The sequence below is a fragment of the Ipomoea nil genome, unplaced genomic scaffold (genome assembly GCF_001879475.1).
Source record: "Ipomoea nil cultivar Tokyo-kokei standard unplaced genomic scaffold, Asagao_1.1 scaffold1262, whole genome shotgun sequence".
NCBI lineage: Eukaryota > Viridiplantae > Streptophyta > Magnoliopsida > Solanales > Convolvulaceae > Ipomoea > Ipomoea nil.
This window is the reverse complement of record NW_017617690.1, coordinates 614,225-686,313: the sequence shown is the minus strand read 5'-3', so window position 1 is coordinate 686,313 and position 72,089 is coordinate 614,225. Positions and strand designations below refer to the sequence as shown.

The 72,089-nt window shown below is 35.5% G+C and overlaps 3 protein-coding genes across 3 annotated transcripts; 2 read left to right on the top strand and 1 right to left on the bottom strand.

The window, feature by feature from the left end:
- Window positions 1-3,153: 3,153 nt before the first annotated feature.
- Window positions 3,154-7,053, top strand: LOC109184431 (putative disease resistance protein RGA3). Its single transcript, XM_019334433.1, has 3 exons — window positions 3,154-3,438; window positions 3,584-3,823; window positions 6,301-7,053. Exons 1-3 carry the CDS (start codon window positions 3,154-3,156, stop codon window positions 7,051-7,053), a joined length of 1,278 nt encoding a protein of 425 aa, XP_019189978.1.
- A 13,205-nt stretch (window positions 7,054-20,258) lies between these two features.
- LOC109184430 lies at window positions 20,259-59,792 on the top strand. The gene is made up of 18 exons (XM_019334431.1): window positions 20,259-20,903; window positions 21,430-22,501; window positions 22,812-23,045; window positions 23,141-24,417; window positions 24,636-24,880; window positions 26,211-27,006; window positions 27,209-27,240; window positions 27,467-27,558; window positions 27,708-27,818; window positions 27,937-28,074; window positions 28,172-28,300; window positions 28,411-28,503; window positions 28,800-28,979; window positions 29,071-29,246; window positions 29,733-29,911; window positions 30,945-31,080; window positions 39,291-40,157; window positions 56,999-59,792. The coding sequence occupies exons 1-18, from the start codon at window positions 20,398-20,400 to the stop codon at window positions 59,790-59,792; spliced, it is 9,057 nt and encodes a 3,018-aa protein (XP_019189976.1). The 5' UTR covers window positions 20,259-20,397.
- A 3,864-nt stretch (window positions 59,793-63,656) lies between these two features.
- LOC109184472 (purine permease 3-like) lies at window positions 63,657-67,809 on the bottom strand. Its single transcript, XM_019334477.1, has 2 exons — window positions 66,939-67,809; window positions 63,657-64,165 (listed from the first exon to the last, which is right to left on the bottom strand). Exons 1-2 carry the CDS (start codon window positions 67,656-67,658, stop codon window positions 63,815-63,817), a joined length of 1,071 nt encoding a protein of 356 aa, XP_019190022.1. The 5' UTR covers window positions 67,659-67,809; the 3' UTR covers window positions 63,657-63,814.
- Between the last annotated feature and the right edge of the window lie 4,280 nt (window positions 67,810-72,089).

Sequence of the window (72,089 nt, the reverse complement as noted above, 5' to 3'; positions counted from 1 at the left end):
AGATTGGTGATGATGAATGAATATTAATTTGCATTTTAACTGATAACAATTAGATAGGCATTATCTTTAAAAATGTTTTTAAATTTATTAAAGTAGTTCACTTTATTATTAAAAAGTAATTTGAAAGATATGCAATGCAAGTCTCATATATTAACTTATAAATTTTAAACTTTGCAAAAGAACACAAATCAAATTAACTTACGTGCAAGATGAGTAATCTAGTTGAGTTTCAACATGACATTATCTATAAACAACTCTTATGAAGCCTAAACCCCTCTCACAAGAGTCAACACTTTTTTATTATATTTTTGAGTTATTGTCATTTTTGGTCCTAGACTTATTGGGGTATGGACATTTTTCATCCTACATAATAAAAATTACCAATTTGCAGCCACGCTTATTGGTCATTGGACACTTTTAGTCCTCCGTCAATGAAACCGTCTGTTGACCGTGAAATAGAAGGGCAAAGCTGTCTTTTTGTGTTCTTCTAATCGTATTAGTCAATGCTCGTTTTTACCCTTCATTTTCACGAGAAGATCAATCCGTTGAATCAACCTGTGTTCAAGCGAAACAAGAAACTACACCACATTGTTTTTTCAAGAATCAAGAACAAGAACCAACAGGGCGTTTGGTTGGAGGGGGGAATTATGTAGGAAAGGAATTGTAATTCCATGGGAGTTGAATTACTGGGAATAAAGTGGGAATTTAAATTCTAGTGTTTGGTTGACAGGAATAGAATTACTGGGAATTTCAATTCCAATGTTTGGTATACATGGGAATTGAAAGGGAATAAGTAGTATAAAGTAAAAAATGTCCATTATTGTTGTTAGACATTAATTTTAAGTTAAAAAAAGGAAGGAGTAATTTTGACTCATCATTATCTTTTTTTCCCAAGAATTAAAATCCCGGGGGGACATGGGATTTTAATTCCAAGAAAATGGGGGAATTGCAATTCCATGGAATTGTAATTCCCTCCAACCAAACTACGGAATTTAATGGCCTTTGGAATTAGGTGGGAATTAAGTGGGAAGAGAATTTAAAATCCCTCCAACCAAACGCCCTGCAAATGGCCTAAGCCAGTGTTGCTTAATAAACTGGATCCCTTTAGCTTAGCGGAAAAAACAATAAACAACAGTAGACTCCGAGATCGCAGCCCACCGCCATCAAAGCCCTCACCTCCATCATCTCCTACACCCCGCCGTCACTCTCCTCCTCCAAGACACCAGCGTTCCCCCTCCTCCATGACTCCGAGATCGCAACCCAAATCTCCGATCACCTCCGCCAACCGGACTCCAACACCGGCGAAAACAACCTCTGCTGCTGGCTCTATGACACCTTCCACTCCTCTGAGCCCGATCTCCACCTCGTTGTCCTCCGCTTCCTCCCACCTCCACAAGCCCCTAGCTGGCTTCGAAGCCATCCTGTTAGTCATTTCAACTAGTCTTCTTCTTCAGGCTTTATTTTGAGATAGAATTCATCAATTCATACCTTACAATTTGAGGAGCTAATCTGCTAAAATTCACGAATCTCTGTTGTCTCCCCCCTCTGGTGTCCACTTCGCGAACCAAAAATGGCTTTCCATCCACCATTGCTTGACTTTGCAGCCGAACCCTCCTACAATCCTCTTCTAGAGAGAATCGCATGAGGACACTTCTATGATTCAGAGATCCAACCTGCAATTCCCCTTCTAGACGCAGCACCGATTGAAGCTCCGCCCTAAGAAATTCCATAGGCACCGCAATTCGCATGATCGGACGATTCTTTGACCGATCGCAAACATATGGCTGATCGCAATCCAATCTGGGTTGTTGGGGTCTACGAACTGCTGAGATCTTCGAGGTCATTATCGATTACCGCCTTCATCGCTACTGAGATCTTCGAGGTCATCATCGATTATCGCCTTCATCGCTACTGAGATCTTCGAGGTCATCGCCAAACCCTTTTGGACGAGCGTCGCAACGATTTCATTTGAACAGCCCATCGAACGACGAGGAACAGATGGTTGCGTCGTCGTCTTTGCCTTTGCTTCGATTCCACGCTCGCTTCTCAACCTCTTCGTCAGTGCGGGACCAACAAAACAATGTCATTTATGCATATGATCAAAAGAATAAGTTGAAATGACAGAAATACCCCTCATTTAGACGGTCAACTAACGAGATATTAGACGAAGGACTAAAAGTGTCATACGATCAATAAGTGTGGCTACAAATTGGCAATTTTTATTATGGAGGATGAAAACTGTCGACACCCCAATAAGTTTAGGACCAAAAATGGCATTAACTCTATATTTTTTTAAACTTTTCCACAGTCCAACCCTACATTCTCTTTGTAGTAATACCCACAAATCAATCAATACTATGACTCCAATTTTCTGTCTAACCTATTAGAAAAAAAGGTGAATTATCATTTTTATTCACTATTGCAAAAATTTATCATATAATATATTAAACACAAGCTAGCATGTTGTCCTTATCTAAGTAGAGAACCAGCAAAGTCCAAATAAAATTCCCCAACTAGCAATGAGATAGGAGAAATGAATGCTTACTGAGCTGTAAAGTGTCAACAAAACAAAGACATTGAATTGACCCCTATGGGTAGGGGTGTCAAAGCAGATCGACTTGCTTCACAACAAACCTAAATTCTAGCGAACTTTTGTGGACTGGTTCGCTAGGCTCACGAGCTAGGGTTTATGTAACCCTAACTTGTCTCATGCGGGCTCAGGCGCAGGCCAACTGCGGGATTGATTTTTTTTTTTCTAAAAAAATAAATAACAATTATAACTTAAAGTCCAATAAATCCGGCTCATCAGCCTCTAATTCCCATAAACAGCCATCAACCCTTCACATTAATAAAATCAAAGGCATGGGAAACCTTTTTCAAAAGTTCTGCTGCACTTAGCTTTACCTTCATATTATATTCCTCATTTTTGCAATGATCAAAGCATGAGCATCTTCATTCTCCAAGGACATCTTCACTTCTTCAGCATGGAATCCTTTTTGAATTCATTAAAGTAAATTACATTTTCTTTTTTACTGTACAATGTAAAGCAACACAGACAGACAGAAGCAAAGCAAAGCTTGTCATCTGATCTCATCTATCTCTAAAAGCAAAATTCAGTGTCCACTAGAGTAGAGAGTACAGATCCAGTGAATCATGGCCACCGACGCTATCATCTCCGTTGTTGTGGATCAGCTGTTCATCATCATCAACGACCAATTCCAGGAGCTAAGAGCAGTGTTGGGTGTGGAGAAGGAGATGAAAAACCTGTCATCAAAGCTCAAGAAAATCAGGGAGGTGTTGGATGATGCAGAGAGGAGAAGCTTCAAGGAGAAGGGCGTCAAGCTGTGGGTGGAAGAGATCCAAGACTTGCAGACAACAGATTGCTGCAGCTCCAGCAAGAAGCAGCTGGTTCAGCTCATCTTGTTTCCATTTCAAACGGTATGTTATGAATCGAGACATCGCCCTGAAAATTAAAAAACTTGATTCAAGACTTGATGGGATTACGAAAGAGAAAGATCAGTTCAATTTTGTTTATGCATCGCCGTCTACTGTAACACACACACACGCCTCTGATCATGAACAGAGACGAGTGGCCACTACTCCGTTTGATGTGGAGGCATCAGAGATTCAAGGTCGGAAATCCGATGCCAGTGATGTAATAAGAGAGTTGCTGAAGAATGGTAGTGGAGAAGAAAAAGAAGAAGCAAGAAATGGTCCCTCTGTCATTTCCATAGTGGGGCAGGGAGGGATAGGCAAAACTACACTTGCTCAACTAGTCTATGGCGATGAACAGATAAAGACTCATTTTCATGAAAGGGTGTGGGTTTGTGTTTCAAACCCTTTTGACCAGATCAAGATTGCACAAGCCATTGTTGAGTCAATCACTAAAACAAATCTGTCTCATATTGTGCTATCTTTCTCAAGGATTATACAATAGAAGTAGATGAGCTCATCAGAATTTGGATGGCACAAGGTTATCTCACAACAACAAAGGGAACTAAAAGGTCGGGAGGTTTTTGAGAGTTTAGCAATGTGATCTTTGTTCCAAAAGAATGGATTTTGAGTAGCCCATGCATGCTTCCAGTAGACCCATATCTAAGTCTTGAGATTCTTTGTAGAACAAATACAATGTAACCCAAAAGCAGAGTAATGTTTCACAAAACAAATGAGTTAACTCACTTAACCGCTGGTATGCGTTGTTGGAGGTGTCATTATACCGCTGACACCTGCGTACCGGATTGATTTGCCTTCAGCTCAATTGGATTTATTCGGACTAATGGCCAATCCAGAAGTTTTCTCCAGCTCATTCAATGCCCTCATGAATATGTCAACCGAATTAGCATCCCCTAGACAGAAAAGCATTAATTAGATCATCCGCAAACTCCAAGTGACTCACTTTCAATGTGTGCTAATGTGTATTAAATTGTGTGCATGATCGTGTGCCCATTATCAGTCCGCACATTCCTCTATATATTACTGCTCTGATGTGAACGCAACCATATATATATATATATATATATATATATATATATATATATAGGGAAGGGTTCAGGTGCGGGTATAGCTTCCTGTGCGGTTGTGCGGTTAAATCTGAGCAGTTGATCAAATTTAGATCAACGGCTCAAATCAATGAAAATTAAAAAAAAAAAAAACGCGTGTCTGGAACAAAGAAGTATAAGCTAAGGCGCACCTTAAGTGTTAGATCTTAAGTACAAACTCACGCACATTAAGTACAAAACTCACACACATTAAGCACAACCTCACGCACATTAAGTACAAAACTCACGCACTTTAAATATTAACTCACAGACTTTAAATTTCAACAACTACTGACATTAAGTACAAAACTCACGACATTAAGTACAAAACTCACGCACATTAAGCACAACATCACGCACATTAAGCACAAAACCCACGCACTTTAAGTATTAACTCACAGACTTTAAGTTTTAACAACTACTCACGATAACCACAACCCCACGCACATTAAGCACAAAATTCACGCACATTAAACACAAAACACACGCACATTAAGCACAAAACTCACCCACATTAATCACAGATCCGCTCACCTTAATTTTGACCTAGATGCAAAAATTACAAAATTGCCACCGCGTTTTTTTAAAAAACTTTGATAATCCTGAACGTTGATTTAAGCGAGATGAAAGGCCCAAATTAAACCGCACAACCGCACCTGGGCACCCTAACCGCACCAGAACCTAAATAAATAAATAAATAAATAAATATATATATATATATATATATATATATATATATATATATATATATATATGTGTGTGTATGTATGTATGTATGTATGTATATTATAACACCTACGATCTTAAAGCTTGAAAGCACAATAATGTGTTCTGGAAAAAGTGACAATGCACACTAGAACTCTGAAAAAGACAAAAATGTGCATTGTAAGGTAGAAAATTATGAAATACTTATTGAAAATACTAAATTTAATGCATGGTCATCAACACAAATCATAAACGATCATAATATTCAACTAAAATTAGTAATTAGTTATTCATTCAAGATCAAATGTTCTTTAAAAAGGTATATATATAACACCTACGATCGAAGGCACAATAATATGCTCAGGAAGACTCAATTATATGCACTCTAAGCCAAACAATTAATATATTCACTTCAAAGGGACAACATTGTGCTTTGGAAGACATAACAACGTGCTCTGCAAGAAGGGAAAATATGCACTAGAAGAAAAAAAAACTTAATTTCACAAGATTACCAAAATGCGACCACATTTAAAAAAAAAAAAATCTCTTCATTCTGATTGTTGATCAGGAATGAATCAATGAATGTGATTAAATCCTATTTTTCACCTAAGGCTTCTATTTCACATGATTCGTTATATATATGTGTGTGTGTGTGTGTGTGTGTGTGTGTGGATCAAATGCAGATGGTGTGCTCGTGTGCGAACGTGGGGTGAGATGAGAGCCATTAATCTTGTCAAAGAACAATGTCCAAAATTAACATTGATTAAACAAAAACGCAGTGACAATTTTGTCTTTTTTTTTTCGTTTAAGTCAAACTTAAGGTGTATGGTTTTCATTTTTAAGGTGCGTGGATTCTGTGCTTAAAGTGTTTGATTTTGAAAGTTTTAAACCTTAAAGGATGTAAGTGTCTTTCTAGACTTCCTGAAGAGATTGAAAATTTGTGTCACCTAAGTGAGATTAATATAGATCAGAGCAAAGTTGAGAAGTTACCTGATTCAATTTGCTCTTCGGATAACTTGAAAATTCTAAACCTTGCAGGATGTGAGTGCCTTTCTAGACTCCTGAAGGGACTGGAAATTTGCGTCACCTAAGATTAATTGATTTAAGTCAGACCAAATTTGAGGAGTTACCTGATTCAATTTGCTCTTTGGATAACTTGGAAACTCTAAATCTAAGTGGATGTGAGTGTGTTTCTAGACTTCCTGAAGAGATTGTAAATTTGCACCACCTAAGAACAATTGATTTACATTTCAGCAAAGTTGAGGAGTTACCTGATTCAATTTGCTCTTTGGATAACTTGGAATATCTACAACTTGAAGGATGTGATTGTCTTTCTAGACTTCCTGAAGGGATTGGAAATTTGCGTCACCTAAGATTGATTGATTTAAGTCAGACCAAATTTGAGGAGCTACCTGATTCAATTTGCTTTTTGGATAACTTGGAAATTCTAAATCTTGTAGGATGTGGGTGTCTTTCTAGACTTCCAGCAGGGATTGGAAATTTGCGTCACCTAAGCAAGATTTATTTATGTCAGAGCAAAGTTGAAGAGTTACCTAATTCAATTTGCTATTTGGGTAACTTGAAAATTCTAGACCTTGAAGGATGTGAGTGTCTTTCTAGACTTCCTAAAGAGATTGGAAATTTGCGTCACCTAAAATTGAGGAGGAGTCGCACCATTTGTGGCACCCCTAAAAATGTTACATGCAAATCCAAAAGAGCACTACCACTAATAATATGTGCTAATTTGTTTGAAGCAACATGGGCAGGCCGGCACTGTGGAGATTTCTACCATCCCTACATATGGCATTGAATTTTAAACCAACTAGACCCTAACATGTTTTCTATTCAAACTATTTTATCTAATTAATTATATTTCATATTTTGTGGAATTTTTATTTGTAACATTGTATTTTTTTCTTTTTATTTTTTTAATATTAATAGTGATATGAGAGTTTTATAATATGATTTTTATTCAAATTATTGTATGTAATTAATAATATTTCATATTTTGTTTTAATTTTTTATATCTCATTTTGATGTATTTTTATTTTTCATCATATAATAATTAACAACAGTTATGACTTGGTCTCTAAGTAATTTTTTTCAAAATATTTCATTTGTTTTTAATCTTTCGCCCCTACTGACGAAGATTTCTAGACCCACCCTTGTAAGTGCTACACTTTGCCTCATAACTAACAAGCAATTTAATTGTAATTAGTACTACATTTTTCATCATATGTATTATATTTCAATTTAAACTTGAACTATCTCACCCAAAAAAAATCATGAGATGATCTCATAGGAGAGTAACTTTAACCAAATTTTGTTGGTTGATTATATTAACATATCTTTCAACTACCAAATTTTGCACACAAAAAAAACAAAGTCAATAAAGATGGTGAATTGGTTGGTTAAACAAAATAATATTAGTAAAAACTTTTTTTTAAAAATAAACAAAGGCTTAAGGCCATAAATAAGAATTCAACAAGTATATATAATGATTTATATATGGTAAGTATATATACTAAATTTTTTTTTTTTGATAAATCGACCCGTTAATTCATTTGAACAAAGTTTAAAAATAAATGAAGAAGAGAACCAACGAAATTGGGAAGCAAAGTCCACATAAATTCCCCAACTACCAAGGATAAGAAATCAATGTGAAGTTAGCTGTAAAGTGCCCACAAGATAGTGAACGACAAATTAGATTGTGGATCATGAAAATTTTAGGGTATTAAATGTTTACTTTTACGTAATATATTAAAAAATATTTTTTTAGTACACAAAATAAATGTTTAATGTATTAAAAAATAAACAACTGGTCAAATTCGTGTTATATTGTCCCTTATAAGTATTAGAAATTTCCTACATAAGTAACTATTCAACCCCTAAATATTACACTTTTTTATAAGTATTACACTTTTTTTTATAAGTAACAATCAATTTATCATGATTAGAAAAGTACTACATTTTTTTTAAATATTACATTTTTCCTGTGTTACACTTTGACTCATAACTATCAATCAATGTAATCCTAATTAGTATTACACTTTTCATCATAAGTATTATTTTTGTATTCATGAGATGGTCTCTATTATAAATATTTTATTAGTGGCCATTAATCTTGAGACTCTCCATTTTCCTTCTACTTAATATATTGTTTATGTTAAGCATCTGAAGGGTTGTATGGATTAGTATAAATACATGTGAAGGCTTAATGAAATTAGAGGTCTTATGTTTGTGCTCTACATCTTGTGTCATTCTCCTCTTCTTACATCTCTACACTTTATAATCTTATATATATAATCTCCGGGCAATTACCGTGTAATCATCACGCGAGAACTAACGAGTTGATAGGCCAAATTACAACACGTTATCAGCACGAATCGCCAACATATTCCTCGGTGAACGGTATGCTCGGGCCTGTTATAATACATGGTTTTATACTAGGCAAGCATGTTCATAGGTTTCATATAATACATGTTTTTTTATGACACATGTTGATTCTACACCTCTTGATATGATTATGAAATGCATGATTGATATGATACATATTGATTCTAAAATTTGAAATATGAATTTCACATATTGGTTCATATATATATATATATATATATATATATATATATATATATATATATATATATATATATATATATATATATATATATATATATATATATATATATATGATTGTGTAAATTCCTGAATATATATTTCCAATTTTATTTTTGATTCTTCAAATTGAAAGAAAAGCATGTGATATATATGTTTGTGTAAATAGAAGTGACTTTTCGTATGAAGATGCAATGTATGTGTACATATTATTTTCATTTCGCATACTTTGTATGTTATAAACCCTATGTTGTAGTGCATTATTATGTTTTTATGATATGTCGTTTGCATGTGATTAGCAATTCGTTTTTGTGCCTGATTAGGCAATGAATGAATGGTTTTTAATTAAGATTGTTAAAGTTTATTTTGTGGAAGCTTAAGAGTGAGTAAGACTTTAAAGCTTAATTGATGACTTGGGAGCATCAATTAGGTGTATTGGAGATTGAAGCACCACTCGTTGCCTGTAGCACGAGTTGATGCTATAAACACGAGTCGATGCTTGCTGCATCAATTTGGTGTTTGCCTCACTGATTCGTGTTGCACCATTTTGGTTATATGCCAAATTGTATGTATATGTATCCATCTATGTTCTATGATTATGGAGATCGAATGCATAATCGGTCCTTATTATGTTTGCATTGGATTGTTGTGTTTGTATTAGAATGCTAAGAAACGGATATGCATATTTATGTAAAAGGTGTTTCTTCATCCATTACTTGAACATGTATTCAAAATAGTGATTTTTCCACTAGTTGTCACATTGCTTCCTAAAGTTGCATCAAACGATGATCTTGTAGATTATGACTTTCATTGAAAATGCGAATTTATTGAGCTCGCTCATGTCGATAGCAATTATTTCATTTGGGCTTTGGATATTGAAATATTTTTGGCATCTAAGAAATCGAGCCAAACTTTTGGTTCCAAGTCACAGAGAACCGATGCCCAGAAGGCACAAGCTCTCATTTTCATACGTCACTACTTGAACCACGATCTTAAAAATGAGTATTTGATTGAAAAAGTCGCTATTGCGTTATGTAAGTCCCTGAAGGACCATTTTGACTAGTAGTTATCTATTGTCCTTCCACAGACACAATTTGACTAGATTAATCTTAAGTTTTAAGATTATATATAAGTCAGTAACTGACTATAATTCAGCTCTGCACAAAATAGTCTCAGAAGTGAAACTCTAAACAAGAAGTTTTAGAGAAATATTTAATTGAAAAAAATTGCCAACTTTTCGTGTGAGTAATTTGTACTCCAGCAGCAGTACAAGACAACAAATTATGAGAAACATCCTAAGCTGATTATAGCACTTCTTGTGGCTATGAGACATAACTAGTTGTTGATGAAGAATCAAAATGCATGTCTGGTTGATTTTGCACAGGTGCCTGAAGCACATAATGTTACCTAGTTGAGTAACTTTATAAGGGGTTGCAGTCGAGATTATAACCGGTGTGGTGTGAGTTTCGAGATCAGAATAAGAAACAAAGTGATCAAAATATTCAAGGACAACCAAAACTCATCGAGTCAAAATTCTAGCCCGAAGCAAGTTTGATATCAATGTCGGTGTGAACGGCATTGGTCCCTATGTGCCGCACACCAAAGCATTTGGTCATCGGAGAATGAACCTCATCTTGATGATTCTAGCTAATTTGTCTAAAGCAAATATTGCGATAAATTATGATAATGAAATGATGAGGTATAGATGAAGAAACGATTGGTGTCATGATAATGTTTTGAACAATGCATGAAAATATATTCATGGCCGAAAAAGTTAGTTTATGCCTGAAGCATGAAGATCATAATATTCGAAAAGTTAAGTTATTTTTGGACGCAAATTATTATGAGTGAAAAATGACTCGAATTGACTATTCTGAAAGTTTACTTCGTTCTCTAAGCTTTAACATGGAGTGGTAAGCCTAGAAATTTTTACTATTCGAATGATGTTTACTTCCTGGACTTTATTTTCCGGAGGAAGTTTACTTCTCGGAGTTACTTCTCTTAGTTTGCATGCTTATTTATGGAAATTTTTCTCATGCATGCAACATGACTCTCGTATGCAATTGACTGGTTGCTAATTCAAAGTTGAATTATTATTTGTTCTACATATCCTATACCAATTCCGGAAGGATTGCTATTATCAAAAAATTATGATAATCATCTTTTGACTAAATTTAAGATGTCAAAATATAATGTTGAATATTTCTCCGAATATGGCTTAGTGCAATTTTGTGTTATTTAAGAAATGGAATACTCCTATATAAGAATATATGATAATTGATTTATGCCATAAATGATGTAATTTGTTTAAATGTTATTTGAAAGGTAGAAGTAAATTATATCATGTTAGTTTGCCCGAAGCAAACGAGGGAGTAACTTATATCATGCCAGTTTGCCCGAAGCAAACGAGGGAATGAATTATTTCATATCTGTTTGCCCGAAGCAAATGAGGGAGTGAATTATATCATGTGAATTTGCATGAAGCAATTCCCAAACCAGTTAGTGAACTAATGTAAAGTTGAGGATACGGATTTTTGAGTGATCTTGAAGATCTATTTTATTTGACAAGCTTCACAGCTTCCCTATGATTGTTGCGTATCCATGTAATATCATTTGATATGTATGTTTTCATATCTGATTATATATTTTCTTGTTGGGGACATCAGTTTTATATGCTATTGTGGTTATCACAATCTGACCTACTGCATATCATAATTATTCCCCCTAGAACCTAGTACGTGGTATAAAACCAAACATTTCCCATCTGCGTTTTATTCACAGTGTGCAGTCTTTTTCCTATATCACCACCATAGCGTACCTTTGTGGGCATGTATATGTTGATTATAAACCTCCGTCTGTTATTTAAATTCTTAGAGCCCATGATAAGGGATCAATATATAATTAGGTACGCTGACTGCACACTTTATGAAGATCATTTCACGGCATTAGGGGGAGATAAGATCTCAAATTTTATAGAATGCCGAGAAATTCTATGAATGATTGATCTTCAATATTTTGAATCCACGTACTAGGTAGACTGAACTAGAAGTTCATAAGAAGTAAACTGAACTGGAAGTTCAGAAGATAATTAATCTGCCAATATATATACTGATAAAAAGAATGACAAGGTCCTATATATCTTCCCCAACTTGGACCATATGTATCTACCAATTCTCCTTGACGCTAGAAGCGTGGATACATGTTGGTATAATCCGCAGAAAGCTAAATTTAGTAGAAAATGGTGTCACTCTTGAAATCGCTTAAAGAAGTATGTCCTGAAGACATTCGTCCAGAAGGCGAAAACCCCAGTAAAATTTATAGGTGCACCCAGAATCATAATACTGGGGATGCGGAACGACCAGATAAAAATATCTTTGGGAAATGGCTAAAGTCTGGTTGAATTAAAAATTTTCATTATTTTATGGGGGAAATTTATGGAAAATGTTATAGTTGTCGACAACAGAATTGCCTTTACAAATTGCTCTCGTTATATGAGAATCTGGATCCAGAGCTAGGCACCAGTTGTGCCTTGGTATTTTTTATGTATAAAGGAGCAATTAAGGCATATAGAACTCAGCTCGCTAAAACTGTATTCTCTTTATAACATGTACACCATTTAATGTTAACCCTGAAGGTTACAAATGGGTGTTTGTACAAAAGAGAAATACAAATAATCTGGTGGTATGATATAAAGTGAGACTGTTAGCTTAAGGGTTTACGCAGAAACCCTAAATTGATTTTGATCAAATGTTCTCTCCCATAACAGATGGCATTATGTTCCGCTAATTAACATCATTGGCAGTGAATTATAAATTTAGATATGCAGTTGATGAGTGTCATGACCGCAAACTTACCGGTCATTAGACGCTAATATTTATTTGTAAATCCCTGATGGATTCAACACTTTTGAAATGAGGAAAGTGAAAATGGCAACGTGTATCACTAAACTACTAAAGTCTTTGTATGACTTGAATATTATTGACTGAGTGTTTTCCTCCAGAAGAAGGAATAGGCAAATAATATGTACCATTATGTGTTCTTTAACGAATTGCTAATGGAGTTATTTATTTATCATCTCAGTCGATATTGATGGTTAAATATCATTGAAACATATAGAGAGCTTAGTGATATCAGCTCATGCCGAAAGACGGGGTTTTTAAAATAAAAGACTTGGAAATCAAAGTATTGTCTCGACCTGAAGATCGAGCTTCTCCTTGAAGAAGTTTTATACACCAGTTAGCCTACTTGAAAAATGTCTTGAAGATGTTTTTTTATATGGATAAATATTATTTACTTATCACACAAACGGTTGTCCAATAATCTCTTGAAGTAGATAAAGGACCATTTAGACTCGAAGATGATAATGAGGATATTTTAGGACTGGAAGTCCATTACTTCATTCCTATTGGAGCACTATTATTGAACTAGAAGTTCCATAATCGCATCAGGCCTGATATTGAATTTGCGATGAAATTGCTAGCAACATTTAGTGTTTCCCTCTACAATGAAAATTGGAATGGTATTTAACATATCCTCTAGCACCTTCGAGGTACACAGATTTTGACGTTTATGTGAGAAACCAATATGTGGTTTTGATGGGCTACTTGGACACTGGCTCTTTTTATTTGATCCTTATAATGCCAAGTCCAAAACTGGTTATGTAATATTTTTACCCTCAATGTCCCATATGAGGACAAATAAGATTGTGTTGCACAAGCAAGTAATAGTTTAGTTAAGAGGAACCTTACAAAACATGTTGCACCTAAGTCCTTCTACACACATGAACTCTAGAAGAGTTGTCAAATTCTTGTTGAGAATGTTTGCCCCACTGAACAATCTTGCAGATATGTTCACTAAGTCTCTGCCTACGTCTACTTTTGAGTAATATGTTTATAAAATTGGGATGCGTAGGCATAGAAGATTGTTATCTTCAGGGGGAGCGACAACCCCTAGCTGTGCTAGAATGGACAATCTAGATGACTTTTGAAATCCTGAAGATTATGCTATGAAAGCATATGGTTGTACTCTTTTTCCCTTAGAGAAGTTTTTCCCCACAGGGTTTTCTTAGGCTAAGGTTTTTAATGAGGCAACCGATGTTGGTGCACTTGAGTGGATAGTCCTGAAGACCCTTGAAATCTTGAAGACTATGCCCAGAAGGCTTATGGTTGTACTCTTTTCCTTGGCTAAGTTTTTTCCCACTGGGTTTTCTTAGGCTAAGGTTTTTAATGAGGCAACCGGTGCAACACATGGATCAACATACTTCGTGTACTCTTTTCCTCGTCTAGGTTTTTCCCATTGGGTTTTTCTAGCGAGGTTTTTAACGAGGCATGAGTATATATAGTTATTTAACGGCCAAGGGGGAGTGTTATAAATATTTTATTAGTGGCCATTAATCTTGAGACTCTCCATTTTCCTTCTACTTAATATATTGTTTATGTTAAGCATATGAAGGGTTGTATGGATTAGTATAAATACATGTGAAGGCTTAATGAAATTAGAGGTCTTATGTTTGTGCTCTACATCTTGTGTCATTCTCCTCTTCTTACATCTCTACACTTTATAATCTTATATATATAATCTCCGGGCAATTACCGTGTAATCATCACGCGAGAACTAACGAGTTGATAGGTCAAATTACAACAGTCTCATAATACTATGAACCATTTATTTTAACCAACAATTACACTAACATTTTTTAGTTCTTGTGAAAAGTCTAATTTTATTGGCTTTTATTAAATTTGTAGAAAATGTAAGACTAAATTTAATCTTTGTCGGTTTGATATTCTAGATATCAATTGTTATACTAGGGTACAATAATGATTAATTGCAAATACAAAATGTGTCAATTATAAATACATAATTTAAAAATTATTTTTGAATCAAAATTTACAATGCAAGGTAAACCTGGTCCATGGTGTAATTTGCCCTGCCCTACAACAATTTCGTGCACATGCGAAAATTATTAACCTAAGAGGATTCCCCAACTACCAATTGCCTGATTAGTTGTAAGGTCCACAAGACAATGACCTAAGAGGCTAAGGGAGATATTTTGGATCTATATATGTATGTCTGTGAGAGAGAGCACGGTCAGAACAATAATGGCAATGAATTATTGTACAATATTGACAAAAGCAACAATTATTGTACTCTTATTTTTGGTTTTGAAATCCGATTGTAGAGTCCGGAAACTAATATAAATGTAGTCTGTCTCACCAAGGACCTTATACCAAGGTTGCTCTTTTATTTGAGGGGTTATGAGTTTGAGTTTTAATGGAAATGATATTGACTCTTTGTTTTCGAAAAAATCATCAAATTTTACACTGATGAGAATATTTTATTATACTAAAATTTTGTTATCTGAAACCTATTTATACCAAATTTTATTCATACACTAAAATAATTTGTATTTTTATAATTGAAAATTTTATGTTTTTCTTTAATTATTTAATATAAAATATAATTTTGATCTAAAAAATATTATTTTATAATAGAAGGTATGTTTTTATGTATTTTAAATTTAATTAATATATTCTCAATATTGAACTTGTTTTAAACGTTTCAATGAGATATTTGAAATTTTATAATTTAGTGTTAATAATATAAATTTTTAAAAGGGAAACCGAGGACAAAAAGATTTAAAAATAAAACAATTCTACACTATAAATATATGATGCAACACTATTCATCCACACCATTTTGGTGTAGAATTTGATAGATGTCTTATGGCAATTTATATCGTGCACCAGGACACGCATTGCATTGTGCGCCCTGATGCAAAACGACGTCGTTTTACATAACTGTATAAAAAAATACACATAATTGTATAAATAAATATACATAATTGTATAAACAAACACACATAACTGTATAAAAAGATACACATAATTGTATAAACAAATACACATAATGATATAACTAAATACACATAATCACATCAACTCCCTTTCGCGTCATGTCGTTTTGGGAAGCACAGGGCGTACAGTGCTGCGCGCACCGTGGTGCAGGGTACAACGATTGATGTCTTATCATATTTAACGAACTTACCTTAAAGATTTTATATATATATATATATATATATATATATATATATATATATATATATATATATATATATATATATATCGTATTTAAATGTGATCTAGACTTCCTATAAGAGTTTAGTATCTCCAAAAGAATCGTATTCCGTCATATTCCAACACTGTTAGAGATTTATATAGTAATGAGAATTAATGGTTCAGATGAACTATCATGAAAAGCTTAAATAATATTTGGAGTTGTGGAGTTATAAATATTATTTTAGTTTGGTAGAAAGAAGTTGGGAAATATGAATGTTGCGTACAAATCGTTATTTAAACGATGGATTCGATTGTATCAAATTCATTAATTTAACGAATCGAAAGTTTCGGGTTTAACGAGTTGATGGTATGCATTTTATTCATTTCGTTGGGTTACACGAATCAATGCTTTCGTTGTTTTTAAAATAACATATCGTGTTGGCTTTAAAGGATTTGTTACATTCTGTTCAATTCGTGCTTAACGAAAGGAAACATTATGTTGCTTAACATGTGAAAACTTTCGTCTGAAAGTTTCGGCCTTGCCAACTTGAAATTAACGAAAGGAAAATTTCGGTCATGTTATTGAATTGGCTGCATTCGTGGAAATGTGAAATGGAATGAATTCGTGGAAATGTGAAATGGAATGAATTCGTTGGCTTACTGCATGTGTGAATTGGGAAGTTAATATATAATTCTATATTATTTATTTACTTAGCTTTTGCATGTTTCATGCATTAGTTATAAGTATTAAATATATATTTATATATTACCCATAAGTAAGAATGCAGTAAGCATATTATAATTATATAGTTTATATAATTATATTTCCCATGCCTGATATATACAATAAGATATATCTTATGGAAGTTAAGTTTCAAATTTAAATAATTAACTTCCATGTAACTTTTCCAAACTGCTATATTTACACCTATAAATATGTGGAGAAATGTCTGAATATACAAAAAACTTGTATAAGACTGAGATATTTTACAGTACTGCAATTCTACAGGAAATTCTCAAACAAAGCAACTTGAGAATTTCATTCATCTTCTTGTATCCCATAAGATTAAATCTTGAACCTTGTTGCTTTGATAGAGGGAGATTTAAAGCTTATAGGAAAGTGATTACACGCCTGAAGATATCAAATGATCCAATTTTTGTTCCCTGTTGTTTTCTGTATTTTGTTGTATTTCAAATGTATTACAGATTACAAGCACCGTTTTCCAACAAACACCAATCCGTTAATATTCCAATCCACTGGCAAATGACAAAAAAAAACTTGTCGGAGGTGAATGGCACGGCACTGTTCACATCCACAAAATTACGGAGGGTGCAAATGGAAATTTGTCATTGCTTGTTTGTTTTTTTTTTTTTTTAGTACGGTCCTTGCTTGTTTATTCAATTCAAAATTAGGTTAACTACGGTTAATTGTAATTTTTTATTCCTTGCAGGTTGCAAGTGTGCATAAGTTCTCATAAAATTTGTTATTTCACATACATGTAATTATAACTCAAAATTTGAAATGCACATTATCTTTGTATCTCCATCCTAAAACACAAAAAATCTACACCAAATTTTACATTAGAAGAATTTTTTCTTTTTACACTAATTTTTATTGATCTCCCAACTATTACCCTAATTTTTTTTTTCGGGCTTTACCCAACATGTAAGTGAATAAATAAAATCTTTCCGGGTTCAACAAGTAATGTCAGCGAATATGGACTGTCTCTAAATAAAATCTTTCTGACTTAAAGAAGCAATGTCAGCGAATATATTCGGTTCAAATCGCAGAAGCAATGTTACGAATAGTCATTCATATTAAATGAGTAGTCATCTCATACTGATTCACAATAGCAATACAATCAGGGAATCTATTCGTCTCGGAAATGATAAAATGGACTATCTCTACCTCGGGAATCTATTCGTCTCGGAAATGGCAAAATGGACTGGGTCCGCCGTAAAAAGGTTAAACTCGAACCATTGTGGTCCGAATTTCACAAATTTTTTTTTATATAAATCGGAAGATCATGGTCCGAATTCTAATTTAAGTTTTTAAAAAAAGTAAAACTCGGACCGTTAGGGTGTGAGTTTTGTACTTAATGTGTGTGAGTTTTGTACTTAATGTGCGTGAGTTTGTGCTTAAGATCTAACACTTAAGGTGCGTGTTTCTATCACTTAAGGTACGCCATTTTTAGCTTATGCTTCTTTCTTCCAGACACGCGCGCGTTTTTTTTTTTTTTTTTTTAATTTTTATTGATTTGAGCCGAATTTGATCAACGTCACATATCTAACCGCACGGGAAGCTATACCCGCACCTGAACCCTTCCATATATATATATATATAAGGAAGAGTTCAGATGCGGGGATGGCTTCCCGTGCGATTGTGCGGTTGGACGCACCTTAATTATTAACATGGCGCATCTTAAATACACAAATCACCACGCACCTTAAGTCTACAAACAAAGCACCTTAAGAACACAAATCATTCACCTTAAGTACAAAATCTAAGCACATTAAGCACAGAACAAAGCACTTTGAGCACAAAACTCACACACTTAAGATTTTAAAATGTCTCACATGAAGCACAAAGTCACGCACATTAAGTACAAAACCCACGCACATTAAGCACAACCTCACGCACATTAAGCACAAAACCCATACACTTTAAGTATTAACTTACAGGCCTTAAGTTTCAACAACTACTAACATTAATCACTAACCTCACACACCGCCTCCACTGTAGCTCCGCCCCTATTAATGTGTTTGGTTCATTTTATAAAAAATGAGTAGAATTGTATAATTAAACATTTTAATTATTTTATTTAAAATATAAAAATATTTATAATAATATTAAATATAATTTTATTTATTATTGGAATAAGGATCAAATAGGCCATCGAACTACACACGAAAATGCAATCAGGCTATTGAACTCAAAAAAATGCAATTGGGTCCTTGAACAACACAAAATGTTGCAATTAAGCCAAAAATGACTTGTTTACCTAATGAGGAGGTTACCATATTAAAATAATACTTTTTAATTTTATTTTAATAATTTAAAATAACAAAACTAAATTTAAAAATAAAATAATTTAAAAAAAAAAAAAAAAAAACGTGTTTTACGTTTCGTATCCGCTGCCGGAGACGAAGAACCAGTCTTCGTCTCCGGCAGCCTGGATTCTTCGTCTCCGGCCAGGGACGAAGAAGAGCTCTTCGTCCCCGGTCGGAGACGAAGACCAGGTTGCCGGAGACGAAGATTGGTTCTTCGTCTCCGGTGGCAAACCTTTTTTTTTTTTAATTTTTTTTTAAAATTTTGTTATTTTAAATTATTATAATAAAATAAAAAAAATTATTATTTTAACATGATAACCTCCACATCAGCAAGTTAACAAGTAAATATGTCATTTTTGGTCGAAATGCAACATTTTGCGTTGTTCAGTGTCCCAGTTGCATTTCTTTTTGAGTTCAGTGACCTAATTGTATTTTCTTGTGTAGTTCGATGACCTATTTGACCCTTATTCCTTTATTATTTTGTTTAAAAAACAAACCCACGGAAGTTCCCGCAGTGCAAACCATGTGCTCGACCTATGTTTTCTGTCAAAAACTAATATGGTCTCCGTAATGTCGCGGAAAATGGCTTTCGCTAAAGCCGCTAAAATAGCTAGATTTTCTTTAATCAACAAAAAAATATTTTTCATTAGACTAGATTTTCTTTTTCTGTTCATATACTGAAACACAAAGAGCCAATAACGCCTCCACTGAGACTTGAACTTACAACCTTCCAAACGAAAATCCAACCCGAGTACCATTAGACTAGATTTTCTAAACATATTCAAACATTAAAAATCTAAAAATAATTTTTAAAAATTATTTTTTGAATTTTCAAACACACCCTTAATTTTTCTTCTAAATTTTAAGCGGGCGCCAGCTATGTGAGTGAATCCCAAAAAATTTCTGAATCATTATTCTGTGCATCATGGTCCACACAAGTTGTGTAGATCATATTTTGTATAATGTAAAATAATGTTTATTCAGTACAAAAATAATATACTTTTAATGTATTAAAAATGTACATTGTATTAAGAAGATATACATTAATTTTGTACTGAATATATATATATATATATTTTATTATATAATGTACATTTAATATATTAAAAATATATATATTCTCACAACAAAAAATATTAAAAATATATTTTTTGTTATAGTCCACGACACTTTATGAACCTAAAATTTTCCTGGTTGACCGAAATAACTTGTACAAACTCACGCGTGCATATATTAATTTATTTAAGACCCAATTCTTTCTCTCTCCTCTTCCTCTTTTCTCCGAATCAACCTTCCTCAAATGATCTGAGTCTCCTTTCTAGTTTTTCAACATACGCCAGTTTAATCCTAATCCTCAACTGAACCTCCCTTTTAATGACTTTCTGCATGTTTTAGAGGAATCCAAATTCCGGCCATAGCAAATATATGGCTTGATGGCTTCTACATCTTCTGTTACTACTTCACAATCAATCCAGAGATGGACTTATGATGTTTTCTTGAGCTTCAGAGGGCCAGATACTCGGAAGACTTTTGTAGATTGCCTTTTTACTTGGTTAGATCTGAAAGGAATTCGTACCTTCAAAGATGATAATCGACTGGAGAAAGGAGACTGTATCTCTCCGAGTCTACTGAAAGCTATTCGAGAGTCAAGATTTTTGATCGCAATCTTCTCCAAAGGCTATGCATCGTCAAAATGGTGTTTGGAAGAACTTGCAACCATCATGGAATGCCAAGAGAAGTTCAAGGAGCAAATTGTAGTGCCAATTTTTTACGACGTGGAGCCTTCAGATGTCCGGAATCAAAAAGGAAGTTTCGAAGATTCGTTCAAGGAACTTGAACAAATTTTCAAGGATGATGAGGAGAAGATAAGAAGATGGAAGGAAGCGCTGAAAAAGGCGGGCTATCTCAAAGGGCATCATTTGCAGAATGACTATTACGGGTTTGCTTTCCACTTCCTCTTCTCATTCATCTTTGCTGCTTTAATATTTTGCTCTGTTTTTTTGTGTGCTTAGTTTCTATGCAAGTAGTGGTTACTGTATTTATGAAAGAAAACGTTTTATGTAACTGTATTTAATTTAATTTTGAAAAGGAAAAGATAAAAGTGGTGTAAATAATATATTTTTTTTTTTGGGTGAAGACTGACGAGAAAAACCTACTACTCGAGCATGTGTGCTGCCCGTAGCTGATAGGCTCAAATCAAGAAGGCCCAAATGTTTGCTCTTGCTGGAGTTAAACTTGGAACCTTAGGCTCTACCAATTTAACCGGGTGTGAATAATTTTGTTAGTGTAGATTGATGTCCATGGAAATTATTAAGAAAAGAACTGCAACTTTTTTTGTTGAAGAATGTAAACTTTATATTGATGTGTTGTGGCTTTGTGAATAGGATCTGTCCCATATTTTGAATATATTGCTATTAAGTCTGAGTAACTAAATTGTTAAAATTATTCAAGTTCAATGTTGTCAGGTATGTAGGAAAATGTATCGAAGAAGTTACCGCCGACATACTTGTTCGATTGAATCAATCCAATGAAGCCTTGCTAGACCATGAAAAGAACTTAGTGGGGATGGAATCTAGAGTTGACATTATAGGTGACTTGTTGAGATTGGAATCTAATGATATTCGATTCATTGGCATTTGTGGTATGGGAGGTATCGGTAAGACAACAATTGCCATGGTTGCTTTTAACAAGTTTTCGAGCCAGTTTGGTGGAGCTTGCTTTCTTGAGAATATCAGTGTAAAGAAAGGTAATATTATTGAATTGCAAAAGACCCTTATACAAACAATCCTAAATGAAAGATCACCAGTAGATATAAGATATGTGGATGAAGGAATAAAGATGATCAAGAAAAGGCTGTCAGGGAAAAAGGTTTTGATTGTTCTGGATGATGTAGACAATCCACTGGAGCAGTTAGAGAAATTAGCTGGAGGGCATGATTGGTTTGGTGAGGGTAGTAGAGTCATTATAACCACAAAAGATAGAGCAGTATTGCGTTCCCATAGAGTTGATGAGAAGTATATATATGATGTTGATACATTGGTAGACCAGGAAGCTATTCAACTTTTTAGTTTGTATGCGTTCGGAAAAAAATTTCCTGATACTGGTTATGAACAACTTTCACTATCAATTGTGTGTTATGCTATGGGTCTTCCATTAGCTCTTAAAGTTTTGGGGTCTTCTCTTTATGAACTAACGGTGGCTGATTGGGAAAGCACTTTAAAGCAACTCGAGGACACCGGCCAAAATGATATTGATGCAAGGCTTAAGATAAGTTATGATAGACTAGATTCCAAAAATAAAGAAATGTTTTTGCATATTGCATGTTTTTTCAGAAACCGGAGGGAAGAAGATGTAAAAGATGTGCTTGAAAGTGATACACGCTTGCTCATTGAAAGATGTCTTTTATCAGTCAAAAATGGAAAATTTGAGATGCATGATCTAATCCAAAAAATGGGTTGGCGTATTGCAAGACAGGAGAAACGTAGGAGAAGGATATGGCAGCTCGAGGATGTTAATGATGTGCTAAGGGGAAATTTGGTAAGGCATGCATATATTTGCACAGTATGATGTAGCAAAATTAGTTAGTTATAATGAAGCTTATGCATTTGTGTGCTTTCTTATTTTCTGGATGATGCATGTAGTAAGATTATGCTATGTTGTGGTTTAATTTTGTTCCTGCTAAATAATAATTAGCTAACATAACTTGAAGGTTTCTTTTTTTTTTTTTTTTTTTTTTTATATATTTTTTTGATATTCATATTATGTATTCCATTAAAAAGATTTAAGTGTGTACCTTTTTTTTTTTTTTTTTTTTTTTTTTTTTTAAATTTAAATTTTCTTCTTTCAGAAGTCTAAACACATTGAGGGATTTTTATCCCCCTCCACAGACAAATGGAACAATGATGATGATGAGAATATTAAACTTGCCATTGAATCTTTCAAGCATATGAAAAAATTGAAGATACTCATAGTTGATGGTGATGTCAAAATTTTCCGTGATATGGATAATTATCTTTGTAGCAGTGAACTGAGGTGGCTTGATTTCAAGAATTATGGTTTCACTTCATTACAGATAACTAAGGTATATATATGATACTAACTCAACTCATTGCTATTTTGTGTTATTTCTTTTTTCTTTGATCAACAAACTTATTTTATTCTTGATTTCATTTGCAGAACTTTGACAAACTGGCCTATTTAGATCTCAGTGAATCCTACTCTTTGTTAGAAAGCCCGAATTTTGCTAGGATGCCAAATTTGAAGAGATTAAACCTTTCATATTGTCCGAAATTAAAAGACATCCACTCATCAGTTGGAAATCTTAGGAGGCTTGTTTCATTGGATTTAAGAGGATGCTTTGACCTTGAGAATCTTCCCAGCTTCAATCAAGTTTCATCTCTCAAGTTCCTTGATCTTCGGTATTGCCAAAATTTAAAAAATTTTCCCGAAATCAAAACAAGCATGCTAGATTTGGTGGAGTTGGATTTAGAAGAAGTTTGGATTAAAGAACTCCCCTCATCGATTCAACAACTACGTGGCCTCACTAAGCTATGTTTGATTAGATGTCAAAATCTGGTATGCCTTTCTAACGGCTTATGTGAGCTGGAAAATCTTAAAGTTCTGAAGGTTACATGCTGCAGTAGAATAGAGTCATTGCCACTCAATGGCTTAACTTCGTTGAAATATTTGAATCTTCAAGGAAGTGGTTTTGTGAGTTTACCTAAAAGCTTCAGTGAACTTTGTAATCTTCAATACCTTGACATCACAAGTTGTCGAAACCTTGAAAAGCTACCAAAACTCCCTGCAAGTATGAAGGAACTTTATGTAGATTGTCATTTTGGCTTTCAAAGCAACATATTTGAGCTAGCAATCCAGTGTTCGGAATTATATTCCATCTCATTCTATTGTGAGGATCAGTTTGAAGTTGGAGCTTCTTTAGCAATGAAGTTCATTCCTTTTCCACTTTATAGAAAGAATCCTTTCAGTTTTAGCTATCCTATACCTAAGGCTGATATCTTGAGATCATTCAAATATCGACGTTATGGGGCACATAATGGAATCTCCATTGATCTTAGTACCTCTTGGTATAGTAAAAACTTTTGGGGATTTGCTATATGTTTTCGCCCTTTAACTGGAGATATGTGGAGACCACACTCATACCAAGAGATTGATGGTCATTTGGAGCATTGTGTGATCATAGTCAAACTATCACACAGAGATAATAAAAATGAAGTTCTTCAAAGAGAATGTGTGATTGTTGGATCAAAAGATTTAGGGTTCTACATTGATGGACACATGTGCTTTGTCAACATACCATTTACTAGTTTGTGGGATGGATCTAAAACCACAATGGATGGTGTAACCCCGAATGATTATTCAAGATTTGAGGTGGCATTTGTCAATCTGGAAGCTTCAGCATATTATTGGGGTTGTAGCTTGTTATATCATGAAAGGTAAATAGAATGATTTTTCATTTTTCTTCCCCTCATTTTTCCTCTAAGTTGTTTCTTCAACTTTTTAATATACCATGCTACTAATTTTCCTCTAAGTTATTTCTTCCACTTTTTAATATACCATGCTACATATAGTTTAGTAGTGTTTATGCATAGAGTTTGTTGATTGAATAAATAAAATCAAACAATGTTTATGCATAGTGTTTCCATTTTTTTAGGAAGAAAAATAAGAACAAGAAATGCATCTCAATCTCGAGGGTCTCTTATGAAGCTCTGGAAAAGGAGGTAAATCATGAGATATGCATCAATGGTTTACAAGTCCCCCAAAATGTTTGTACATTGATGCCTGCAATAGGACCAATTACATGCCTTGGGTCAATTACATGCAATACCTTGGTACAAATTGAGGACTATACCAATTTCATGTGGGCAAATCTAGCAAGTTGGGATGGCAATTTTCTAGGTAAGTAATCATACTTTACTCTCTTATATTACCACACTAGCACTTGTGCAAAAAATGATTGTCCAATATACATGTCTAATATTAAAATAAATTAAATAAACAATAAAATTAGTTAATTTATTTAACTATATTTGTATAAAAAATAGTATTTAATTATTCCTAAAAATTTGTGTAAGGCTGTTCCAATAATCTTTGTCATTGAGATGAGCTTAGGAATCTTGGTTCTTGAAACATATTTAAAAAATGAGTTTGAGCAACAAAAAGTGGGTTTAGAGAGAGAGAGAGAGAGAGAGAGAGAGAGAGAGAGAGAGAGAGAGAGGGAGAGGGAGAGGGAGAGGGAGAGGGAGAGGGAGAGGGAGAGGGAGAGGGAGAGGGAGAGAGAGAGAGAGAGAGAGAGAGAGAGAGAGAGAGAGAGAGAGGTGAATGTGTCCAGGTGAAAGATGCGGTTGAATGATAGCCATTGATCTCGCTAAAATCAATTGTCTAGATTGAACACAAATTAAAAAAATAATGCGGTTGCATTTTTGTCTTTTTACATATTGGTCAAACTTAAAGTACGTAGTTTTCCTTCTTAAGGTGCGTGGTTTCTGTGCTTAAGGTGCATCTGTTCTTCAGTTGAGAACTTAAGGTGCGTCGATCTAAAGCTTTAGGTGCGTTGTTTTACTTAAGGTGTGTGGTTTGCCTTCTTAAGGTGCGTTGTTTTACTTCTTAAGGTGCGTGATTTGCCTTTTTAAGGTGCATTGTTTGTGTGCTTAAGGTGCGTCAGTTGTTGAAACTTAAGGTGCACCGGTCTAAAGCTTTAGGTGCGTGACTTTACTTCTTAAGGTGCGTGGTTTTCCTTATTAAGGTGCATGATTTGTGTGCTTAAGGTGCGTCAGTTGTTGAAACTTGTGCGTCATTTTAAAACTTTAGGTGCGTGGTTTGTGTTCTTAAGGTGCTTTGTTTGTGTGCTTAAGGTACGTGATTTGTGTACTTAAGGTGCGCCATTTTAATGCTTAAGGTTAGGTGCGTCAATTCTACACTTAGGGTGCGTCCTTTTGTGTTATCCGTACTTCCGCAAGGGAAGCTATCTTCGCCCGAAATCAATAATTGTAGCAGCATGCTTTGTCTTTGAAATTTTCTTCATTAGGTAGATCTCTAATTAGTCACCCCACAATTAATAACGTAATGTCTACTCTAAATATATTTTATGAACAACAAAAACAACAAATATGTCTCTATATATATGTGTGCGCACGTTCATTAATTATATATAAATCATTTTTTTGACTGAATATACTATTATTTTTCTTATCCTCATGACTTCAATTCATTGATATGATGATATCAGGACACACAACTGAATTTGGGCATTTAACTGAATGCATCAGCAGACTCCATCACTATCATTACCTTGACTGCACCAACGATTTCAGAAGATGTGAAAGGAAACATCAACTCCCAGCTAATATAAAGGAACTATATGCATGTCATACGATGGCCTCCGAGAGCAACATAGCTGAGCTAGCAATCAAGTATTCAGAATTATATTCTGTCTCATTCTCTCATGGATTTGTAACTCTTTCTGCTGCAGTGTTAACTGAGGAGTTTCGTCGTATTACTGACCTTCTAAATAGAAACACTCCTTTCACTGTCACCTACACTACTACTGACAAGCAGCCCGATATTAATATGAGATGGTTCAAATATTCATCTCATGCTTCAAATAAGGTCTCCATTGATCTTAATCCCACATGGTATAATCAGAACTTTATGGGATTTGTTGTATGCTTTTTATTTTCAGGAAGAGAGATATGGGAATCAGATCCAGACATTCATCCTTTCAGGCATTGTGAGATCATAGCCAAATTGGCACATGGAAATAAAGTTGTTCAAAAAAAATGTATGATTGGTAGACTATATAATGAAGAATTCGATTTCACCTTTGGTGATTGGCGCCTCATGTGCTTTGCCTACATACCATTTCGTAGTCTGTGGAATGAATCTAAGAGTATCATGGATAATGGTACCCCTAATGATTATTTGATATTTGAGGTGACATTTCTAGATTTGGATGTTTCAACAGATTGGAGTTGTGATTTGTTATATACAACTGAGGATACAACTGAAGAAATAAGGCGTAAATGGTAAACATATTGGACTTGAAAATTATCATTTGTGCCTCTTTTATGTTTGTTAAGAGTCCCACGTTGATAAAATAAGAGAGAACATATAGGTTTATAAGGTCATGGGTTAGACTAGTGTGGTTTGACCCACCCCCACTTCCTTACATCAATTTTATCAATTCTGTAATAATGTTGTTCATGCATGGTAGTTTTGCTTTTTCAGGGAACAAGAACATGCCGATAGTAGTGATTCAGGTATTCATACTTTACCCCTTTATATTCTCATATTATTGCGCTTATATTACTATATTATAGATATTTGAAATAATTACACTTTTTGACTTGAAGTTATAGAGTAAATGTATGTTTAGTCCTAAGTATTGTAAATTGTAATTTTGTCCGTTATATTCTTGAAGGACAAAAATAGTAACTTTTCGTGTGCGTTGTTGTTGTGTTAACTGGTTTTATTAAAAATTGCCAGGCATTGACAGAACCAAACTTTGGCAGTTGACTAAAATTGTACATCTATCTCAAAGGGAAATGGTGTCCATGCTAGAGTGCTCTAATACAAAGGTTTTTGGACTATTTTTCTCTGTATTATTTTTCTTGTGGTTCATCTATTTTACTAACCAAACATTGGGTGCTTTACTAATAAATAAGTTGCATTAAATACGAAATTCTCCATGAATTTCATGACTAATTACTTGATGGATTTTATTAAGGTTGTCCAACTTCTTTATACAAACTTTGGCGTTGGCATCTTGGCACTTAGTTCAAATGGTATTCTAAAATTATGGAAATGTTCCCACGACAATCAAAATCCAAACGGAAAGGTAGTAAATAGATTAGACTGTTTTGCTTTACTGTTTATGTTATTGTGGTACCTTGATCTTTATGAGTCTGTAAATTCGATCTATGGGGTCTAATGACTACTGCCAATTCTATCCACAGCATTGGCAACCAAACAGTGGTTCTTCTATGACTGACAATGGGGAAGCAATTCCTTTCATGGCCCTCTCCGGGGATGACTCTTATGTTGTGTCAGCTAGTGGTGGAAATGTTTCATTGTTTAATATCATGGAATTTAAGGTATGTATGGCTACCGAACTGGTTTAACTCTTATCACATTTGGCTTTATGAATGATCATTTCTGTGATTGAATTGCTATAATCTGTGTGTCATGTAGGTAATGAAAACATTCACATGGCTGCAATCTGCATCAACTTTCTTAGCTTTCCATCCTCATGATAACAACACTATTGCAATTGGTACTGAGGATTCAACCATATATATTTGGGATGTAAGGGATGATAAGGTACTGCATTGCATTATGTGTATGCACATATTTACGTGTCATATTTTATTGCATTATGTGTATGCTAATTTAATACATATTGTACTGATTTAATCAATTTTAAAATGCAGGCTAAGCCACTTCAAGGCCATTTGAAACGTATAACTGGTTTAGCATTCTCTACAAACTGTAACATCCTGGTTTCATCGGGTGCTGTTGCCCAGGTAAGCATAGGAATGATAAATAACCATGGCATGATCCCTTTAGTTAAAAGTAGAACATCCCACGGGCCACGACTAATGATGGGACACAAACATTTTTCTTTTGGCAAATTTATGAATTTTAAATTTGTCGAATCGAAACCTCAAGGTTTCAAATTGCCCAAAGATTTGTGCTTTCTATGTTCTGCACTCTATGCATACCAACATTTATTTTAATAAAAAATTAACTGGAAACCAAATTAGTTGTACTCGTGATGGGTAGTTTGCTCATTTCAAGCACCACCTTAATTTTCTTTTAGCTTTGTGTGTGGAGCATTGATACATGGCAACATAGAATATCAGTTCTCATCAAGTTCCGCGGTAAAGTACATAAAGGTGACACACAAGTGATGTTTCATGCTGACCAAGTCCGCTTACTCGTTACACATGAAACTCAATTGGCAATATATGATGTGTCCAAGATGGAACGCATACAACGGGTAAACACATTATGTTTTCTCAAATCTTGAAATACGCCCATGATTAGAGAGTCATATAGTAGAATATAAATTTGGAGTATATTTGTTGCAGTGGATCCCACATGGTTCCCTTTCTGCACCAATCTCTTCTGCTACATACTCTTGCAATAGCCAACTAGTTTATGCATCTTTTATTGATGGCAATATTGGAGTTCTTGATGCTGATACCCTAAGACTTAGATGTCATATTGCTCCATCAGCTTATTTATCTCAGGTTGTATTGAATAGGTAAGAGTATCTTCTTGCAACTAGAAACCTTGATGATTTGATGAATTTGTTTTGGATATTTAGTTATTTTGTTATTCACGCCTGAAAATGTTTCACGGCCTAACTTTTATTGCAAGAGCCCCTCATTTTGTGAACATTTCAAGTACCTTCTTCCCAGTCTATAGTGTAAAAAAAAGTCCTATTTGTTGGCGGAAAATAATTTATAAAGAATTGAAATTTAAATTTCATGGAAAGAAGTAAAGACACATTTTATATTTCACTATTTAGTTGGTGGGTGTGAAATTATTGAAAATAATTAGTTTAAATGCTTAAATGCCCACGAAATTATAGTAAATAATTATGTCTCCTTTTTGGTATGGCAAAAAGAATGATGATGACTTGGTCTATAATGTTATATTCCTATTTTATTTTAATTACAATTACAATATTCATTTCCTTAATGAATGTTAATTTGTGGGTTAACTTGTATGCGTTATATTATTGCAGAAGTGAGGCTGCATTTCCAGTTGTGGTTGCAGCGCATCCACAGGAACCCATCCAATTTGCAGTTGGATTGACAAATGGATCTGTTAAAGTCATTCAACTATTGAATTCCGAAGTGAAGCTATTGAAATCCAAAGTTAAGCGGGAATTATCTTTGCCTGTGGATAATGACGTTTCAAATGGTAGGTATTTTATACTCTCTAATACTTTGGACCATGCTAATTTTTTTTTTTACAATTATCACTCTTTAATTGTCACTTTATGATGTCTCATCTTTTTATTGGATATATAACTTTCTTATTAACTTAGGGTGTGGTTTGTTAATTCACTCGTAATTAATCAGATCATTGAAAATTTCATTATTTTTAATAGATTGTGCTCACTTTTTATCCTTAAGTTATAACTGGCGTTGCAAATTTCGTCCCTAATGTTTGTTTGTTAGAAAAAGACAAAATTTGCAACATTAATTATCTTTGGGAAAATGGTCAAATAGGCCCTCGAACTTTACAAAAGTCAATTAGGCCTTCAATTTTTAAAGTTGCAATTAGGTACATAAACAAGTCAAATTAGTTCATCATTACCCATTTACCTGTTACTGACCTGTAATACCAGGTCACATAAATTTCGGCCATTGTTCCGGCAATAAAAATCTACAACGGAGGCCAAGACTTCGTCGGAGAAGGCGTGGCCATCTCCGGCGAATGGAGATGGTGACCAAACTGGTCGCCCTCTCCAGTTGAAGGAGATGACGACCAAAATTGTCGCCTGTTCCGTCGACGGAGATGGTGACCAAAATGGTTGCCATCTCCACCCACTAGAGATGGCGGCCAAATTGCTTGCCATCTCCAGTTGATGGAAATAGCGACCATTTTAGGCGGTCATTTCCGTCAACAGGAGATGGCGACCAAAATGGTCACCATCTCCATCCCCAGTGGCGCTTTGGTTGTAACAATTTGTTGCTTCAAAAGACTAAAATTCAAAAAGTTATTCAAAGCAGTTTTTTCAATTAGCAACTACTAACATTTTTAAGAAACTATCAACTACTAACTAATTTATCAATCATCTTTCTACAATCAACTAATTTAATTCACTAACCTAATCAACTAATCGCTATCAACCAATAGCCATTTACTAAATACTTCCATAGTATTTTTGGTAGTGCTATACAAAATAATGTTGAAGCGGAAAATAATGTGAACATAATAAATATTCTAGCAGAGGATCGACATGGCTTCGGCAAAGTTATATTTGATGATGATGTAGATAGTGACGATGAAGTGTCAAATGATGAAGAAAGTGATGAAGAATTTCCTATTGAAGAACATGTTCAAGAATTGAACATTAGAGAAAGGTACTATTAAATTACTATTACGTTCTTCATTTGATTGAATAAATTTTTGCGGTTTAGTGTTTCAACATTTTTCAGTTTAAAAAAAAATCATTTGCCGTTGTGAGTGTCTTTCTAGTTTCTAGACTTCTTGAAGAGATTGGAATTTTTTGTCACTTACGCAAGATTGATTTAAGTGGGAGCAAAGTAGAAGAGTTACCTGATTTAGTTTGCTCTTTGGATAACTTGGAATATATATATATATATATATATATATATATATATATATATATATATATATATATACACACACACGTCCAAGATCAACACTGATAAAAAAAATGCAGTGACAATTTAGTCTTTTTGCATTTAGGTCAAATTTAAGGTGCGTGATTTGTGTGCTTAAGGTGTGTGATTTGTGTGCTTAAGGTATGTAAGTTGTGAAACTTAAGGTGCTTCATTTAGAACTTAAGGTGTGTGATTTTTCTTGTTAAGGTGCTTTGTTTGTGTGCTTAAAGTGCATGTTTTGTGTACTTAAGGTGCTCAATTTTAATGCTCAAGGTTAGGTGCGTCATTTCTATACTTAAGGTGTGTCCTTTGTGTGTTAACTGCACCAGCGCACAGGAACCCTTCCATATATATATATATATATATATATATATATATATATATATATATATATATATATATATATATATATATATTAAAGGATAATAAAGGAATTTTAAAAAGAATATAATATTTTAGTACAATTTAATTTTGTTAAATTTTTTTTTGTTTTTGATCCTTAAAGAGGGTGATACCCAAAAAACCCTAATATTGTCTATGTACCCGGAGGGATCTGGCGCCAATTCTGTCCTGTTGGATGGCTTCCTGGATGCTCTGGGGAGGTTCCATCAGCACACGAACACCAATATGGTGCGTTAGGGCCACCGAGGCTAGCTTGTCAGCTACGCTATTTTGCTCTCTGTATGCATGTTCGTAGACCATTTCTTCCATACTCATTGCTTCCCGGATGCACCGTCGAGTGATATTACTACGACGGTCATCGTCTCTACTCAGGCTGTTCACGATGTTCAAAGCCTCACTCCCCACTACCAGCTTCCTCCCACCAGCGTGTCTCGCCAACCGGATGCCTTGTAGCACTACCCACGCCTTTGTGTCATCTATTTTGCAACTTCCAATGTTCTGCGTGAAACCTCCTAGCCAATTTCCATTCTCATCTCTCAAAATACCCCCACATCCTACTTCACCATTCGTCTTCCAGCATCCGTCAACATTAACTTTCAGCCAGCCCGGTGGAGGCCTCTTCCAAGCTGCAGACTTCGGGTGTTGTGTGCTGGTCACCCCATGGTGTCTATGTGACGCAAAAGCCGCCCTGACCTCCGCATCATAGTTAAGAAGCCACTGTATCTTTTGTGCGAAAGGTTGGGAAGCATGTCTGAACACTTCGTCGTTCCTCCACCTCCATAGCCACCAAAGCCTGATGCCAAATCTTTCAGGCCATCCCTCGTCGAACCCCAGCTTCGCGTCTCCTCGTAGGTTTGCGGATAGCCACTCCGTCTAGCTTAAAGTGTAGAGTCCTTCAGCTGTCCTCCGGGGCAACGCTGCATCCCAAATATCTTTCGCACCAGGGCAACGTTTGAAGATGTGGTTCATATCCTCCATGATTCCTGCACAACGAAAACAAAAAGGTTAAGTTGATAATCTTCTCCTGACCCGTTCAACATTCGTTAGGATTCTCCTGTGTTTCACTAGCCAGAGGAAGAAACAGATCTTCCTCGGCACTCGAAGTTTCCATATACTGCTCCACTCCCTGTCTGGCTGGGCAGTGTCAGCCCGAGTGATCATTTCGTACGCAGACCGTACCGAGAAACGACCTTTCGCGTCTGGCCCCCAGCCCAACTTGTCTTCCAGGTTGTCGTCGGTCAACAAGAAGCTCGCTATCCTTTCCAAAGTCTCCTGCGGAAGCGTTTGGTCTAGCTTTTCCCATTCCATCCGCGGTGGCTATCCCAGTAATCTCTTACTGGGGCATACAGTAACGGGAGGCTTAGGGGGATGCGCAATTGGTCGTAAAGAGGCTTGGGAGTTAGCCAACTATCCATCTAGAACCGGGTGGTCCCGCCATTGCGAACCACTCGCGTCGTACCCTTTTCCAGATAAGGCCAAGCGACATTGATCCCTTTCCAGACGTTGGATTGCTTCCGCCTATTCTTATCAGTGTCTAGGAGGCCCTTACTGTTTCCATATTTTGTGTCTATCGTCCGTGCCCATAAGCTTTGTGCTTCCGTTTTCAATCTCCAACCCAATTTGGTCATATATGCTATATTCATGTCGTGGAGCCGCCTAATTCCAAGGCCGCCGGTATTCTTGGGGGTCGTTACCACTTCTCAATTAGTGAGGCTGATTTTGTTTCCCCCTGTAGTCGTTGTGCCCTATATAAATTTCCTGGTTCTTTTTTCCATCTCCAAGCATAAGCTTTTTGGCAACAACATTGTCTGCATTGTATAGGCCGGAATGACATTGAGGACTGATTTAGCAAGTACTATTCTCCCGGCCGTGGTGAGCGTCTTTGCTTTCCAACCCTCAAGGCGGGCTGAAATTCTGTTGAGGAGGCTTGAGAAAGTGTTGCAAGTAATTCGGCCGTGGAGTGAGGGGACTCCCAAGTATCTTCCGAGGTCGGTAGTAGCACTGATGCCAATCCTGTTGGCAATCGACGTGGCCAGAGTTGCATCCGTGTTCCGCGAGAAATGTACCTGCGACTTATCCAGGCTAACTTTTTGCCCAGAGGCTTTGCAAAAGCGGTCCAGGCACTTCTGAATGACCTCTACTTGATCAAGAGTATCCTCCGAGAAAAGCACCATATCATCTGCAAAACAAAGATGAGACAGAGTTGGTCCATTTTTAGCAAGTCTAATACCTTTCCAGTTCTTATTACCGACTTCCGAGACGATTAAGTGGCTGAGGCGCTCCATGCAGAGAACAAAAATTGCGGGGGACATTGCGTCACCCTGGCAGATCCCCCTGCCCGGGGCGAAAGGGCTGAGACGTTCTCCATTCCAAGCAATTGACAACCTGGAAGTGCGGATGCATGTCATTATAACTCGAGTCCAATCCTCACTGAAGCCCGCTTTTTCGAGGGTGTCTTGAATGAAGTCCCACAACAAGCGATCATAAGCCTTCTCGAGGTCTAGCTTTATCGGCTTATCGCCATGAGACCGGTTGATCCCTTCTTTTCCCTCATAGTATGCATGACTTCCTGATATATGATAACATTGTCTGAGAACTGTCTTCCTGGGACAAAGGAACTCTGGAACGGCCCGACAAGGTTGGGGAGGACCTTCTTTAATCTGTTTGTGATGGTCTTTGTTATGATCTTGTAGCTCACATTGCATAGGCTGATGTGCCTAAACTGCTTGATGGTTTCCAGGTTCGAAACTTTGGGAATAAGGACAATAAGCGTGTCATTGATGCCTTTGGAGAGATTTCCATTGGTAATAGCTTCCCTGACCATGTTGAAAATATTGTCACCTGTTTCCTCTCACATGTGTTGATAGAAAGCAGCGGGGAAGCCGTCCGGTCCCGGGGCTTTGTACGGCCTCATATCTGAAAGAGCACTATGGACTTCATCCTTCGTCACAGGTCTATTGAAAATGCGCCAATCCAAGTATGTTACTTGAGGGAAAGTCGCCAAGAGGTCCGTGTCGGAGTTCCCGTTTGGTTCACTGGCAAATAGTTGGTAGTAGTAGTCTTGAATGTGTCTCTTTAGCACTCTTTCCTCCGAAATCCAGTTCCCAAGGTGGTCTTTCAGTTTTGAAACAGTGTTTCTTGACTTGCTAACCGTAGCGGCCGCGTGGTAGAACGTAGTGTTTCTGTCGCATGATGCTATCCATTACTCTCTCGACTTTTGGAACCAAAGTAGCTCTTCTTGATAAAGGGTATCTTCAAGTTCTTCCCTGAGTTTCCTTTCCAGCTTTGCCAAGCCCTTGTGGAAGGATACTGCCAGCCGGTTCTGGATGCCTCCCAGCCGAGCCAAAAGTGTCTTCTTGCGACTGAAAATATTACCAAACTCCGTTCTGTTCCAATATGACAGCTTCCCTACAAGATTTTGCATATTAGTCGGGATATCCGGGCCTGGTCTCCATTCTTGATGCACCACATTATGTAGGTCCGGGTGCGTGAGCCAAGCAGCCTGAAAAGAAAAACGGGCAGGTGCGGGGTTGCGTCGTTCCCCTCCAATTTGGATTAAGAGGGGAGGGGGGAGGGGGGGGGGGGGGGGTGGTCGGACGCAATCCGGGGGAGGTGGGAGACACAGGCATGTTGGAATCTGGTTCTCCAATCAGCGTTGCACATCGCCCTGTTGAGGCGGGCTGCTTTCCTACAGTTAACGGATCCGTCTTTGACCCAAGTAAGCTTTGGGCCTGAGTAGCCCAAATCAATAAGTCCTTCGTCTTGTATCCAGTTCACAAAATCTGAGCTTCGTTGACTAGAATAAGAGGTGTAGTTCATGGTTTCTTCTCGCTGGACTACAGAATTGAAGCTCCTGCCATAAGCCAAGGCCCATCGATGGATCTGCTTGATTGTCTGAGATCTCTCCATAGGCGTCAGCGGAGATGGTGCGTCGGGCTACCATAAACCGGGGCAAAGTACCACGGGGAGGTCCCCGTCTTGGCCACCTGCATAAGGATAAATTGAGGGTGAGTATATAGAACCTTAACCTGCACTGGGTCTTTCCAAAAGACCCAGATGCCTCCGCTGAAGCCAATAGCTTCCACGCGGATCCCGTCAGAAAACCCAAGCTTGGTGCATATGGCGTTAGCCTGGGACCCTGAGACTTTAGGTTCAAAAAGCCCTAGGATGCTAGGCTTATGAACCTTTAAGAGATTATTAAGGGCGCGGTGGAATGGCTTACCTCTCGCCCCTTGACTATTCCAAAGTAAACAATCCATAAAAACAAAAAGCAAAAAGGAGGAAACCAAGAAACACAGGAGAAACAACCAAACCAAGTCAGCACAAAAGCGAAAACTCAATGGGCTCCGGTGGCCCATCCGCCTCACACTGTATCGCGATCCCGTCTAGGTCCATTACCACATCCCCTTCCTCATCAAGCCGTTCCGGTGGATCATCGTGGAGTTCGTTGGTGGAGTGCCAGACCGGCGACGACAAATCGCCTACTCTTTCCCCAGTGAACACTCTCGATGATCTGATTACTAGTCCTCCTTGTTCCTCCCTAATGACCACATGGTCATCTTCCTCCGCCGCGCGTCTAGAGCCTGCGCCACTGTCTCTCCTCACCCTGGTTGTTGGCTCCCCCGATTTGCTACGCGATCCCCCCGCCGCATTTGGCTCATTTAAAATTTGTTTTTCCGAGGCTATAACGTTCGGTCGACGCATTCTGTTTCCTGTTGCTGATGCTACCTGCATACTCCTTATAGGTTCTTCTCTCTGGCTAGGCAACTCATGTTCGCCATCCACTCCATCATCTATACCCCCTTCCATTCCCACCTTGTTTGCCCCGTTATCATCATGAATAGACAAAGGTGCGAAGCGAGATACCTGGTGTTCAAGGGTGGTGGGTTTTCCCGGTCGTTGATCTCCTGTTCCCCCGTGGTTGCTCGCCGGTAGCCTTGCTCCACTTCTTGGCTTTCGTCCCGGAGCTGAGCCAACCGTCACTCCCTAGTTTCCGTTCGCAGGTTTGATCGACAAAGTGGTCAGTCCGGCACCGATTTCTTTGTCGATGGGCAAACCTCTACTGCATGTCCATAGATGCCGCATGCGAAACAGACCATATGGATACCCTCCTACGCCACTGATCTGACTTTGCCCTTGTAATTGAATTTAGAGATTAGTGGCTTTGTTATATCCACTTCGACGCAAATCCTCGCAAACTTCCCGCGTGATACCAAACTTGTAGCTTGATCAATACGGATTGTTCTACCCACTTTGTTGCCAAGTTTCCTGAGAAATCTGTAGTTATAATATTCAGCCAATATACAAGGTATACGTGCCCATACCAGCATCTTTTCTGTTGTGTCTGAGAAGGGATCGAAATCAGGCACCCAAGGTTTCGCTATCAAGTAGTGATATAGAACCATCCACGGGCCCTCGAACATAGCGAATTCGAGATCATTAACCGAGCCGAAGCGTACGAGAAAATAATCGTTGTCAATGGCGATTAGATCCATGGCTCCTTTCGGCTTCCACATGGCTGAGAGCCTCCGCAGTAGGTAAGCATAGCCCACACTTCTTCCCATCACTTTGACAATGAGTGCCTTCCTCCAAGGTGCTCGGATCACTTCCAGCTCTGCTTTCGTCAGCCGGATCGTGGGGCAGAGGGGATCATCGTCTTCATCGTCCGAGATTTCCTCAGGATCGTCCTCCATCTCGTTGTCCGTTTGTTTCTCAGGCTGGGCGATCAGGCCGGTTACACTCTCAGCGTATGTCCTCTGTGGTGGTGTTGCGGCGTCCTTCGAAGCTGGCAGATCGATTGGCGTATCTGATGCCAGAGCTCGCGACACCTGCATTGGCCTCGTTTCCCCCGGCGCCATCATCTCCTCCGCTGGTGTCTCACGTACAACCTCCACGTCTATATGTGGATCCCGTTCCGCCATCGCCTCTGACTCTGAGCGCACCGCCTCGTCACCGTTGTGTTTTGGCCTTTTCATACTCCTTTCAAGAAGATCAAGATCTTCCGTCGAACGTTGGCTTGGGAGCGTTTCACTCATCTCTCCGATCGTAATTTTGTTAAAATTATGGTTTAGGTAATTTAATTTTTAATTAATATATATTAAATATTAGTCTTGTTTTAATGTTCTTAATAAAAAATCTTTCAAATGATATAAGTTACGTTTAATAATAAATAAAATTTATGTATAAGTATTTAACAAATTATATAAATACATAAAAATAGAATAAATGATATAAAAAGAATTAACAAAAAGGATTTGTAACTTGTAATTGTAATTATATGACCAGAGTCAGTGGCGGACCCATAAAACTTTTTCAGTGGGGGCGAAACGCATTAAAACAAAAGAGATAGTTTGATAAAAAATAAAACACTTAAAATTATAGCCATAAATACTGTTGGATGTGGACAAAAAATAAAACACATCAAAACTTTATAAAAAATATTCATAACAAAATATGAAACATAATTAATTTGATAAAATAATTCGAATAAAAATTACATTATAAACACATACAAAATATGAAACATAATTAATTTGATAAAATAATTCGAATAAAAATTACATTATAAACACATCTCATTATTAATATAAAAGAAAGTTATATATATGTGTGTAAATCTCACAATTAATTAATACGAAGTATTTAAAAGTCTGCACAGACGCTAAGGATTCAAACCCTGGCCACTTATACAAAGATAAGACGCGCACCTTGCCACCTCATCTAGTCATCTTTTGTTAACTTTTATCTATTTTATTATACTTATACTAAAACTTGTACTATATATACATATATACAGACAAGGGTTATATATGGGGTGGGGGTGGGCAGCTGCCCCCATGCTGGGTCCGCCCCTGACCAGAGCAGTTGAAATAGGATCCTAACTTGTAATTGTACTAGTATGACTAGTAGTCCAAATAATATTAAAAACTTTTAATTGAAATTATTTTATTTATTTATTACAAATTTTTAAAAAAATGAAGAAGAATGCACCAGCAAGGACAGTCGGTGCCTATCTCCTCCTTCCTCTTCGTTTATTTATTTATTTGTAATAAAAAATAAAATAATTTCAATTACAAAATTTTAATATTATTTGATTTCTTTCAACTACTCTGGTCATAATATTCTTATTCTTATATAATAATAATTTACTATGGAATTGTAATTCCATCACAAATAAATTTCATTAAATTCCACCCTACCAAACAAAATGTATAAGGAAATTATTTTTGGGACTACAAGATGTAGAAGGGAGAGATTTTTTTTGTTTTTTTTTTTTTTTTTTTGGAGTTGTGTTGCCTGAGAAGTGAGAAGGTGTTGGAGGAAGAAGATAATTAATCAAATTAGGGTGTGATGATATTTATACCCTCAAAATGTATAATTTTTGTATATACTATCAATATTTATACATATACTGTCAACTATTACAATTATACGTATTCTAAGGACTTCTTAGAGTAATTTTCCCCTGACATATACACTTTCCCACCAGTTCCATTTCCTAGATCCCAGCTCATAGCCGGAGAAATAACCCATCTCTCTCTCAGACTCTCAGGTATGGAGTCAACCATTGCAATGCCCGACGTCATCACTAGAATGGTTGTGGATTTGCTGTACGACTTCCTGCAGGAACTAAGAGCAGAGTTGGGTATGGAGAAGGAGATAGAAAATCTCTCATCAAAGCTCAACAAAATCAGGGAGGTGTTGGATGATGCAGAGAGGAGAAGCTTCAAGGAAAAGCACGTCAAGCTCTGGCTCCAAGACATTCAAGGCTTCTGCTATGATGTGGAAGATGTTCTGGACGAGTGGCGCATTACAACTCACAAACAACAGATCGAGAAGTCCGAGGATGGAGCTCCAGAAATTCGAAGAAAGATAAGTAGCTTTTTGTATCACCCTATCAAAAGGGTTGTTGACTTTGTTCAGCGTCCAGAGGTTCCAGACATCACCAATAAAATAAAGGAACTTGATTCCAGACTTGGTCAGATTATGAAAGACAAAGATGTGTACAATTTTGTTGCTGTAACACACACTACACACATTTCTGGTCAAGAATCCAAGGGAGTGCCCACTACTTCGTTCGTGGATGCATCACAGATTCAAGGTCGGGATATTGATGCCAGTGCTTTAATAAGCAAGTTGGTGGAGAATAATAATAATAATAATGGTCCCCCTGTCGTCATTTCCATAGTGGGTGCAGGAGGGATTGGAAAAACTACACTTGCTCAATTAGTCTATAACGATGAACAGATAAAGGTTCATTTTGATGAAAGGATGTGGGTTTGTGTTTCACACCCTTTCGACCAGATCAAGATTGCAAAAGCCATTGTTGAGTCAACCACTGAAAGCTCCGCAAATCTGTCTGAACTGGAAGTATTACTGAAAAAAATCCAAAACACTTTATCTCATAAAAGGTTAGGTTACGTTCTATTAGAATAATGCTATATTATATTTTGCTGCTGCAGTATTCTTCTGTTATGATCAGTTCTCTATTTTTTTTATTTTTGCAAGATTTTAGTTGAATTTCTTTGTTTGAATTACTCTTTTTTGTGTTTCTGTTTGTTGACTACTCCTGGTTATTGGAGATATTTTAGGAGTAGTTTGTCAGATTTGTTACTCTTTCATGTATAAATTGATCAATGGTAGGGTGGAATGAAATATTATGTTCCTTCCCAAATATCTGAGTGTTTTTCCTTATAGGTTCCTACTTGTGTTGGATGATGTGTGGATAGAGGAGTATGCAAAGTGGGAGCCATTTAAGAACTGCCTCCTCAAGGTTGGAGTCCCTGGGAGTAGAATCTTGGTGACCTCAAGGAAAATCAACGTTGCAAGAATGATGGGAAGTGTGCATCTGCATCCGGTGCAGCTCATATCCGACTCAGATGCTTGGTTGTTGCTTAGTAGGATAGCATTTTCCGAGAGAACGGAGGAGGCTTCAAAGAAACTGAAAGAAATTGGTCAGAAAATTGCTCAAAAGTGCAAAGGATTGCCCCTTGCGGTTACGGTCATGGGAAGCCTGCTACGTTACAAACACACTGAGGAGGAGTGGCAACATGTTTTTGATAGTAAAATCTGGGAGATGGAGGAAGTGGAAACCGATCTCTTTCCTCATTTGTATCTAAGCTATGATGATCTAACCCCACAGATGAAGCGATGTTTCTCGTATTGTGCTGTCTTTCCCAAGGATTATGAAATACATGTAGAAGAGCTCATCAGAGTTTGGATGGCACAAGGTTATCTCACAACAAAAAAGGGAAGAAGTGATCAGAATCAGATGGAACTAAAAGGCCGAGATGTTTTTCGGAATTTAACAATGCGTTCTTTTTTCCAAGATTTGATGAAAATTGGCATGGATTCCAACATCATCAGATCTTGCAAAATGCATGACATAGTGCATGATTTTGCCAAGTTTATTACCAAAAACGAATGCTACAGTATTAGCCATCATGAGGATGAGGTGCAACTTAAAAATCACCGTCATTTGTCATGGCAGAAAACTGGAAAACATTTGGATCCTGCTTCCATTTGTGATGTCATTGGAAAACTACGCAGCTTTTTTGCTGAATACCTTTCTCCAGAACAACTTACTCCAAATATGTTCAATGCTCTAAAATCTGTGAGAGTATTGGGATTGCGTTACTGTATGCTGCCGAAACTCCCAAAGGAGATAGGAAATTTGATTCATCTAAGGTTCATTAGTTTACGTTGGAGCAACATAGAGGAGTTACCTGATTCAATTTGCTCTTTGGATAACTTGCAAACTCTAGATCTTTATGGATGTGAGCGTCTTTATAGACTACCTGATGGGTTTGGAAATTTGTGTCACCTAAGCATGATTGATTTAGGTTGGAGCGGAGTAGAAGAGTTACCTGATTCAATTTGCTATTTGGATAACTTGCAAACTCTAAATCTTCGCAGATGTGAGCATCTTTCTAGACTACCTGATGGGTTTGGAAATTTGTGTCACCTAAGCATGATTGATTTAGGTTGGAGCGGAGTAGAAGAGTTACCTGATTCAATTTGCTATTTGGATAACTTGCAAACTCTAAATCTTCGCAGATGTGAGCGTCTTTCTAGAATTCCTGGAGAGATTGGAAATTTGCATCACCTAAGGGAGATTAATTTAAGTTGGAGCAAAGTAGAGGAGTTACCTGATTCAATTTGCTCTTTGGATAACTTGCAAACTCTAAATCTTCAAAGATGTGAGCATCTTTCTAGACTCCCGAAAGGTATTGGAAATTTGCGTCGGTTACGGTTGATTGATTTAAGAGGGTGTAAAGTAGAGTTGCCTGATTCAATTTACTCTTTGAACTTGGAAATTCGAGATGGGGAACTGGGCGATTTATCTGAATAATGCAGCAGATGATTGAGATGTGGAAGAAGCAGTGAAAGCGATGTATGTTCTATTTCTCTCATTTCTACTCTGCATTGCATTCGTGGATCTGATCTATATATTTATATAAATCATTTTCAACTCATTATTGGTTAACAAACTGTGATGCTTGCCAGCTTTGCTTAGCTTGAAGTTTGTATGTGTAGGCGACTTATTTATGGCTTAATCCTTTTTATGGTTACATAAATATATTTTATGCTATTGTTGATCTGATTAGCAATATTAATCATACAATAGAGTTATTGTAGGCAATCATCAAACTATGATTATGATGCAAGAATTGAATCCACTCAATAATCTTACTTCAAGTACCCATTTTATATTTCCAATGCTGTAGGAGCTAGCTAACACAGAGAACAAGTTTACTACCTGAAGCATTACACAACATGCTGCTATTCTCATCTTTTACCAAACTTGCTGTGTGTAGCAGTTTTTTTTTTTTTTTTTTTTTGAAAGGACTGTGTGTAGCTTTTATATCATCTTCTAACAACGTTTTTATTTTATTAATATATATAGATAGCTAGATATGCATGGAAGCAGCTTAAAAGAAATGGAGGGAGTAAATCACAAGCTGGCATGTGCCAACCACCATCATTGGATGCTTTAATTGAAGGCTCAGAAGATTAAACCATTCGGTTTAAAATAGAGTTCGGTTCGGTTTGTTTTTTTTCGGTTTCGGTTTTTCGATTTTAAAAAAATTAAACCATTCGGTTTAAAATAGAGTTCAGTTCGGTTTGAAAAGTTTGGTTTCGATTCGGTTCGGTTTTGGTGTAATCCACTATTTGAACGTTTCCATTTTTGCCTGACCGATTGTTCAGTTAGTTCACTTGGAGTGCCACTTCAAGTGTTTTGTTAATGACAGGATGAAGAATCATCTATATATATAGTTAATATTTGAAAAATAAGAATTATTAAAACACGGACTTACGACTTAAGAGTTTGAGATCTGAAGACTTGAGGAGTTGAAATTATTAATTATTATAATATTTATATATAATACTAGCATTTTGTACGCGTGATGCAAATAATGACAAATTATAGTTCAAATTATATTTCGCAATTCCTTACAGTAAATTTTAATCATTGTATTTGAAAACTATAGAGATGAACAAAATTTATATTTTGTTTATTAATAATGTAAACAATTTTGATATAATTTATACTTTGTTTTTATAATAAATAAATAAAATATCTATAATACTAATCTAGTATCCGGTCACATATATTGGTACGTGTGCGTGCCTATATATATATATACACACATATGATTTATTATTCATAGAAATTTAATTAAAATATAATCAACAATTAAAGTAATTATATAATGATTTTAATAAAATGATAATTAAAGAATAGGAAAAAGATATCATAGATAATTAGATATAGGTGTATGATAATAATGATAGAATTATGAAAGTTTTAGAATTAAATAGTAATGGTGTTATAACGGTATAAGGGTATTTAAGTTGAAGAAGAATGTAGTAGGGACAATTTTGTCCATTACAATTAAAGTGTACAACATTTAATAAAAAATGTATGCCTTTATTAATATACAAATGTAAGCTTTGACACAAATGTGCTTATAGTTTAATGGGTAAAGCTTTTAATTTTTAATAACTTGGTGGTCAAGAGTTCAAACCTCACTTTAAACATTCAATGCATTGTATATATTTATTATGTAAAAATCGGTACTTCAGTTTAGGACCGGTTCGGTTCGGGTAACCCGAACCGAAGTGCCCAGCCCTAAGAAGCAATAAGTACACCGCTAATAAAGTCCCTAGGTAATTGGTGAATACTTATTCTGAGTGTACTGTCTAAATCAGATTCCATTTTTTGTCCTAAATTTATAGGTGACAATTCACTTTTAGTCATTCTTTTTCAAAACATCCATCTTTGATCCTAGTATTATTGTGGCATAACTAATTTTGGTCTTTCATCAATAAAATTATTTAAATTTTGTAAAATACAAGAGCATTTAGGTCTTCAATTATGATTTTTTAAAAAAAATAAAATAAAAATATAGCATGTTAACCCACCTCTGTATAAAAAATGATCGAAATGATCTTTTATTTAACAATATTTCAACGATTTTGTTGATGAAAGACCAAAAATGGTTATGCCACAATAATACGGGGACCAAATATAGATGTTTTAAAAAAATATTAAAAGTTGATTGCCACCTATAAATCTAGGACAAAAAATGGAATTAACTTCTTTTTTAAAATTATTTTTTATGTTTAAATATATTGTCATTTTGAAATTTAGTATCTACATTACTTTGTTAGTGACATAGAAATAGAAATTATTAATAACAGGTAAAAATAAAATGATGGCATGATCTATTACGTTTTGGCCTATCAACTCGTTAGTTGTCTCGCAATGTTTGCACGGAAATAGCACAAGGTTTGTATGTATGTGTATACATGTGTAGAATAAAGCAATAAGAAGGGAGAATGAGAAGAACACAATTGAGCACCACAACCATGTAAGTGTGTTTGTATCATTTAGCTTTCACTCATTTATATAATGGTTCATACAACCCTTCAACTACATAACATAAATAATGCAATCAATGGAAGGCAAATGAAGAGTCTTTACATTTTAATGGCCATAAGTATAATAATTATAATACTCTCCCTTGGTCATTAAATGTTTATACCCATACCTCGTTAAAAACCTCGCTAGAAAACCCTGTAGGAAAAACCTAACCGAGAAAAAGAGTACATGTAATATAAAGTATGTGTTGCATCGTTTGCCTCGTTAAAAACCTTAACCTAAGAAAACATAGTTTGGTTCGGTTTGGTCTTAAACTGAAGTACCGATCAATACTTGGTTTAGAGAAATCGATCGGTTCGATTCGGTTTTAACTAACCGAACCGAATCGAAACCCGATCGGTTTTTTATTTTATATAAAATATACTCCGTATCTAATTGTTATGAAATAAATGAAATGGAGTGGATGACCAAGGTGATGTTCAAACCCTTAACCATCAAGTTTGGAAAGCAAGAGTTTTACCCACTAAGCTATAAGCCTATTTGTGTCAACACTTATATGACATAGTATGGCAAATTATTGTGTGGACCATGAATATCAGGTACATTTTTAATATATTAAAATTACATTATTTTTGTACTGAAGGTACATTATATAAAATAATGTACTTTTAGTATATTAAAAATGTACCTTACATACATAAATAATGTACGTTTAGTATATTAAAAATGTACTTTATATTTATGGTTCACACAATTGTGTGGACCATGGTCCATGCAATAATGATTCACATAGTACCTTTTGAACTAAATCCCAGTTTCTAGGATTTCATTCTAGTGAACAAATTGGAATTGAAATTTCGGTTTCTGGATTTCGTTCAAGTTTCTTTAAACGATTATGTGTTGAAAATTTTTATGAATATTTGAAAGTTATTCTTTTAATAATTTTTGTTTTTCAAATATTAACTATATAGATGGATGTCTTGTCATCAACAAAACATTTCAAGTAGCATTCGAAGTGAGCAACCTGAAGAATCGATCGGGCGAAAAAAGGAAACGTTCAAACAGTGAACTTCCACTGCAACTGAATCGAACACCGAACCGAAATAAATCCGAACCGAAACCAACCCGAACTTTAATGTTAAACCGAATGGTTTGATTTTTTTAAAACTGAAAAAAAAAAAAAAAAAAAAAAAACTGAATTGAAGCCCGAGACGCCCACCTCTAGTGCATATACTTCCTCGCAAGATGAAATGAATACCATAATGCATCACCACTATATTAATTGTACAGTATAATACAATACATATATTATTTTTCTTATTTCATATGTAATAAAGTGAGGTACTTACTTTTCATTCACAACAATGAAGTCATAGATTTTTTTTTATTTTTTTATTTCCATTCTTTGTTGAGACAAATTGTTTTGGGAGTTTGTCAATGACAATTGCTACAACTGTTGTCAATAGAGGATGAGAATAAATAATTCAAAATATATGGTTACAATAGATATTGTTATAATGATATAATAAAAATTAATTTACAAATTTCTTTAGAAGTTTTCATGCATTGATAAAATTCTGAGAATGATGCATTATTTTGTTCAAATGGAGCCAGTGGGATGTCAACATTGTCAATTCGATCTTTGGACAATGGTCCAACTATATTGTTTAGAGTGCATGTGTAGTTGTATTTCTGATCAACAACTTTGTAGTTAGGTCACACAGGTCTGACAATGATGTAAGAATAATTTTGTTCGATAAAAAAATAAAAGTACAATATTTGTAAAGTAGTGTACAATTGTACCATTATAAAAATACATACACAAAATATTAATACCATAATGTCATAATGACTTAAATCATTTTCAATAATACAAAAGCATAATTGAAATATTAAGTCTTGTTTTAAATAATAATAAAAAAAGATTAATTAAAAAAAAAAAAAAAAAAACTTAACCTAATTTTTTAAAAATGATTATTTAGAACAAGGTTCCTGATTTATACTCTTTGATGCTCAACTTTGAATGATATGGACAATTTATATTCTGCACCACGGTGCATATAGCAATGTGTGCACATGCAGAAAACGCTGCCGTTTCAATTGCTGTTGACAGGGATTGACGTAACCCTCCGTCTGTTCAAACGGTCCAAATCCCATTGTGTATTCAATTAAACGTTTCTGTGTATTGTGTTATGCGTTTATGTGTATTCTGTTACGAGTTTATGTGTATTATGTGAAGAGTTTATGTGTATTATGCATAATGTTAGATTATGTGTATTCTGTTATGAGTTCATGTGCATTCGAAATAGATGATTTTTTTTTTGACAATGCACCAAAACGACGTCGTTTTGGGTAGGGCGGGGCGCACAATGCATTGTGCGCCCTGGTGTACGATATAACTATTGAATGATATGTATTTAGTCGGGCTAATTATTTGACAAAAGTTTATGTTAAATTTTATACTGTATCTTTTAATACATTTTAACATATTCGTAGTATATGTTTAACAATTATGCTAACTTTGGTTGGGATGATGTTCAAACCTAAGACCTTTCTTATAGAAATTAATAAGTTAAGAATAATAAATAGTTAACGGATCGGAATATTCGGTTACTAAAGTTTATAATAACGGAATAATTGGTTATTTAAGGGAAGAAAATAATATAATAGAGGGAAAAGAAAGAAAATCATAAAAAATAATAAAATCAAAATAATATGATTCATTTATATCAACAAACAATTACACCAACATTTTTTTTTTTCCGTAAGGGGTCTAACTTTATTGACTCATATTAGAGCATCAACACTTGTGAATTTGTGAAGGTTTTTTAAAACAAAAAATCAAATGGTGGTTTTTTATTGATGTGGAGATGGGTTTTTAGAAGTTTTGTTTTCCAGCAAATGTAGTATTTTTGTGGGACCCACCATTTGAGAGGAAAGGCATTGAGTTGCTGCGAGTGAAGCGCAGCCCGCGCGTGGCCTACTGGGCGCGTTTTTGTTTCAGTTTTAAGCTTTTTTTTTTTTTTTTTTTTTTTTTTTTTTTACTTTTCATATGAGGCTGTTAGATTTATTTTTTATTTCTTTTTTATTTCTTCTCCTTTTTTCTTGCCCTCTTTCTCTTTCTTAGATGGAGCTTAAAAACCCGTGAAAATGTTTGAAATGATATGGATGCTCTTAGATTTGTATTGTATTTGTAGATACTGGCAATACTATGAGGGTGTTTGGCAAATATGTGTTAGCTGATAATGGTTAGCGGATTGGATTAGTGGGTTTGACTTGTTGATAGCATTAGCTGGTTGTAGAAAGATTTTGGCAAATTAGTTGTTACAAAGCTGCTTTTGATAGATTAGCGAGTAGCTTTTGTTAGTCTTAAATTTTAGCTGGTTAGCTTTTGATAATATGGTATATTACGGGAGTAGTATATTACACTTTGAATTCATTAAAATAAAGTAAATTACATTTTTGTAACTTTATATTATATTACACTTTATCATGTACGTAAGCATAGGAATGAGGAAAAAAGACTGAAATGTGACAAAGGGCTGGCCCATTTCCGGAAATAGGACACTTTTTTTTTGGGAATAAAATGTGAAAAAAACGTTTGGGACATGCGTTTTAGGTTCTTTTTTTATTTTTTTTTTTCCGTTTCCAAAGACGCAAATGGGAGTTGCGTCTTTGGTATTGTATACGTCAAACGCATTATGTAAATGCGTTTGACGTATATTATTGGTATATGGTAAAACGTTTTACCATATACATGCGTTTTACCATATACCAATAATATACGTCAAACGCATTTACGTATACAATACCAAAGATGAAACTCCCATTTGCGTCTTTGGAAACGGAAAAAAAAATTAAAAAAAAAAGAACCTAAAACGCATGTCTCAAACGTTTTTTTCACATTTTAGTCCAAAAAAAAAAAAAAAAGTGTCCTATTTCCGGAAATGGGCCAGCCCTTTGTCACATTTCAGTCTTTTTTCCTAGGAATAATATATGTTAGCAACAGACAGACACAAGCAAAGCAAACCAATTAAACCTTATCATCTCATTAAATTTATGCACTTCGCTCATTTCTCTCACTTCTACTTTGCATTCTTGGATCTGGTTTACTGTATAACTATATATTTGTATAAATCATTTACAAATATTATATATTTTAATAATTTCATACATTATATTATATTCCATGATCATATATTTATATGATTCATGACAATGTAACAAGGTGCAGTTTTCCACAAGTAGTGCTATTATAGTCAACTTCTTTGCTATTATTAAATTCATAGATACAGATCATATCCCACACCAGGATATGTTGAGTGCACCGGAACGAGTCGCACCATTTGTGGCACCACTAAAAATGTTACCTGCAGATCCAAAAAGAGCACTATCACTAATAACATGCGCTATTTTGTTTGCAGCAACTTTAGCAGGCACTGTTTTGCGCCTACCTACACAACGTAAGTATTCAACACTACTGTGCAAACAGGGTAGAGTTTTGGCAGCTGTCTAAACTTGTGTTTTGTAATCCTGCAAAACAGCTCCACACAATGGTTTCCCCCAACCCCAGCTCCTCAAGGTTGGAGTCCTTGGGAGTTGAATCTTGGTGACCACAAGGAGTGAGAGAGTTACAATAATGATGGCAAGTGTGTATCTGCATCGGGGGGAGCTCATATCCGACTCAAATGTTTGGTTGTTGCTTAGCATGATGGCATTTGACATCAGGGAGGAGGCTTATTTTGAAAAACTGAAAGATATTGGTCAAAAAATTGCTCAAAAGTACAAATGACTGCCACTTGGTGTGACAACCCAAAAATAATTTTCTTAAATTATATTTTATAAAATTCTGAAATAGCAATTTTCACTCTTCCAAAAATTTTAATTCGAAAACGGTGTTTGAATTAAATATTTTAAATTGAGTTTTTAAATAAATTCAACGCTGAGAATATTCTATTTCAAAAATTCCTAAGTTTTGGGTACATTTATGTACCAAGTTTTGACCCAAAAAGTCAATCTGAGTGAAACCGGAAAGGAACCTGTGAAACCTGAACCAAATGTTTTAACTAAAACTATTTTTAGAAAATCTATTTTTGACCCCAAGTTATTCAAAATCACTTTTTAGACTATGATCCATGATACAAGGTGAATCATGAACCTTCTACAACCTTGTCTGATATTTTTAGGAGCAAGCTAAGGGTCCGTTTACTAACAGAAAACTGTTCTCGTTTTTCTGTTTTTTAATTTTTCAGTTTTCATTCTCTGTTTTCCATTCTCTGTTTTCTGTTTAGAAAACTTGTTTACTAACAGAAAACTGTTCTCTGTTTTTTAATTTTTTAGTATTCACCTAAAATTTAGTTTAGATAATATTAATATTTTTTAGCTAATATTTTTTTAAAAAAATTTGGATATATTCATTTGAATGACATGTATATGAATACTAATTTTTTCTATGCGCGATGCGCAAAAATATATGCTCAATATTTATATTTTTTAAAATAACTAACAAATCCCTACTAATTAAAATCTATATGTAATCAAATTTATTTATTATAATAATCCAATATATAATGTCTACAAATATTATTATCATTAAAGAATATAAGAAAATATATGGTGGACACATGTGCATGACAACAATAAGGGAAAAGATAACGGAAGTTATAACAGTAGGAGTATTTTTGTCCAAAAAATTAAATAGTACAACTCTAAAAGCATAATTTACAAAATAACTAGCATTAAAAACATAGATATAAATGAGGTTTATAACTTTGATTGAGACGTACTTATTATGTCTTTAGATATAACTTTTACTTTGAATTCTAATATATGTGAGATTTCAATATTCGATATCTGAACCGAAGTTGTATTATGATGTAACATAATTAAAAATATTCGAACTAATAATCTATTGAGTTCAATCAAAATCTAAAAGATTATATAGAGTTTAATTCTTAATTTTGATAATGTAAATAATGTCTAACGAACTTTAAAATGTAAGCAAATAAATTATGTTTAAATAAGTAAAGTAAGTAGAAAAGATAGAAGATAGTGATAAGTAAAGTAATATGATAATGAATGTAATCATAGTAATGTGGTTATAATGATATATAACTAAATAGATGATAGATAATTCTGTTTTCCATTTTGAAAACAGTTTTTAAGTGGGTTCTAGTTTTACAGAAAGAGTTAATGAACGATTTGGTCCCCCAATTATCAATGTAGTCCCTCAATTGCTTATTCATCGATTTGGTCCCCGAAAATAATTATTTTTAGTCAATTTAGTCCCTCAGGCTGTATTCCGTCGACGGCCGGAGGGACTAAATTGACTAAAAATAATTGTTTTCGGGGACCAAATCGACGACCGGAGAGACTAAATCGACTAAAAATAATTATTTTCGGGGACCAAATTGATGAATAAGCAATTAAGGGACAACATTGACAGTTTGCTACTAATTGAGGGACCAAATCGTTGATTAACTCTTTTCAGAAATTTTCAAAAATTATTTTTAATTTTCAAAATGAAAACTGTGTTAGTAAACATGTTTTCTGTTTTCTAGTTTCCAGTTTTCGAAAATTTTGAGAAATTTTCAGTTAGTAAACGGCCCCTAAATTTCCCTTTTGCCCTCAACCAATCATTGGTGATCATCATAGGGTTTTGAGAAGTGTTGCAAAAATTGCGCCTGGGCGCCGATTAATCGGCGCCTAGGCGCTAGGCGGTGGGAGGCCGCCGCGAGGAATGGCCTCAGTAGCCTCCTCCGCGACCGGCCGGTTCGGGGAATTTTTTTTTTTTTTGTTGTTGAAAATGTGGGAAAAGTTTCGAAAAGCATATTAACTTATAAATTTTAAACTTTGCAAAACAACACAAATTAAATCAAATTAACTTACGTGCAAGATGAGAATAATCTAGTTGAGTTTCAACATGACATTATCCATTATCTAGAAACAACTCTTAAGAAGCCTAAACCCCTCTCACGGGAGTCAACACTTTTTTATTATATTTTTTAACTTTTCCTCGATCCAACCCTACATCCTCTTTGTAATAATATACCCACTAATCAATCAATACTATGACTCCAATTTTCTGTCTAACCTATAAGAAAAAAGGTGAATTATCATTTTTATTCTCTATTGCAAAAACTTTATCATATAATATATTAAACACAAGCTAGCATGTTGTCCTTACCTAAGTAGAGATTAGAGAACCAGCAAAGTCCAAATAAAATTCCCCAACTAGCAATGAGATAGGAGAAATCAATGCGTACTTAGTTGTAAAGTGTCAACAAGACAAAGACATTGAATTGACTCTATGGGTAGGGGTGTCAAAGCGGATCGACCTGCTTCACAGCAAACCTAAATTCTAGCGAATTTTTGTGGACTGGTTCGTTAGACTCACGAGTAGGGTTTATGTAACCCTAACTCGTCTCACGCGGGCTCAGGCACAGGCCAACTGCAGGATTGACTTTTTTTTTTCTAAAAAAATAAATAGGCTAAAGTGTCATCCCGCACCATGAACTATATTGGATAATTCATGCCGCACCCTAATCTTTCATAATGTCCATTCCAATCCACAAACCATTATTTTTTTTTTCATCTAGCAATTTTTACAGGTTACCAGGTTACTATGATGACATGGCAAAGGTTATTAGGATGAGTGAAAACCGATTAACGTAGATTCAAACTCTGAGAAGTTACAAAGATAATAACAGAGATAAGAGTCCTATCTAACTACACCTAGTCAATAGCTATTAGTTATAGGACTAATTCAACTCTAATGTTACATAATATATAAATGTGAAATATAACATTACTAACACTCCGCCTCAAGCTGAAGGTGGTGTAGACACAACATTAAGCTTGTCGCGAAGAGTAGCAAAGCGTGCAGATGGCAGTGGTTTGGTGAAGACGTCGGCTAACTGATCCTTGGTGGAGATAAAGTTGACTCGGAAATCACCAGAAGTCACCTTGTCTCGTACGAAATGGTAGTCAATCTCAACATGTTTGGTCCAAGCATGAAATACCGGATTAGCGCACATATAAGTGGCGCCCAAATTATCACACCACAAAGTTGCTGGATTCCCCGAATGTAGCCCAAGCTCGTGTAGAAGAGATTCAACCCAAGTGACCTCTGCTGCGACGTCGGCTAGTCCCTTGTACTCGGCCTCTGTGGAAGACCTAGCGATAGTCCGTTGCTTACGAGAGACCCAAGAAATTAAGTTCGTACCAAGGAATACGGCGTAACCACTGGTGGACTTGCGATCTACCGGACACCCAGCCCAGTCAGAGTCCGAGTAAGCATGAATATCAGCGGACGGCGAAGCAGACAACTTAAGACCATAGGACTGCGTGCCTTTGACATACCGTAGAACCCGTTTCAGTAAACCCAGTGCTCATCAGTCGGAGTGTGCATGAACTGACAGAGCCTATTAACAGCATACGACAGATCCGGACGCGTGATAGTCAGATACTGTAGAGCCCCGGCTAACCGACGGTACTGAGTAGGGTTTTCATACGGGCCAGTCGGTGGAGAAATAGCTTGTGTGACAGCAGCCGGAGTGGACAAGGGTTTGCAATCAGTCATACCCGCACGAGTCAAGATGGCAGCCATGTAACGACGTTGAGAGAGTAGAACCCCATCTGTTACCGGTATAGTTTCAATGCCGAGAAAAAAGGTGGGAGTGCCCAAGTCGCGTATCTTGAAAGTGGTGGAGAGCTGATTAAGTAGAGAGATTAATAGTTCGGTGTCGTTGCCAAGCATGATTATATCGTCTACATAGACGAGCAGATAGACCCGTGACGTGCCTCGCGTGTAGTAAAAAAGGGAGACGTCGGTTTTGGATGCTACAAAACCTGTAGTCAGAAGAAAGTCATGTAACCGCTTAAACCAGGCACGGGGAGCCTGTTTAAGCCCATAAAGGGACCGTTGTAAACGGCAAACATAATCCGGGTGCGTTGGGTCCTCATAACCCGGTGGTTGGCGCATGTAGACCGTTTCAGCTAGATGCCCATTCAGGAAGGCATTATGGACATCCAACTGGCGCATAGTCCATCCTTGTGATATAGCAAGGGCAAGTAATATGCGAACCGTCGTGGGTTTTACAACTGGACTGTAGGTTTCAAAAAAGTCCTCACCAGCGACTTGATTGAACCCCTTTGCGACCAAGCGAGCTTTGTAACGCTCTATGGTACCGTCGGCCTTCCGTTTGGTGCGGTAGACCTACTTACAGCCCACTACATTCATCCCCGGCTTAGCCAGTGTGAGATACCACGTATTATTATGCAGAAGCGCATTAAATTCCTGATCCATAGCATCCCTCCACTGCGGGTGTGCCACGGCCTGAGTATAACAAGTTGGATCAGTAGAGGCAGTTAGAGCGTGAAAGGGCTCATTTGTGCCTCGTGTCATGTGCCAGAGTCGCATCACAAGGGGTTGTGGCGCGGCCCGAGCCCGGCTTTTGGTTTTGCGGCGTGGTGCCACTCTGTTCTCTGGCTCATGTTGTATTGCTAGCGGTGGCACTTGGGTTGCCAGCGGTAGCTCATTAATCGATTCAACTTGTGATTGTGTGATTATGGGACTGGATGCCCAAGGCACGTCATTCTGAGTGCTTGAGTCCCCAGTTTGCTCGCGAGAACCTGTAACATAAGGAAACACACTTTCGTCAAACCTGACGTGACGACAAATAAAGGTCTTTCCAGTTACTGGGTCCATGCATCGGTACCCCCTATAAGACGTAGGATACCCTAGAAAGACACAAGGGGCAGATTGATACTCTATCTTATGGCGATTGTAGGGCCGTAGATAGGGGTAACATCTGCACCCAAACACTCGCAGAAAAGTGTATGGTGGAGTTTTGTTGTAAACAGACTCGTAGGGACTGACATAATTTTGGGAGAGAGAAAACAAAGGTTCACCTAGCTTGCTGATACCAGATGAGTGAAAACCGATTAACGTAGATTCAAACTCTGGGAAGTTACAAAGATAATAATAGAGATAAGAGTCCTATCTAACTACACCTAGTCAATAGCTATTAGTTATAGGACTAATTCAACTCTAATGTTACATAATAAATAAATGTGAAATATAACATTACTAACAATTAGCTTATGTGGACTTCTTTTTAAGTCAACCCCCAATAGTCAGACGCTTCACGCCGTCCCTCCCCTGCGCCTCACGTCGTCTTCAAATTCCGGCGGCCCCCGTTAACTGATCACCGATACTTTTTGTCTTCCCAGGAAAACAGTCGCCGCTCTACAATAAAAACCGTCGTTTTTCACTGTGGTCCCTATCTTCACTGGGTGGCAGGTTAAGCAATAGCGTCTCCGTTATCACACTAGCGGCGGCTTTCGTTATCACAGTAATGCTCCTCCCGGGCGGCGCCCAATCCAGATCCCAACAGCAGTGGTACATCGACTATTTGCCCAAAAGCGTGACGGAGTTCTTAGACAACTGCACCGACCACATGGCATTGGACTGCGCGCAGGAGATCATCAACGCCATGGTGCTGAAGGGGCGGCCGGCGTCCGACATCTGCTGCGGCGATCTCATGCTCATGTGGATCGATTGTCACACTTCATTGGTGAAGGTGAACGTCAACTCGCCGGAAGGGAAGCCCAACGCGGCGGTCATCCCCAGCAATAGCCGGCACGTGTTCGACAAATGCGTTGTTTTGGATAAGAAGCGTCGCTATGGAAAACCTAGAGTTCAATGGGCTTAGGCTTGCTCTAAATACCACCCAAGTACTGCCTTAGCTTAATTCATACTAAAACCTCATTCGTATGTATCAACAGGCCGGGCTCTGCATGCCTGTAAATAAACTTTAACGATGACAGCATTTTCGATATTTTGTATGACAAATGTTCGCTGGGAGTGCGGTGGTGATGAGCATCTGGTCGGAGTTCAAATACCCGTGGCTGGGCTAGAGAAGGTGTTAAAAGAAGAAAAACGTAAAAAGAAAAAAAGTTAATGTCAACATAGATTACCTGTAACCTGTAAGTAACCTGTAAAAATTGCTGGATGAAAAAAAAATAATGGTTTGTGGATCCAAATGGACATTATGAAAGATTAGGGTGCGGCATGAATAATCTCATATAGTTCAGGGTGCGAGATGACACTTTAGCCAAATAAATAACAATTACAACTTAAAGTCCAATAAATCCGGCTCATCAGCTTCTAATTCCCATAAACAGACATCAACCCTTCACATTAATAAAATCAAAGGCATGGGAAACCTTTTTCAAAAGTTCTGCTGCACTTAGCTTTACCTTCATATTATATTCCTCATTTTTGCAATGATCAAAGCATGAGCATCTTCATTCTCCAAGGACATCTTCACTTCTTCAGCATGGAATCCTTTTTGAATCATTAAAGTAAATTACATCTTCTTTTTTACTATACTATATAATGTAAAGCAACACAGACAGACAGAGGCACAGCAAAGCTTGTCATCTGATCTCATCTATCTCTAAAAGTAAAAGTCAGTGTCCACTAGAGTAGAGAGTACAGATCCAGTGAATCATGGCCACCGATGCTATCATCTCCGTTGTTGTGGATCAGCTGTTCATCATCATCAACGACCAATTCCAGGAGCTAAGAGCAGTGTTGGGTGTGGAGAAGGAAATGAAAAACCTGTCATCAAAGCTCAAGAAAATCAGGGAGGTGTTGGATGATGCAGAGAGGAGAAGCTTCAAGGAGAAGGGTGTCAAGCTGTGGGTGGAAGAGATCCAAGACTTGTGCTACGATGTGGAGGATGTTGTGGACGAGTGGAACACCAGAAGTCGCAGACAACAGATTGCTGCAGCTCCAGCAAGAAGCAGCTGGTTCAGCTCGTCCTGTTTCCATTTCAAACGGTATGTTATGAATCGAGACATCGCCCTGAAAATTAAAAAACTTGATTCAAGACTTGATGGGATTACGAAAGAGAAAGATCAGTTCAATTTTGTTTATGCATCGCCGTCTACTGTAACACACACACACGCCTCTGATCATGAACAGAGACGAGTGGCCACTACTCCGTTTGATGTGGAGGCATCAGAGATTCAAGGTCGGAAATCCGATGCCAGTGATGTAATAAGAGAGTTGCTGAAGAATGGTAGTGGAGAAGAAAAAGAAGAAGCAAGAAATGGTCCCTCTGTCATTTCCATAGTGGGGCAGGGAGGGATAGGCAAAACTACACTTGCTCAACTAGTCTATGGCGATGAACAGATAAAGACTCATTTTCATGAAAGGGTGTGGGTTTGTGTTTCAAACCCTTTTGACCAGATCAAGATTGCACAAGCCATTGTTGAGTCAATCACTAAAAGCTCCACAAATCTGTCTCAGCTCTCAGTATTACTGGAAAAAATCCAAAACATTTTGTCTCATAAAAGGTTCCTAATTGTGTTGGATGATGTGTGGACAGAGGAGGATGCAATGTGGGCGCCATTTAAGAACTGCCTCAAGGTTGGACTCCCCGGCAGTAGAATCTTGGTGACCTCAAGGAGTGAGAGGGTTGCAAGAATGATGGCAAGTGAGTATCAGCATCGGGTGGAGCTAATATCCGACACAGATGCTTGGTTGTTGCTTAGCAGGATCGCATTTTCTGGGAGAAGGGATGACGCTTATTCTGAGAAACTGAAAGATGTTGGTCAAAAAATTGCTCAAAAGTGTCAAGGACTGCCACTTGCTGTTAAGGTCATGGGAAGCCTGCTACGTTGCAAAGATACCGAGGAGGAATGGCAAGATGTTTTATCTAAGCTGGATACTAAGGTTTGGGAGTTGGAGCAAGTGGGAACACATCTCTATCCTCACTTGTATCTAAGCTATGATGATCTAACCCCACAGATGAAGAGATGTTTCTCATATTGTGCTATCTTTCCCAAGGATTATACAATAGGTGTAGATGAGCTCATCAAAATTTGGATGGCACAAGGTTATCTCACAACAACAAAGGGAACTAGTGATCAGAATCAGATGGAACTAAAAGGTCGGGAGGTTTTTGAGAGTTTAGCAATGCGATCTTTGTTCCAAAATTTGGAGAAAGATGAAATGGATTTTGCCAAGAAAGTTGACAGGGATCCCAACATAGTGCATGACATAGTGCATGATTTTGTCAAGTTTCTTACCAAAAATGAATACGACAGTGTTGGCGGGCATGAGAAAAATAAAAATCTACGTCATTTGTCATGGCGGAAAACCAGAGGGCCTATGAATCCTGCTTCTATTTGTGATATTGGAAAACTTCGCAGCTTTTATGCTGAAAACCTTTCTCCAGAACAACTTTCTCAGGATTTGTTCAAAGGTTTGAAGTCTGTGAGAGTATTACGATTGCATGGGTGCACGTTGCAGAAACTCCCAAAGAAGATAGGAGATTTGTTTCATCTGAGGTACATTGATTTATCTTGCAGCAAAGTAGAGGAGTTACCTGATTCCATTTGTTCTTTGGTTAATTTGCAAACTCTAGATCTTGAAGGTTGTGAGTGTCTTTCTAGACTACCTGAGAGGATTGGAAATTTGCGTCACCTAAGGTACATTGATTTAAGTTGGAGCAAAGTAGAAGACTTACCTGATTCAATTTGCTCTTTGGATAATTTGCGAACTCTAGATCTTGGAGGTTGTGAGTGTCTTTCTAGACTACCTAAGAGGATCGAAAATTTGCGTAACCTAAGTTACATTGATTTAACTTTGAGCAAAATAGAAGAATTACCTGATTCAATTTGCTTTTTAGATAATTTGCAAACTCTATATCTTAGAGAATGTGAATGTCTTTCTAGACTACCTGAAGGGATTGGAAATTTGCGTCAATTAAGGTTGATTGATTTAAGAGGCTGCAAACTAGAGGAGTTACCTGATTCAATTTGCTCTTTGGATAACTTGCAAACTCTATTTCTTGGAGGATTTGAAAGTCTTTCTAGACTACCTGAAAGGATTGGAAATTTGCGTCAATTAAGGTTGATTGAATTAAGAGATTGCAAAGTAGAGGAGTTACCTGATTCAATTTGTTCTTTGGATAATTTGCAAACTCTAGATCTTGGAGGTTGTGATTGTCTTTCTACACTACCTAAGAGCATTGGAAATTTGTGTAACTTAAGTTACATTGATTTAACTTTGAGCAAAATAGAAGAGTTACCTGATTCAATTTGCTTTTTGTATAACTTGCAAACTCTATGTCTTAGAGAATGTGAATGCCTTTCTAGACTACCTAAAGGGATTGAAAATTTGCGTCAATTAAGGTTGATTGACTTAAGAGGCTGCAAAGTAGAGGAGTTACCTGATTCAATTTGCTCTTTGGATAACTTGCAAACTCTATTTCTTGGAGGATGTGAAAATCTTTCTAGACTACCTGAAAGGATTGGAAATTTGTGTCAATTAAGGTTGATTGAATTAAGAGAATGCAAAGTAGAGGAGTTACCTGATTCAATTTGTTCTATGGATAATTTGCAAACTCTAGATCTTGGAGGTTGTGATTGTCTTTCTAGACTACCCAAGAAGATTGGAAATTTGCGTAACTTAAGTTACATTGATTTAACTTTGAGCAAAATAGAAGAGTTACCTGATTCAATTTGCTTTTTGGATAACTTGCAAACTCTATGTCTTAGAGAATGTGAATGTCTTTCTAGACTACCTGAAGGGATTGGAAATCTGGGTCAATTAAGGTCGATTAATTTAAGAGGCTGCAAAAAAGTAGAGGAGTTACCGGATTCAATTTGCTCTTTGGATAACTTGCAAACTCTACGACTTGGAGGATGTGAATGTCTTTCTAGACTACCTGAAAGAATTGGAAATTTGCATCAATTACGGTTCATAGGTTTAAGATACCTCAAAGTTGAGGAATTACCTGATTCAATTTGCTCTTTGGATAACTTGCAATCTCTATGGCTTAGAGGATGTGAATGTCTTTCTAGACTACCTGAAGGGATTGGAAATTTGCGTCAATTAAGGTTGATTGAATTAAGAGACTGCAAAATAGAGGAGTTACCTGATTCAATTTGCTCTTTGAATAACTTGAAAACTCTAGATCTTAAAGGATGTGAATATCTTTCTAGACTCCCTGAAGGTATTGAGAATATGCATCAGTTACGGTTGATTGATTTAAGAGGGTGTAAAGTAGAGTTACCTGATTCAATTTACTCTTTGAACAACTTGGAAATTCGAGATGGTGAACTGAGCGATCTATCAGAATAATGCAGCAGATGATCTAGATGTGGAGGAAGCAGTGAAAGTGATGTATGTTCTATTTCTCAAGAGGCACATCAACACATTAAATTTATTTATGCACTTCTTCACTCAATTTCTCTCACTTCTAGTCTGCATTGCATTCATGGATCTGATCTATATATTTATATAAATCATTTTCAACACATTATTGGTTAACAAACTGTGAAGCTTGCCATTCTTGCTTTGCTTAACTTCAAGTTTCTATGTACAGGCGACTTATTTATGGCTTAATCCTCTTTATGGTTACATAAATATATTTTATCATTTTTATGCTATTGTTGTTTAGCAGTACTAATAATGCAATAGAGTTACTGTAGGCAATCATCAAACTATGATTATGATGCAAGAATCCACTCAATAATCTTACTCAAAGTAGCCATTTTATATTTCTAATACTGTAGGAGCTAACACAGAGAAGAACAATTTATTAGCAGGGACGGAACCAGAATTTCTTTTGAGTGGGGGCGAAAAAACAAAACTAGACAATCTCTAATCTTTAACACTAGACAGTCTCTAATCTTTAATCACTAATCAAGTACTGAAATGATAATCTATCAAATGTGGCATTCAAAACTGAGACCATATAACAATTGCCACAAAGATGTCGCACTTCTCAGTTCTCACTGCCACACAGAATGCCATCACTGTTAGGGGAGGCATTCCTGTAGAAAAACTTTGACGCATTCTATCAGGCATTATCAAAGAGAGAAGCAAAGAGAATTATCAAAGTAGAGCTCAAGTGCAATAGTGCTAGAGCATAACAGAAAGGAATTCACATAATATTCACTTTTTAGCTTTTCAGACTAAACATCCAAGCTAATACAAAATAAGGTATCACAGCAAACATTAGTTTGCTCACATTTTTTAAGGGGAGCATTTTGAAACATTTGACCACTGCTTACAGCCACATTATTTAAACTGGAAACTTCCATAGCTGCTTTGCCAGAAATATGTACTTTCAAGCTTTACCCAAGTTTGATCAAAGAGAGCCACCAAACAGCAACAATTCCAACAAATTTGATCACATATGACATAACCAAATTACCAAACACTGGATATTCAATTTAATCAATTACAGACAGATTCAAGTATTTAGGGCAAAATTCGCAACAACAACAAAAAAAAAAAAAAAAAAAAAAAAAAAAAAAAAAAAAAAAGGAAAATTAGGGGGAAAACATAATCAGATTGCTGGATAAGTTCAAAACTCAAAACTTTAGGCAAACAATTGAAAAAATTAAGATTAATAGACAGAGTCAATAAACTATGAACCTGAGGCCTGAGGGTGAAGACGGAGCCGGCAACGGTTGAAGACGAGGCTTGGCAGCGGGCGACGATTGAAGCTTGAAGATGAAGCTGGAGAGGCGGCGAGTCGGCGACTGGTGTGACGGTGTCAGGTGGGCGGGGGCGCGAGGCAGTGATCATTCCTTCGTTCCTTCATTCCCTTACTTTATTTGTCAAACATGAAACTATTTTTTGATGTAAATAGTTTGATTTTTTGTTTTGAATAGTACTAACTCAATTACGTTGCAGTATCTAGTTATAACTATTTTTCAACATATTAAAATACAAACTATTTTTTAACATATTAAAATACAAAGAGTCAATTTTGATGTTTAAATATATTATTATTTTGAAATTTAATATGTATATTACTTTGTTAATGACATAGAAATAATTTATAACAGGTAAAAATAAAATGAAAAAGTGTCAAATATTATTACCGAAAATTATAGAATTTTCGACCACCTGAAAGTGATCTTAAATCAAGTCGAAAGTCTTGTTCCGACCACTTTTGGTATCCGAAAAAACCATTATTGCTATTTCCGACCATTTTTTACTTTCAAGTTTCAAGTTGTCGGGAATTCCATAATTTCTAGCAGTGTATGTCACTGAATTTTTACATATTGTGTAATTGAACCATCGAAAAAAAAAAAAAAAAAAAAGTGTGCAATTAGACCATTAAACATTCAATAATTGTGCAAACATCCTATTTTACAAGTTACTTCTAAGTTTCTCATAAATATGATGTCATAATATCAAATTGTATATATAAATTATTTTAATTATTATTTTTCAAAATTAAATGACAAAAAAAAACAATTTTCTTTAAATTTCCACCTTCTTATGAGATTTAAAAAAATTTATTTAAAAATAAAATAAAAGTATTATTTCCACCTTCTGAATTTTCAATTTCAATTTAAATAGCACATGGAGGCATTCTGATTAAAGGTACTCAATTGAAATTTAACATTCAAGGTGGAAATAATAATTTTTTTACTTTGATAATAACTTTTTTTAAAAAATTCAGAAAGGTGGAAATTTATAATAAAAAAATTGTTTTTTTGCTTTAATTTTGACAAATAATAATTAAAATAATTTTTTATATATAATTTGATATTATGACATCATATTTATAAAAAACTTAGAATTAACCTATAAAAAATTATATTTGCACAATTTTTGAATGTTTAATTGTCCAGTTGCACACTTTTTTGTTTGATGGTTCAATTGCACAATGTGTAAAAGTTCAGTGGCCTATTTGACACTTTTTACAAAATAAAATTATGACATGATCGACGTAATATAAGCAATTTATACAATTTCGAATTTTCCTACCAACAGTTGGTCGCAATTTTCAACCAATTGTTAGAAGGAACTTCACATAATACAAAACTAGAGTTTTTTGTCAAACAATTAGTCGGAAATTCCATCCAACCATTTGGAAGGAGTCATACACTAAGGCAAAGTCGGAATCAACCTCTCGAAAGACCTAATGGTGATCGCCAGCGATGAAGAAAGGCGACTACATTGAATCCAAAGGGAGGATGAAGAAAGGCGACAGGATTTGGCAGATTGCTTTCGGCGGTGGATTCAAATGTAACAGTACGGTCTGGAAATGCAACCAGAACCTTAAAAAACCGACAATGGACCATGAAATTACATATATATATCCTCAAAAATCACAGTCAACAAACAGTCAAATAGACCGAGGACTAAATTGGTTAAAATTAAAAGTCGATGACCAATTTGTGAATTTAGCTATAGTCGATGGACCATTTTGGGTATTTACTCTATATTATATTAATTTTAATTTTTAATTAATTAATAATAATAATAATAAGTTACAAAATTTTTTTTAAAAAAAAAAATCTTCTAAATTTTATTCGCCCTTAGCCATCCTTGTCGATTAACCACCACCACTGCCACTGACAAGATGGTCACAACCTTCTTCCAGAATGGAAGAAGGTCGTTGATGCCTTCTTCCAGACTGGAAGAAGGCAGCGACGACGGCAAGTAAATGGAGCAAGAGCAGGTTGGCGGCGGCAGTAACACAACAATGGTGGCTAAAACGAAAAAGCTTATTTTGATAATAAAAAAAAGAAAACAAAAATAAAATAATAATAATAATAATAATAATAATAATAATAATAATAATATTATTATTATTATTATTATTATTATTATTATTATTATTATTATTATTATTATTATTATGGAAAAGTGTCAAATTGGCGCCCTAAGTCAAGTGAATAGTGCAATTGGGTCCCCTAAGTGAAAAAAGCTTCATTTAAGATTCCTAAATCCATAAAATTGTTCAATTGAGTCCAATATGACTTGTTTATCAGGTTAAATCGATATGGTGTTGACACGTGTCCTTCTTATTTTATTTTTTAAAACAAATGTTTTTTATTATTATTATGGAAAGTTGTTTTCAGTAAAACACAAGTGTTTTTCTATTGACTTTCATTTTCGGGTTTCCAAACACAGACTAAGAGTGTTTAATAAAAATTAGTCTGTAAGTAATCTTAAAATAATAACATATATTTCAAATTGCATTGAATCAAGTCATTTGCTTGATTTATGAGGAAGCTAGCTAGCTAGCTAGGCTCCACGGCACAAACAAAATGGAGCATTTATGTACGTACAACGTAACTAAAAACACCACCAATTACTCTACAATACACTCTCATCGTACTAATACATGCCAATCACATAGGAAGGCTTTGACGTTGGCCCATTTCCGATTCTTTGACGACTTGGGTGTCCGCCTCCTTGTTGCTTTTGATTTCGCCATAGAAGTAGGAAACGAATCCCCAGAGGGAGAGGGCCAGAGAAATCCCCTTTTCGGCTCCAAATTTCTCCCGGTAGAAGATAACAGCCAACACCTCCGTGACGGAAAGTAAGGTGGCTAGGAGAATCCCCGACAACAACGAGGAGCCGTAGCATATGACTCCTACGGTTCCGATGATGAGAAGCTGCCATACAATGGCGCTCCATATTACCACCACATAGTACATCCCTTCTCCTAGGTCAAATGCTTTTGCCTCCCTCGAAATTGCCTGCACCCAAACACAAGCATTATTAGTCATTCACTTTTTAAATAAAGTAGCGATTTTGATTTCCCGTCAATGAAAACAGATAAAATCTATCACCATTGCATTGCAAGTACGAGGATAAAATTATAATTTGCAATTATAAATCTTTAAAGACTATTAGGCAAGTTAAATCCACTATGTTGTGAAAAATTAAAAAGTCAATAATACTTACTCAAACAATTCAGGGTCTGAAATCGTTATCATATATAGAAATAAGAATGAAAAAAAGTTATTTTCCCATACCCAAGCAACCCAGTGGCTGCCTTCTCCGGCGAGTTCTCAACATGAGAAGGCGACCATAGTGGTCGCCTTCTGCTGGAGATGGTAGAGAAGGCGACCTTGGTCTTCTTCTCCGTGACCGGCGACTTGCTTGAAATTTCGCCAGAATCTCACCGGCCCGTTGTCAGAACCCTAATGACCTGTGATAACAGGTCATTAACGGGTATTTGAGCTTTATTGCATCAAAATAAATTGTTGATGGATGCAATTGCATCCTTAAAAAGTTGAGGCTAATTGACTTTTCAACTAAAGTTCAAGAGCATACTTGACTTTTTCCCATATTCTAATATAGATCCACACTCTATTTTTTTTCCTGCTTAGATTGAGGGTGCATTTAGTTCGCACATGAAAATCAAAATCGAAATGGAAATCAAATATTTGGTAATGGATTTTGGTGAAAATATTTTGCATGTTTGGTAATATGACGAAATTAGAATGGTTACCAATATTAATATTTAGTTGTATATGACCCTATAATAGGAATAAATATTTTTTAAAAAAAAATTAAAACAGTTGATCCTAATATAATAAAATTAATATAAACTTAAAAATTCAAAACAAAAATCTAAAAAGTATAGTTCCAAAAACAAAAATCTAAAAAGTATTAATACTTTTAAATTTTATAAAGAATACGATAAAGTGCAGGTTGCTGTCAAGCGTGGGAAACCGGCAAGATTTAGTTTTGAGTTTTGACGATTTGGCGTTTTGATGGTCAAAACGTTAAAGTTGGGCAAAATTTTATCCGCCAAAACCAAACATGCCCGATATGTTGCCATTTCTTGTTTCTATCAACAATTCATGACGCAGTTGCTAAGATCAAATCTTTATCTGACCTAATTGTGGTAAATATTAATTAATTACAAAATTACGCTAGGGTGAAGCTGCATTATAACTCTAACTAATCAACAAAGCAACAAAAAAAATAAATTAGCATAAATTATTTATAGTTAATTGACCCAAATCAAGAAAATTAATAGACAACTCTCCACAGAATATCAAATTTGGAATCGTATAATTACCAAGTCAACTGTTAAACCAATTTTGTTGGAGTTGTCCAATTTAAATTCAATTTCGAACTCATTAAAAATGGTGAACCAAATATAACGATGACTTTTATTTCGATCATAACTTCTATGCCATCAAATCAAACACCTTTTAATTTTCATCTCTAATGTTAGGAATATAACGGAATAATGCGGAAGCGAAGAATCGAAAATTGAGAATTATAGAAGTTAAATAATAGGGAAAATATATAAATGACAAAGAATATAATAAAATGGGAAAATATATAATATATATTATAACTCAAAGAGGAATTGAGAGGAAAAGAATATAATATATATATCTACGTGAAGACAAAGAAAAAGAATGAATTACAATTGATGTATTCAAATTGATGTAAGAAAAAAATGAGTGCTTACAAAGAGAAAAACAAATGCTATTTATACAATAAAAAGGAGAGAGCTTTGCGCATGAATTGGCGGAGACGTGCAAGAGAGGAGAAGTGTAGCACTGCAGCATGAGACGCGGATATAATGGTTGGACATAGTCTTGAATTAATTTGAGCCACAAAATTTGAACCACATTCTAACATCTAAATCGCATAAAAAGTATCTTCCAAGATGGTGAAAAAGAAGTCTCTAAACTAATAAATTAAAGGACCAAAAGTCATACTTTATGATTCAAAATGTAATTAAACAGCATATAAAATTAAAGTACTATAAATAATAAAGTGGTCGGCATATATAGTTTAGGTTTATAGTTTACTGGAAACCTACCTAGATCTGACCCTAATAAAAAATGTAGTATTTTTCTAATAATGAATTAATCAATAATAATTATGAAGAAAAGAAGGGAATGCGACGTGGTGCATTTCGATAAGACATTATGTGTAGACCTACAAACAAATCTAGATCATTGGATATGCTCAAATTAACGGGTGAAATTAATACAAATCAGAAAAAACGCATTGACATTTTAATAATTTCAATAATGTGTTGGTACATTTAGATATGTTTGATGGTGCTTTGAGTATAATGCACTGTCAAACATTCTCGTTTGCACAATAAACCAACACTTAGTGCATCACAAATCAGCACTTAGCTTACCATAAATCAACACGACAAAAATATATTTGGTGCAGAAAATTACAAAAACGTCACCGTATTTTATTCCTTTTTCATTGATTTTTAGTATGACTTATATGTTCCATGCAAAACTTACTCTTTGTTGACTTATAAAAATATTTTATTAAATTAATATGGTAAATACTAAATACTTTGTCCTTTAATTGAATATGATATGGATATACGACTAAAAGTACCTTATATAGTTAGAATTTAATTAAAATACTTTGTAATTAACTAATGAATAGTAAAAATAACATATATGGAATATTTTTTTGAAAAGAAAAGAAAAATGAATTGAAAAGTGGTATCCCAAACAGACCATAATTTACCTGGAAATCCTTGTTGACGATCATGCCGACAGTGCAGAAAGCGGTGGCGACGAGGCACATGACGGCCTGCATCTCCAGAACGAACGTATAAGTCATCCCATTTTTGGCCTTCTTGTAAGTATATTCCACCAGCGGGAGGAAAAACCCGTAGAGCGCCGCCGCGAGGAGCGTGAGCACGAATCCCAGGATGTACTGCTGGGTGGACTCGCCGGCGGGGCGGTCGCCGCCAGCACCAATGGCGAGGATTCCGGCGGCGGCGGTGAGGAGAACGATGGCGTTGACCGTGAACGGCGTGAACCTCTGCCTGACGAGCACGAAGGCAAAGCCGGCCGTGAAGGCGAGCTGGGTGGCGAGGAGGAGGGAGGAGGTGGAGACGGGGAGCTTCGAGACGCCGTAGGCGTTCATGTAGCCGTCGACGCCGATCACCAGGCCCATGAAGGCGGAGGCGAGGAAAATCTTAGGCGTCAAGAAGGTGATCTTCGCGGCGGCGGCGCCGTGGGCGCGGCGTCGCCGGAAGTACGCGGCGGCGAGTGGGATGAACGTCGCCGGAAAAGCGGCGGTTTGTAGGAAGCTGGAGAACCAGACGCGCTTGCCGCCGTGGAGGAAGTAGAGGCGCGTGAGCAATGGGCCGCCGCATTGGCCGATGCTCAGAATAACGCAGCTAAAGATGAGGATGAGTCGCCGCCTCAGCCGTGATCCGCCATTATTAGACAACTCCATTTGGAATCTTATCTTAATTTAATATCAATTTCCAGTTGGCACTCAATTCTCTCTCTCTCTCTCTCTTTCTCTTTCTCTTTTTCACTCCGATCCATCACTGCTATAAGTTTAGCTGTATATATAGATATCTATACACAGTGGAATTGAGCACGTAAAATTCATAAATGGTGAAATGGAAAAAGTTGAAGTTATTGAGTTTGACTCGCCCAAACCACCCATTTTGATACTCAGATACCCACTTTTCTTTTTTTTTTTCTTTTTCTGCATGAGCTTAACTCAATAATTAGTAGACAGTATTAACTCAATAAAGAAAAAGAACTTACACTTTTTACGGATTAGCTCAAGGTGGGTGTAATCCAGTTAATTTACTTTAAGAATTATTTTTATATTTCCTCTTTGAAATATTACATTACATTATATAAATATATAGCAATATGAGAATCTGAGGTGGCCTTATCTCATTCATTCATCATGATCCAGAATTAAAGATAAAGAAAAGCAGCCGTGTATTTTCATAATTATAATAGTGTAATTAAAAATGTTTGATAGTATTTAGCGGATAACTAATACGGAGTAATATGGAAAATGTTACATGTATTCTTATTTTTTACTCTCATAAAATCTTGATATATACACTTGTAGTGGGACTCACTTGAAAAAGAATATCTATTAGTGTCCGCCACATAAGAGCATCCTTATCCGAGTGGATATTAGAGGGGAGAATATAAGAGTGATTAGGAAAGAGAATCTGGGAGGGGGAAAAAAAAAAAACCTAACTTTTTAAAATGAAAAAAATAATAATAAAAAGTATGTCAGGCCGAATGGGGCGCGTGCACTGCCCGCCGCGCCCGGCTGTGGACTTGCTGTGCGCCAAACGCGCCCAGCAAGTAGTATTTTTTTTCTTGGTTTTCTCATTCTTCCCACCCCTTGCATATGAATTCTTTTTTAACTATTCCCTCCCCACAATTGCTTTGCTCCTTGTTGGAAAGAATGCATTCTGAAAAAGCTCCAAAAAAGATACTATAGTGGATGCTATAAGGAAGTAAAATTTAGGGAGTATAATTTGAGAGTCTATACTCTATATAGTAGAACTGAGTTAATTACCGAAATGGTCCCTTGACTATTGCGAAATTATCAATTTGGTCCTTGACTATTTTTTTTGACCAATTAAGTTCCTAAGCTTTAAAAATCTTAACCAATTTGGTCATCGTTTGTTTGACTGTTAGTCAACCGTTAACTTGGTACCGAATTGGTAATTCGCTATAGTCAAGGGACCATTTTGGTAATTAACTTTAAGGGTGGGCAATTCGGTTTAGTTTTCTCGAATCGAACCGTACCAAACTAGTTAGATTCGGTAATATACCGAACAACGGAACGGTAATAGATTCTTGTATATTGAACGGTTCGGTAAAAACTCGAAGCGAACTGAATTGTTTGGTAGATACACTTTTGGCCCCCCTCTAATTTATTTTTTTTTAAAAAATAATTTATTATGTTTATATTAAATGAACTCAAAATATATATTAAAGTTCAAATTCATTAAATAAAAAGAAATAAATCAAATAATTAAAGTGACCATTTTTCTTTATTATATATCTTATTTCTTTTATCAAGATTTTAATAATGAATGACATCAAGTATACATTTTAATTTAAAAAATCGCCAATTCTGAGATATATGCTTTTGTTTTATTAGCTAGTTATATATGTTGATTAATTAGTTAGTGATTTATTGTGTGTTTTACTTATTTATTTACATTTTTAAGATTACATTTTAATTTAAATGATTAGTTTTAAAATTGAAAAAAAATTAATATTGATCATTTAATTCGTCTTAGTTTTTATCTTTATCTCTTAAATTTTAAAATATTTAGTTAACCAGTAAAACAAATATAAGTTAATTATGAAAAAATTTGATGACAAAATAATTGACAAAATTTTTTATTTGATGATAAGTGACAGTCTATATTTAAATAGATATTGTTGTTATTATATTTTGTGTTATGTGAAAATTTTCTAAAGTAATGATTGATACCTACCCGTGTCATACTTTATTACACATAGTATAATTAGAAATCATTATCAATAATAATCACAATAATGTATCCCTCCACTCAAGTTTTCTGGCAAAAGCATCAAATGGGTTGGAGACTCCATGTTAAAAAAAAAAAAAAAATGCTGCGATTGAAATGATATTCGATTAATTACGTCCTGCAGAAAATTGTTGGTATCGGATGCTTGCCAGGGGAAATCCTGATTAATTTATCAGAAGTACAATAACGTTAATATTCTATTATTATTATTATTATTATTATTATTATTATTATTATTATTATTATTATCATTATTATTATTATTATTATTATTATTATTATTACTACTACTACTACTAGTATTTTCACCCGTGCGATGCACGGAATGGATTTGTTATAATATATTAAAAATATTTGAATTAATATATAATTATTTCAATTAAAACATCAAATATTATATAGTGCAATTAAAGATATGGTTTGGATCGTTTATGTATTTTGATGTTATCATGACTTGAATTTGTGCAAATAATTGCTCAAATTAATAGCTAATGTCTAGATGTATGCATGCAGTGCTATAACTTTGAAGATTTTATTTATAATTGTTTAGTATTTTCATAAATTAGACAAATGTGCTCGTTCTCTAACAACTCAATTATAGGAATGAATTTCTATCCTAATTCATTTGTATGGAAGATATATTTTTTGTCAAAATATATAGCAATTTTTCTATTTTTTTTTTTTTAAAAAACATAATATCACCGATTATATTTACACATTATTGAAACCTCTTTGTAGACGACATTGGTATTGGCAACACAATCTTGTCCATCCTCGTCTAGAGCTAACACCTTCAGTCCATCAGGACGGGTTACTCAGGTGAAAATATATAATGGTAGAATATCACTCAATTAGTGATCCTTTTATATTTTCAGTCAATTAGTAATATCATATTCATTTTCAACCAATTATTCTTTTTTATTATCAGTCAATTATTCAATTAGAATATCAAATACAGTGGTATTTTTACCTAATTTTCGTTTCATTTTAATCGATGATGTAGATATTACTATTGAAATATTTCCGTTCCATTTTAAATTTACATTTACTATTGTTTAAAATATGCATTTACTATTGATGACGTAGAATATTATTATTGAAATATTTTCGTCTAATTTTTAATTATTATTATTATTATTATTATTATTATTATTATTATTATTATTATTATTATTATTATTATTATTTTAGTTTCTTGGATTTTTGTAAGTTTCTATACGCGGTATTAGCTTTGTTTGCTACTGCTCTAGTGCGCTGTTTCCTTTCCTGGGACGACAATAAGACAGTAACGCATTATTTGACTACACAACAACCATAATGTCGTTATAGTGGTTTGAAATGGGGAACTCGTTTATATATTCAAACTCTTTTTAAGTAAAAAAATTGAATTTAGATTCTCCAGATACCTCAACTATATTTACTATAACTTCCACGTATTAAAAAAAAATAGATTATATATATAGCTCCCAAAATTAGGAGTCATGTATCATCGCTCTAACTGTACATGACTATGGTTGGCCCGGTATCAGCATGTCAATTATATTATTGATTTGGTCGGCCGATTAAGTGAAGTATTCTATTTTGGTCTAAAATTGAGTATTTAGTTATTTACAAATAATGATCACACGCTTTTACAAAAATTAATCTTTTCACTGCTCTTGTTACAAAAACCGCTACACCATCTAGACAAAATCTATTGGGGTGTGAAGAAACCTGCTATGACAATAGGTATACTCGATTTGCTTCTGCATATGGCATTTGTATTTACATGTATTTTACATGTCATTAATCGTATTTATGTCTAACAAAACCGTTCATGGGACAAATATATTGTTCTCTAGCGTAAATAAAGTTGTCATGTTCTTAATGCGTAATATAATTGAATCAATGTCTTCCGATGGATTGCATTAAATGGGTAGGAGTCATGCTCTCCATTCATAATTATTGTAAAACTATTTCGATTCTCAAAAATCTTTATTTAGCTATAAATAAAATAATCTTTGATACTCTTTGCATTTAATCTAATCTAATAGCCACACAACATGAGGATGAGTCCTCGAGTACTCATCAATCTTGTATTTATCAACAAACTTATGTTGGGTTGGAGAGAGTAACACCAATCAATTTATTACAATTTGGATTAAAATAATAGAGAAAATATGTTAACCAAATTAGGATGCTTTCAAATTTTCAAGTCTATATAGATATATGAATAAATATTCAAAATGGTCCCTCGACTATAGCTAAATTCATAAATTGGTCCTCGACTTTTAATTTCAACCAATTAAGTTCTTAACTTTGTAATTTTGACACGATTTGGTCCTCCATCTATTTAACTA

What these genes read in the sequence shown, in the direction of transcription:
- LOC109184431 (XM_019334433.1), top strand. Translation starts at nt 3,154, where the DNA reads ATGGCCACCGACGCTATCATCTCCGTTGTTGTGGATCAGCTGTTCATC. An exon ending in TCTTGTTTCCATTTCAAACG is followed by an intron (nt 3,439 to 3,583) that starts GTATGTTATGAA and finishes GATCATGAACAG; the next exon opens with AGACGAGTGGCCACTACTCC. An exon ending in ATTTTCATGAAAGGGTGTGG is followed by an intron (nt 3,824 to 6,300) that starts GTTTGTGTTTCA and finishes GTGCCTTTCTAG; the next exon opens with ACTCCTGAAGGGACTGGAAA.
- LOC109184430 (XM_019334431.1), top strand. Translation starts at nt 20,398, where the DNA reads ATGGCTTCTACATCTTCTGTTACTACTTCACAATCAATCCAGAGATGG. An exon ending in GAAGAAATAAGGCGTAAATG is followed by an intron (nt 27,007 to 27,208) that starts GTAAACATATTG and finishes TTGCTTTTTCAG; the next exon opens with GGAACAAGAACATGCCGATA. An exon ending in TTAATATCATGGAATTTAAG is followed by an intron (nt 28,075 to 28,171) that starts GTATGTATGGCT and finishes TGTGTCATGTAG; the next exon opens with GTAATGAAAACATTCACATG.
- LOC109184472 (XM_019334477.1), bottom strand. Translation starts at nt 67,658, where the DNA reads ATGGAGTTGTCTAATAATGGCGGATCACGGCTGAGGCGGCGACTCATC. An exon ending in TCGTCAACAAGGATTTCCAG is followed by an intron (nt 64,166 to 66,938) that starts GTAAATTATGGT and finishes GTTTGGGTGCAG; the next exon opens with GCAATTTCGAGGGAGGCAAA.